General features: G+C 59.9%; 1 protein-coding gene across 1 annotated transcript; it reads left to right on the top strand.

The window, feature by feature from the left end:
* The first annotated feature begins 11,483 nt into the window (after window positions 1-11,483).
* On the top strand, window positions 11,484-64,891 carry LOC105470220 (plexin A1). Its single transcript, XM_011721995.3, has 32 exons — window positions 11,484-11,657; window positions 16,827-18,096; window positions 19,654-19,836; window positions 31,502-31,642; window positions 32,757-32,857; window positions 33,030-33,153; window positions 33,235-33,388; window positions 34,229-34,328; window positions 35,926-36,040; window positions 40,048-40,248; window positions 42,112-42,208; window positions 42,274-42,467; window positions 42,569-42,720; window positions 42,797-42,917; window positions 43,266-43,402; window positions 44,591-44,758; window positions 45,018-45,111; window positions 45,493-45,732; window positions 45,817-45,960; window positions 46,357-46,591; window positions 48,266-48,408; window positions 50,153-50,409; window positions 50,819-50,885; window positions 57,199-57,345; window positions 57,440-57,599; window positions 58,269-58,372; window positions 58,716-58,812; window positions 59,152-59,342; window positions 59,524-59,693; window positions 61,707-61,919; window positions 62,007-62,157; window positions 63,239-64,891. Exons 2-32 carry the CDS (start codon window positions 16,846-16,848, stop codon window positions 63,332-63,334), a joined length of 5,748 nt encoding a protein of 1,915 aa, XP_011720297.1. The 5' UTR covers window positions 11,484-11,657; window positions 16,827-16,845; the 3' UTR covers window positions 63,335-64,891.
* The last annotated feature ends 3,698 nt before the right edge of the window (window positions 64,892-68,589 follow it).

Genomic DNA, 68,589 nt, shown 5'->3' with positions numbered 1-68,589 from the left:
TAGTGCTGTCCTGCCCATGGTTTATGTCCGGTGTCTACTCTGATTGGCTGTTAAACATACACGTATTTTTCAGTTTTTAAAGATGGAGTCACACTGTGTTGCCCAGGCTGGAGTCAACCTCCTGGATTCAAGTGATCCTCCCACCTCAGCCTCCCGAGTAGCTGAGACTGCAGTTGCATGCCACTGCACCTAGCTTTGGCTGTTAAATATTTTAAATGTCATTTTGGTGTTTGTTCCTTGAGCCCAAAAAGCTCTGCCATCTGGATGGGGTCTCCAGGCCATGGGGCTTGGAGCTGGGTGTTCAGGTCCAACCCCTCCCTTTGCTGCTCTGCTGCCCCCTTTTCAGTGGGCCTGCATCCCTGGGGCTGGTACCTGGCACACCAGGTGCCCAGGAAGGGCAGGCGGCCCAGTTGGCCTGGCCTTCTGAGGGCACAGGAGAGCTGGGCTGGTTCTGTCTGCGCGTTTTCTGTGGAATGCAGACCGTGCTGGCAACACCAGGGCCTCGGGACACCTCTGCTTCTGACGCAGGCCGAGGACCGCGGTGATGCCCCGTGGTGAGCTGCAGCTGCTCCCGACAGAGGCCGGGTGGGCGGGTGCTTCAGGGCAGGCTTCCCAGAAGAGGAGGAGCCTGCGAGGGGGCTGAAGGAAGGTCAGCAGGGTGACCTCAGGGGAAGTACGTTGTTCCCTCTCTCTCCAGAACAGAGGAGCAGAACAAGCATCATGTGCAAAGCTTGTGGTGAACCGGGGAAAGCACAAAGCACCCCCGTGATGGAGCGTGGGGGTAGGATAGGAAGAGGTTGGCAGAGGGAGGGCGCCTCTCTGCTTCCTCCGGGGGCCTCTGTGGCTCCGTCTGGCTGTCCAGAGCAGTTGCCGAGTGTGGCCCTGGGGCCTGTCACTTCTTCATGCCTTGGTTTCCTCATCCGTGTAAAGGGGGCAGTCACGGCCCCTCCCCACCCACCCGGTGGTCAAGATGCCTTGGGGAACCTGGCACAGGGCTGGCCCTTCACATGTCTTTGCTCTGGTCCTCACAGAGACCCCAGGGCCACGTGATTTGTGGTGTGGTCCCGAAAAGGCACTGAGGGATGGTGTCGGGAGGAGACCCCATGTTGCTGCCTTCAAACCCTGTGCTCTTTCAGATGAGCCCCCAGCTGCCATGGTGGCATTCCCCACTGGGCCAGGGTTGCCCCATAGGGCTGAGGCAGAGGATGGTATGGTGGTTAGAAAAGGTCCCCAAACTCCCGCCCTCCCTTTCCATCTCCACTCCCACCCATGCTCCGACCCGTCAATAGTGCAGGCTGCTGCAAAGAGGCATGCATGGGGCTGAGGGTGAGTAGGAGGCTCCCAGCGGGCTCTCTGTAGCTGGGGCTGGAATCCAAGGCTAGCAGCTCAGGCCCCTGGAGGCCAGCCTGTTGCTGGCCAGGTGGCAGATTGTGTTTTCCAAAGACTGCCTCCCCTGCACATCCATCCTGCAGGGCTTTGCAATGCACAGTGGGCCTGACACCCCTGCCAGAGGTGGGGGCTGTGCTCTGTTCCCTGGAGAGCCATGGGGCTTGTCACCAATCTGCCTGATGCAGCATTGCCCAGCGGTGGTGCCCTGCAGGCTTCTGAGCTCCAAACCCCCACTTCTCCTCCTCTGCCTTCCCTCTCCCTGCCCCCCTGGATGGGAGCTGTGCATGGACACATAAGAAGGCCGGCTGCCCTGAAGCCATCATGCTGCAGAGGCTGTGGAAAGGCCCCACAGAGCTAGACAGAGCTGCCAAAGAGCCCTGCCCCGGGGAAGTCTTGCCAGATAGGTGAGGAGCTGCAGCCTGTGCAAGTCCCAACTAAGGCCTCAGACACTGGGACAGAGACCAGCCTTTCCCACTGTCCTCTCTGAATTCCCCTCAGAGACCATGAGAGAGAAAGGCAGCTATTGGCCGAAGCCACTACATTTTAGGGTGACTTGTGATGCTGCCGCAACTGATAGCGACTGTACCCCCACAGCCCCTGATGGATGCTTTGCCTGGCACCAGACTCTGTGCCCCTGAGAAGATGGGCTCCCCGGCTTGCCAAGCTGCTGTTTGTGGGGCTGGATAATAAGCAGCTGAATGAACCAGAGACTATCAGTTGATTGAATGGGACTGGGGTGCATTTTCCATCAGGGAATCGGGGGCTCCTCTGAAGAGGCGATATGAGCTCTGAGGCCTGGAGAAGGAGGAGATGGCTCTGGGAGCTGGGGCCAGGCAGCCCGGCCCAGGATTGCTGTGATGGCCTCTGCTGGGTATGGCCCCCAGAGGCCTGCTGGCCGGTGAGCTCTGTGGGGGTGCACAGGGCGCTGGTTCTGCCCAAGAGGAAATGCCAACAGTGGAGTTGATGCTGGTGTAAGAGCAACAGCAAAGGTATTTTTTAAACTTTTTTATGTTGAAATAATGATAATCTGTAACAATTACAGATTCACAGGAAGTTGGAAAGAGTAGAGAGAGAAGCCTGTGTACCCTTCACCCAATCTCCCCCGATGGTCACATTCTACATAACCACCACACATCAGAAAAGGGACATTGGCACTGGTGTGACAAGGGTGTCAAGCCCTGTGTCACTTTATCACACATGGAGATCCATGTTCCTGTCTGTGTAACCAGGATACAGAACTGTTCCCTCTCCACGGAGACCCCCTGGTACTCCCCTTCACAGTGACAATCACCCCACCACCCCAGCACCTGGCAGTCACCAATCTCCTCTCAATCTCTGTGATTTTGTTATTTCAAAAATGTTATATAAATGGAATTATGCCATTTACATTTTCTGTAATTACTGATATAGCTTCAGTCTGCTGTTTTATTTGTTGCTTTGTTTGTTCCTGTGTTTGTTGTTGGTGGTGTTTCTCTATTTTCTTTTTTCTGCCTTGCCGTGTGTTACTTAGACATATTTAAGCATCTATTTTGGTTTATGTACAGTGCTTTTAGTGTATATCTTTGTATAGATTTCTAGTGGCTGCCATATTGCATTATACATATGTACTTATCACGGTCTACTGCCATCAACATTTTACCATTTCAAGTGACGTGTAGAAAGCTTACCTGTCTTTGTGTCCCTTTTCCTCTTCCACTTATAATATAATTATCTTAAATATTTTTTCTACATACATTGAGACATTCAACAATGCTATAATTTTTGCTTCAACCATCAAATGTAACTTAGAAACCTTCAGAGAAGGGGTCCGTTTTATTTACCCATAGTTTTGTTCTTTCCATTGTGCTTTCTTCCTGATGTCTCAAGATTCCTCAATTATCACTTTCTTTCCATGAGAAGAAATTCCTTTGGCCCTCCTTTCATAGCAGGTTTGCTGGCAACAAACTTTGTCCTTCACCTGAAAAGGTCTTGATTCCCCCTCATTCCTGAGGGATAGTTTCACTGGGTATAGAATTTATGGTTGACAGCTCTTTTCTTACGGCACTTAAAAATGCTCCACTTATTTCTTGCCTCCGTGCTTTCTGATGAGAAATCCATGTTGTTTGGAAGGTGGTTATGTGGTGGCTTTCAAAATTGGGGTTTGTCATTGTTGTTTAGCTTTTGGAAGTCTGATTGTGATATGTCTTGGTGGGGATTCCTTTGGATTTATAATGTTTGGAGTTCATTCAGCTTCTTGAATCCTTACATTTATGTCTTTTGCCAAGTTTAGGAGATTACTTCTTCAATATTTTTTCAGCTTTGTCCTCTTTCTCTTCTCCTCCTGGCAATTAGATGACATGAATGTTAGATCTTTTGTTATCTCTCAGATAACTCTTCTCTCACCCCTAGTCTATTTTCTCTCGGTTTCAGACTTGGTGGTTTCTATTGCTCTATCTCCAGGTTCACTACATCTTTCCTTTGACCCTCTGTTCTGCTTTGGAGTTATCCATTAAGTTTTTATTCTGATTATTGTATGTGTTTTAAAAATTCTAAAATGCCCATTTGGTTCTATTTATAACTTCTGTTTCCTTGCTGAGACATTCTTTATTTTCATTTGTTTCAAGCATGTTCATAATTGCTCATCAAAGCACCTTTATGATGGCTGCTTTAAAAGCCTCATCAGATAATCCTGATAGTCCTTCCTGTTCAACATATACCAGTATTGGTGTATGCTGATTGTATTTTCTGGTACAATTGACATTTCTCTGGTTCTTGCTATGACAGGTGATTTTTTTTATTGGATCTTGAAAGTTTGGGGTATTGTATGTTGAGACCCTGGATTACATTTCAATCTTCTGTTTCACAGCTGGCCTCTCCTGACCCCATATGGTAGACAAAGAGGGGTGCTGTCCCATTACATCAGGAAAGGGGGAGGGAAACCCAGCTTCCCCACTTTAGCCCAGGTGATTTTAGCACAATGAGAAAACGGGCTGCTTCCCTCATCTCCAGGGAAGCAGGAGGCTGATCTCTTGCTGCCCTGCTTCTTGGCAGGTCAGTGAGGAGCAAGGGCTGCTAGGCCTTATAAAGAGGGTGCCAGGGATGGCTTTTCCAGAGGCTGTGGTCCTGGAGAGGGCTCCCATACTTGGGGACATCTTTGGTGACCTGTGACCCCCCAGGGTGACAAGCAGCATTCTGGGAGTGGTAGGAACTGGACTGAGCCAGGGACTGCAAACTGGAGGCCTCCTGGCTGGGATATTCACACTGAAAGGTCTTGTTCACTCCACACTCTCCCAATAACATGTGCATGCATTCCACTGCTCACTGCTGCTGCAGCCCTCGCCTGCTGTGGCATTCAGCCTGTCTCACTATTTACCTCCATCAACCACTTGGCCGCTGAAGTCATCGGAGTTTGCAGCCCCAGGAGGAGGCAGTGTCAAGTCCCCCCAGTGCTCCAGTGATTGTTTGCATGTGTGTGGGCAGGTAGGGGACAGGGGGAGGGACTCTGCTACTCTGTCTTTTGTGCAATAAAGTATTGACGTTGACCTGATTTTGTCTCTAGGCTGGGAGTGGGGTGGTGACAGACCTGAGCCCAGAGTGGTCAAAGGGAAAGGAAGCCAAGGAGGGCTCCTGGGGTGGGGTGGGGACTGCAGAGAGGCTTCCTGGAGGAGGGAAGAAGGAGCTTGGGCCTTGAAAAATGAATGGTGGCCAGGCACAGTGGCTTACGTCTTAATCCCAGCACTTTGGGAGGCTGAGGCAGGAGAATCACTTGAGTCCAAGAGTTCGAGACCAGCCTGGCCAAGATAGGGAGACCCCCCCCCATCTCTACAAAAGAAAAAATAAAATAAAATAAAATAAAAATAAAGAACGAGGAAAGGGCCAGGTTGGGGCCCTCTTGGCGAGGAGCACAGCATGAGGAAAGGTCTGGTGTGGAGGTGTCTTTGGAGCAACAGCACAGTGTGCAGAGAGCACTGGGTACCAGGGAGACACGGCTGTAAGGTGGCCTGTTGGCCCCACAGGGTCCTGAGTGCAGGCATCTCCACACTACCCGCTGGACCACATGGCTGAGCATGGGTTGCAGTGCCCACAGGGAAGCCACACTGCTTGCTCTGGAAACTGGGCCCCGCCACCACCTGGCTGTGGCCTTGGTCAGGTCAGCCCCTGACTTGCTGCTGTGTCCATATGTGTAGATGGGGGACAGCAGTCTGCCCACCTCATAGAGGAGCTCAGCGGGTAAAAACGTGGATTCCTGCCTGGTGCATGCTGAGCATTTGGTCCCAGCTGGATGTGGGGGAGGGTGGACAGTGGATGGGCTGTGCTGGCTGTCCAGGTGCACATCGGGGCTGCAGTGGCTCCTGGTGGGTTTGACCTGTCCTGCATCCAGGCCCACTTGTTTGATAACTGCACCTGGATTTTCTTTGGGGAACCACTTTCCCAATTCCACCTACTCACTCTGGAGAAGTCCCTGATCCCAGCCAACTATCAGGCTACAGTGACGGGTTCAAGGGGGCCACGCGATCCAGTCTGGTTCACCAAAGCTTCATTCTGGGAACTTTCCTAGACCTATGAGGAAAGAAAAGCTTGGAGCTGCCAAGGCCACCAGGTACAGAAGGGCTGCGTGGGCGTGAACCAAGCCAGCGGCCAGCAGAACCCTGCTGTGCCCAAGATCCTGTAGGTCTGAGCTGCTGCTCACTTGAGTCCAATAGATGCCTCTTGGAGCCTAAGTCCAGTCATGTTTCTGTCACTTGGAACCAGCAGCAGGGGTGGGCAGAGAATGGTGCTGGGTGAGCCCTCTCTTTGGCATGCCTGCAGCTGGGCTGAGCCCTTCTCCACTTGCGTGGGGAGGAGGACCAGAAAAAAAAACCTCAGAGTTGGAAGATGAGTCCGTGAGCACCAACCTTAGGCATTGCCTCTTTTCAGGCCTCTGCAATAGTCAGCAGTCTCCCCACATCCATGCTACTTCCCAATGTCCTCTCCACCCAGTGGCCAGAGTGGGCTTCCTGGAATGCAACAGTGACTGCATCTTGTCAGCACACCTACTGTCAGCGGCTCCCTGTGGGCCTAGGCTCACAGTTTGACCCCACAAGGGCATGTGGGGATGAGCTGAGATGACCATAGCGCTCCACACTCACGACCTGGCACAGGGGGCATCTGTTCCATGCCAGGCCACAGGCAGGGTGACAACAAAGTGCACAAGGCCCCGACCCCATGAGCAGGGAGGACAAGGGAGGGAGCAGTGACAATAAAATGGTGACATGGGAAGTCAGAGGGAGGAGGGCCACCCAGGGTCTCCCAAGTGGGAGAATGGGTGGAAGTGCCACAGACAAAGGGGGAGGATGAACCAGTGTGCCAAGGGACAGGGAGGCTGGCATGTGTGCACGGGAAGGAGGGAGGTGGGAAGCAAGTCCAAGTGTGTGTGTTCTTGCATGTGTGAGTGGATGTGCATGTGTGTGCTTGCATGTGAGTGTGTGTGCTTGCATGTGTGTGTGCGTGCTTGCATGTTTAGGAGTATATGCATGTGTGTGCCTGCGTGTGCATGTGTACTTGCATGTGTGAGTGCACTTGTGTGTGTGCTCGCACGTGTGTGTGCAAGTGTGTGCTTGAATGTGTGTGTCTGCTTTCATGTGTATGCGCTTGCATGAGTGTATGTGTTTGTATATTTGAATATATGTGCGTGTGTATGTGTGCACATGTGTGGAGGCATTTCATGTGTTAAAAGATGCCACTAGAGGGTCTGAGCAGAGGGTCCCCCCAGCTCTCTATCAGATCCCTGTGGACCACAGTGTGGAGAGCAGAGTTGGGAGGACTGAGCTGGCAACTGAGAGTCCCCATGTCCTCCAGGTAGGAGGTGACAGAAGCAGGAGAAGTGAGACAAGGATGGGTTAGGAGTATTTGGCAGTGGTGGTGCCAGGTTCCAAAGTGGGCCCAAGCAGGAATCCAGATGTCCCCCACAACTAGCTTTGAACTCAGTGGCCAGGGATCTGAGGGCCATCCCCCAGAGCTGGGGGTGCCTGGATCCTCCCCATCTCCTCCTCACCCAGCAGCAGTGGGGTTGCCTCAAGGGGAAGGAGGTCCTGAGTGTACTTTAGCAGAAAGCTCTGACTCATGCAAATGCAGAACAGTCCCCAGAGCTGCCCCTGGGGGCAGGAGCATGGGAAGGTGCCAAAAGAGGTTCCTCTCCCGACCCCACTGAAATGGAACCATGTTCCTAAGAATCTCCTGCACTACTCTACAGACTCCCCAGCCCTCTGAGCTGCTGAAGGCAAACAGAAGCTAAACCAACAGGGGAAACCCAGAGGGAAGAGCCCAGCAGCCTGCTGAGTCACTTCCCCTCTATTTGATGTGGGGTCAGGAGCCCCAAAACCACAGACCCTGGCTCCAATCTCAGCTCCTCTGGGTTGCTCACCTCCAACTTCTCCATCTGCATTTGGGGTGCTGCAGTCCCTCCTCAGAGGGCAGTGTCAGGACCCAGTGAGGTCACACCAGGAGCTCAGAGCTAAACAGAGGGCAGCTGCTGCTGGGGCCAGACGGGACCCGCAGGGGCTCTAGAGCCTGCCTCATGCAGCCCATCCCTAGCAAGAGGCACTCGCCTCTGTCTCCCACAAACCACCTGTGGAGTCTTCTCCCCACCTTCCTGTGGGGGCACAGCCTTTTCCTTGTTGACTCTAGCGAGTTCTTTATATATTCAGGATACACATCCTTTGACAATTAGATGTGTTATAAGCCATCTCTTTCTAGATCCTGACTTCTCATTATTTTCATTATTTGTAACTTTTAATGAGCAAAAGTAACTAATTTTAATGTAGTCAAATGGACTCATATTTTCCTTTATTTATTTTTTTAGCATCTTGTTTATGAAACCTTCCCCTAGCCCAGGGACAGGAAGCGAATCTGCTCTCTGGTCTCCTAAAAGCCTTGGAATTTTCTGTGTGGTGCTGAGACCTAGGCCACCTGGAATCCACGGTTGCTCATGATGGGAGAAGGGATTCCAGGGTGTAATGAGAGGGTCACACGAACAGATTCTCACTGTGATGGCTCTTGCTGCTGCTGTGTGGCTAGTGGACAAAAAGGTGTTACCAAGTAGAGCAGGCAGAGCAGAGAGGAGGTGCTCCTTCCTGAGGAGTCCAGAATGGGGATGGAGGGAAGTGGAAAATTCTGGAATATGTTTTTGGGAAGAATCCACTGGGCTGAGGGATGCAGGGGGCATGGGGAGCATGGAGGTTCCCAGTAGGGCAACCTCGGGGATGTGGCGCATTTCACAGAGACGGGGAAAAAGAGGGGAGGTACCTGGTTAACGAGGAGCTTGGTCCTGGCCACCCAGAGTTCAGTGGCCCTGGAACTTCCCCAGATGCAGTTGGAGACACAGGGCTGGACCTCAGAGGAGAGGCCTAGGCTCTCCCGGGGGACCCTGAACACAGAGCAGGAAGCTCCTTGAGGAGTGTCTTCCTTGTGGCAAAAGGGCAGGAACAGGCAGACAGCAGGGACAGCCCCTGGTGCTGGTGACAGGTGGCACAGACAAGAGCTGATGAACATTCCCTGAGGTCAGCCATGGCGTCCACACTCACTGTGTCCCTCATCACAGCTCTGCAAGCTCTCAGGTCCATTTCACAGATGAGGAAATTGAGGCTCAGAGAGCAGTCAGGACTTGCTCTGCCTTCACTAGCCATGAGGCTGGATCTGTGCCCACATGTGTGTCTCGGCAGTCCATGAGGAAAGAAACCTCTCCGGTCTTGTTTGCCAGGGAAGGGAGGGGAAGTGCAGCCCAGAGGCTGGGTCAGGACCACAGACTGGAGGAGCCAGACTCCTGGGGTTAGCCTCCCAGCCTGGTCTCCTACCCACTGGGGAACTTGGGCACGTCTCCAGCCTCAGCCCACCCATCTGTAGAAGGTAGCAGAGCCAGCGCTGTATTAGTGCTTGGTAAATAAAATAATATATATAACTTTTGAGGAAGATGTTCTGCCTCATTCAGGAATATGTAAGTTAAAACCACAATGAGGCTGGGCATGGTGGCTCATGCCTGTAATCCCAGCATTTTGGGAGGCCGAGGCGGGCAGATCACTTGAGTTTGAGTTTGAGACCAGCCTTGCCAACATGGCAAAACAAAAATTAGCTGGGCATGGTGGCACATGCCTGTAATCCCAGCTACTCAGGAAGCTGAGGTGGGAGGATCACTTGAACCCAGGAGGTGGAGGTTGCAGCGAGCTGAGATCGAGCCACTGCACTCCAGTCCGGGTGACAGGGTGAGACTCAACGAGCCTGGGTGCTGTGTCTCATGCCTTTAATCGCAACACTTTGAGAGGCTGTGGTGGGAGGATCACTGGAACCCAGGAGTTTGAGACCAGCTTGGGCAACATAGAGAGCTCATCTCTATGTTGAAAAAAAATTAGCCAGACATGGTGGTGCCCATCTGTAGTCACAGCTACTCAGGAGGCTGAGGCAGGAGGATGGTTTGAGCCTAGGAGCTTGAGGTTACAGTGAGCTCTGATTGCACCACAACACCCCAGCTTGGGTGACAGAGCGAGACCCTGTCTGTCTCTAAAGGGAAAAAAAAAAGCAGACAAGCAAAACCACCTAGTGAAAAACCAGTTCATGCCACTAGATTTGCAAAACTAAAGAGTGCCAAGTATTGGTGAGGATGTGGCACAGCCAGACCCTTCCACATTCCTGCTGAGCTGCTGGGAGTGTAAACTGGGACTTTCACTTGGGAAGACGGTTTTGCTGTATCTCCTAAAGCTAGATATATCCTACCCCATGACCCTGCAGACCATCCCTGGATCTAAAGGTGCCCACTGAGAGGCATGCACAGGATGCTCATCATAGCTTTGCTCATCATGGCCCCAGGTAGGTGACAATTCCATGTCCATCAGCAGGAGAATGGGTGAGCAGGCACCCAACGCGGCAGAATACCACAAAACAGGCTGCGAGGACGATGCCTGCGAGCAGCCGCCCTGTGCCCCTCACCACACAGAGCAGACGGAGAAAACAGCACAGGCTGAGTGACCCCGTTTCCATAATACCCAAAACAAGCCAACCAAACAGCGTCCCATTCTGGGATGCAAATATAAGAGGTCACACCCAAAGAAAAGCAGTTAAAGATGAACACAAAAATGAGGGTTGTGGCTGCTCCTGAGGAGGGAGGAGCAGGGTGAGACTGGGAGGGACACCTGGGCCCGGTATGAGTCCCTTCCCTTTCCCTCCTAACCATGTGAACTGTAGAGAGTTCCTCTTCTGTAGGGGTGACGTGATTCACACAGCAAAAACCGCACCCCACAGGCTACAGATGGAGGCCCAGTCCCCAGCCGGGTTTTCCTGGCCCTTTTGCTCTGTTATTGATGCTCCCGCTGCCGGCTTCCCCTTGGCCTGGTTGCCCTCCACCGGGACGCCCTCCCGGATGCCTCCCGCCTGCGGGTGGCGGTTGTGAGTACAGTCACCGAGTGCTGGGTGTCTGCCCCTCAGCCTTGCCATGCAGGCTGGGGGTATTGCCTGGGCAGCTCCGGCTCGTCACCCTGGACTCTGCAGCCCCACCCCTCGCACCCTCCAGACCCGCTACCCCAGGCTCAGCCGGAGTTCGCGTCTCACCACGCCTCTGCCACGGGACTTTCCTCCCTGGGCCGCGTCCCCAGCCAGGAATGCGCCACCAGCCTGGGGCCTGCAGGGGGCGCCCGGGCTCCCCGCGCAGGTGCCCCCCCATCTGACAGAGAGGAATGCGCGAGGCCGAGAGCTAGGAACACCCGGCCCCGCAAGGTCTGGGAACTGCGACTGCCTCCTTCAGCCTCAGTTTCCCCTCCCGTGAAAGGAGGCCATGCTCCTAGCCCGGACACACTGAGCCAGGCCCTGTTCCCGGAGTCGCGGGCTACCCCGCTCGAGGGCGGGGGGACTCCCGGAACTGCTCGCGCGGCCCCGGCACCCAGAGAGTTGAGGCGGGCAGCCGTATCGCCCTTTGAAGGCGCGCGGTGGGCCCCTGCGGGCGCGCGACGCGGGGCAGAGCGCCCTCTGGAGGCCGCCGCCGGCCCCGCCCCCGCCCCGCCCCCGGGCTCTGGGCGGCGCATGCGCGCGGCGCGGCGCTCCGCGGGCGGCGAGAGCGAGGCCGGTCCGCAGCCGCGCGGCGCTCGGCGCCCCATTCATGCTGGGCATCGGCGGCACCACCACGCAGCGGAGCCCGGGCGCGGCGGCGGCCTCGGCCTGGGCGGCCTGCGCGGCTTCGGCGGCCCCGCGGCGGGGCGGGCGGCGGCGGCGGCGCGGGCGGCTGGGCGCGGCGATGGCCGGCGGCGGGGCGCGCCCCGGGGCGGCGGGTGAGTCGGGGCGCAACTTTCCCCGCGGCGCGGGACGGTGGGCGGGGGCCGGACCGGGCGGGGATCCCGGGCCGGGCGGCCAGTGGGTGGGCGCGGGGCGGCATCCGGCGGCGGCCCTCTCGTGAGGCAGCAGGCAGGGGGTGTGCGCGGGGACTGCGGCGCGCGTGTCCGCGGCCCGCGTGTCCCTGCGGCTCCGGCCCAGGCGTCCGCGTGTGTCCGGGCGCGGCCGCGGCGCCGACGCGGAGAGACCGCACCCCCGTGCGGCGGGGCTGGGACCGCGGCCCGGGGCTCAGCGCCGCGGCCTCCCCCGCCCCCCGGCCGGGCCCGCCGAGCCCCGCGGCAGATCCGGGGCGGCGGGGGGCGGGCGCTGCCCCTCCGCAGACGCTGGGGATAAAGTTTGCGGCGGCCCCGCGGGGAGGCCCTTGCGGTGCCCAGGCCCGGCCCGGCCGCTGGACCTCGGCTTGGACCTCCGTCCGCGGGCGAGGACGGGATGGCCAGGCCTGGGTTGGGATCGGAGCCGCCCGGCAGGGCCGCGGCGGCCGGAGGAGGTCGTGCGGGCTAAGCCCCCGGCCAGCCCTGGGGCGCGGGGTGGAAGTTGGAGCCACTTCCCGGGACCACCGCTGCCACCGCCCCCTGTGGCCCGGGGTGCGGGGAAGTGGGCTCTGGGTGCCGCCTGGGAGGCCGCCCCGCTCGGGCCTCCTCGGCCTCCCCCTCTCGGGGCCTCTCCAGGGTCAGCCGCTTCCCCCGGAGGCTTCCGATTGCTTCCTGGACAGTCCCGGGCCTGGTGTGCGGCGAAGCTGGAGGCGGCGGGCGGATTCCGGCTGCCAGGGGAAGGGGGAGTGGGGACTCCAGGGAGGCCCCTCAGCCGGCGTGAGGTCCCAGGTGCAGCCCTGGAAAGGAGGGGAGGGGTTCCGAGGGGCGGCCCCGGGCCCGCGAGCTGCCCCCGACTTCTGTGTGGGGTGCTGGGGCCACGCCCCTTGAAAGAAAGGGGTGTGTGTGCGGGGGAGGGGACGTGGTCGAGCTTCTGTCCCCTCAGCGCGGCTCCTGTGGCTCGGGCTGCTCCTTGCTGCCCCACCTCCTTTCACACGTAGCCGGTTTGGGGTTCGGTGCAGGGATGGGGCGCAGTCTCTGCTCCCCGGGCCCTTGAGGAGCTTGCCTCAGGTCCCCTCACCTTCCTGCGGTTTGGAGTGTGCGGCAGAGGCCAGGTGCTGCACCAGGGGCACCAAGACGCTGCCCAGCCCTTGAGGAGCACCAGCCCCCTGCCAGAGGCAGGCGTGTGACCCAGTGATTCGCTGCACGGCCAGGCTTCCATTCCTGGGGGGTGCCGGTGGGGCCCAGGAAGGGCGTTTTGGGCAGAGAGGACAGCACGGGCAGAGGCCTGGGTTTGTGGCCTTGGTGTGTGCTCTGGGGGCAGGGGACACATGAGGTGCCTGTGGACAAAGCAGACAGCCCTTTGCTGGACTCCTGGCCCCCCATGGTCGTTGCCTGCTTGTTTTGAGCCCCCAGGAAAGGCCCCCGTGCACACAGCAGCTTAGAGCAGCTGGCCGGGAGGAGAGGATGTCCCAGGGGAAGGCCCGCAAAGGTGGGCACTTTTTCTCAAGAGCAGGACTCCAAGGCCTTCAGATCCAGATTCCCTAGGACTGGTGGGGAGCAGGGCCACTGGGACCACCTCCCATGACCCCCGTTGTGGGGGAGGCGGGGTGCCAGGAGCAGCTCTCTTTCCCCAGCTGCTGCTGTGAGCCACCGGGCAGGATGGCAGCCCCACACCCCAACCTGCCTGAGCCATAGCAGGATCCGGTGCAGGAGGACTTGGGGGGATTGGACTCTCCCTTGTGGGGAGGGCTTTGGGGGCCTTTGTTTCTCAGGGTGAGAGGGAGCTGTGGTGTCACCCAGGCCAGGAAAGGAAAGGGGACACTGCTGGCTTGGCGTTCCACCAGGCGGCGATCCCCTCCTATCCAGGAGACGGACGAGCCCCTGGGCTGGGGCTCCTACCCGCGGCTGCCAGGTCTCTCTCCGCCTCTCTCCCTGGCTAGCCCCATCAGCATCCCAGCACTAGTCCAGTCTCCCCCACCCTGGCTCTGGCTCTGCCTCAGCCCAGAACAGCTTTGGCCATGCCGGAGAGCCACAGCCGTTCTTACTGCCCTCTTTGCACAGCCAGTGTTTCCCACCCCAGGCCTTTGCTCCTCCTATTCTGCCCCCCACCCCCACCACGAATGCCCACCTGCACCAGCTTCCAGGCTACCTGGTCCCAGAGCAGGTGGAAAGGCCCTTGAGGACTTTCCCCGGCCACAGTGGCCAGCTCTGCTCCTCGGTAGAGTACAGCATCTGCTGGTGCTCCCCTCCCAGCCCCAGCATGGCCCCTTGGCACGCTGGCACCTGGCACCTGGGCCCAGCTTTGGAATGAATGCATTTTTTCCTGGGCAGACCCAGGCCTGTGAGAGTTGAGCCCTGCAGGCTGGCTAGCCAGCCCAGTCTCTGGAAGCTCAGAATTTGGGCCCTGTCCTGCTGGGACTAGTTGGGTGACCTTGAGTCTGAGCCCCAAGTCTTATACCCCTAAGGTGGAAGAAGTAGCCCAAGCATTGTCAGTGGCCTTTGTTAGATGCTGGGCATGAGGGACCCAGCCCTAGGCTTGGGGCTCCCCCTTTCTTGGCCGGCAGCCCTGTGCCCGCAGGCAAGTCCCTTCCCAGCAGCCTCTTTTGGGGCAGTAGGGTGAGGGTGGGGCTTGGGGCAGTGGGCCCAGGGCCAGGCTGGAGTTTGGATGGTGGCTTCTTAGCCTGGTGCCTCCTGTTGAATATAAAAAGTAGGGCCCATAATTGCATTAAGACGTGTATAATTATCCCAGAGGAGGGGAGAGCCCAGCCCCTGGTAATTGCAGGTCTGCTTTGAACTGATAAACGGTGAGTGATTCATGTTTTCTTTGGAGTTCACATGTGCTCAGCTCCCAGCCCCGGCCCCACTGCCACTGTGAGGAGCCTGCTCCTGGGTCTTCCTTGAGTTCTGGGGCGGGGGTGGGAGTGGGGACTCCTCCCTGCTGTTCTTGGGGAGCTGTCCGGCAAAGGCAGCTGGTAGTCTGCTGGGAGCACCCTGCAGTTCCTGCTCTGGGATTCCAGCCAAAGCTCTTTGCTTCTGAGAGCCTCGGTTTTCCCACCTGAGCAGTGGGTGTGTGCTGCGCACACACTGGGCAGTGTGTGTAGGGGGAGTGAGGCAGGAGTGGGGAAGCATGGGGGCTGCCGCACCCAGGCCTGGCTGGCCCTCCGCATACCCTTCATTCATTTGCTCACTCGTGGGGATTTATTGTCTTCCTGGGCCCCTGGTTTGGCTTGAGGATGCAGTGGCAACCACCTGGAGCTAGGCCTTGCTCTCACAGGGCAGCCATTCTGGAGAATGGGAGCAATAAGTAACAGAGACCCTTAGCGAGTCCTGTGCTGCAGATGAGAACCGGGTGACTGAGCGGGGTGGGGAGTGGAGACAGTGGTCCCAGAGGCCTGGGGGAGGGGCAGGCAGCTCCACATTGCATGTGGGCACCAGGCACAGAGGCTGATGGGACTGTGCCCAGCTCCCCAGTAGACTTGGAGAAGGCATCCATCTTCAGGCCTCAGCTTCCCCATCTGTAAAATGGGGCCAGACCATACAAAGGGTGTCTGGGATGGTGTGTGCAAACTGGCTGGCTAAGGCTTGAACTCAGGACTCAGGACTCTCAGCCTTGCTGTGGCCGGCTCCAGCCAGGAGTGGATGAGAGTCCCCAGCACATCAGGCACATCCAGGGCAGCAGGCCCTACTGGCACCAAGGGGGTGGCACTGCTGACTATGTGGGCAGGTGTACCCTTTCCTCTTTCATCCATGAGAGAAGAGCTTTCATCCCGCTTTTGCAAATGGGGAAACTGAGGCTAGGAAAAGGGAGTGTCCCCATCATAGTCATCTGCCTACAGAATAACAAGATCTAGATTTAGCCCACTGCCTGGCTGCCAGTTTGCTAGGCACGGGGTGGTGAGACTTTTCCAGAGGCAGTGGAGGCCAGTACAGGATATGGGGACTCCCACCAGGATCTGGACAGCGCTGACCTCTTGTGCAGGTCAGAAGAGTGGCCTTAGCCTCTGCACAGGGACATGGCTGTAGGTGGTTGTGGGTGGAGGGAGCTGAGTACCCTGGCAATCCAGGAAGGAGGGGTGGGCATTTTGTGGAGTTTGGGGTGGAGTCAATGAACCTTGGTAGTGAGCGTGACCAGGAAGTGAGGGCCCGATGTGGAGCAAGGTGGGAGGGGGCCACACAGGTCTGGTGGGTATGGGGTGCTGAGGCTGGGAAGGGGTCACTGTGGAGGGGTAAAGTGCAGGGAGCACCTACTGGCCTTCCCTGTGAAGGAATTCCTCTTTCCTTGGAGTTGGGTGTGAGGCTGGGGGCAGGAATGACAGCCTGGAGAGAGTGCTGAGAGTCAGGGCTGGGTGGGCGAGGGGGCCTGGGAAGGGGCTGTGTGGCAGGGCACCCATCAGCTGAGCTGGAGCTGTGGGTGGGACACATTGCCTGGCTTCTGGACTGCAGTTCTCAAGCTTCATCCCACATGGGGCTTGGGGTCCCATGGAGAGCAGCCCAGGCTGCCACCTATCCACAGTGAGAACTGCTGCCTGTGTGGCCTGGGCCTCCATGTCCTTCGTGGTGCCTGTGCTGTGGCTGTCAGGGCATGTTCAGGGGAGAGGCAGGGCTGTGGAGGCGGGAGTGAGCACTAAAGCCCATCTGTGTCAAGCTTCTGTAGGGGATGGTGGTGGAGTATGTCCCCACCAGCCTCAGGCAGGGAGCTGGTGCCCACCCTGGGAGTACAGAGCTGTGGGGAGGGTCCTGCTCCCCAGGGTATAGGGAGGCTCTGGGTGAGGGATGCTCTCCTCAGGCCCTTGTCACCTGCCTTCCTGTTCCTGGCCTTCACCAGTGATGGCAGGGCACAGGTGCCGACGGAGTGACCTCTTGCCAGGTGTCCTGGGGATGCCTGGTGCACCCCACAGCTTATAGGGCTTCAGACCAGGGAGGTGCCCGGTTTGCCCCAGCTCCTCCTGGTGGGTCAGGTCCTGCCTCCTGGAGGTGGAGTGGGCACGCCTGCCACAGGAAGGGCTCACACTGGGGGATCATGGTATGGGATGGGCCATGCCTGCATTCACATGCCCTCTCCTGCCCCTTACCCAGGGCTGAAGCTTCCGGCACCATGATGCTCACCCCAGCAGGACCAGAGCTCCGAGGCCCAAGGCCCCAGCCTGACATGCCGCTGCCTCCGCGGAGCCCGCAGGTTCTCCTGCTACTGCTGCTGCTGTCACTGCTGCCGCTGCTGGGCATGTGGGCTGAGGCAGGCTCGCCCAGGGCAGGTGGGGGTTCGCAGCCCCCCTTCCGCACATTCTCGGCCAGTGACTGGGGCCTCACCCACCTGGTGGTGCACGAGCAGACAGGCGAGGTGTATGTGGGCGCAGTGAACCGCATCTATAAGCTGTCGGGGAACCTGACGCTGCTGCGGGCCCATGTCACGGGCCCCGTGGAGGACAACGAGAAGTGCTACCCGCCGCCCAGCGTGCAGTCCTGCCCCCATGGCCTAGGCAGCACGGACAATGTCAACAAGCTGCTGCTGCTGGACTATGCCGCTAACCGCCTGCTGGCCTGTGGCAGCGCCTCCCAGGGTATCTGCCAGTTCCTGCGGCTGGACGATCTCTTCAAGCTGGGCGAGCCACACCACCGTAAGGAGCACTACCTGTCCAGCGTGCGGGAGGCGGGCAGCATGGCGGGCGTGCTTATTGCTGGGCCACCGGGCCAGGGCCAGGCCAAGCTCTTCGTGGGCACGCCCATCGATGGCAAGTCCGAGTACTTCCCCACGCTGTCCAGCCGTCGGCTCATGGCCAACGAGGAGGACGCCGACATGTTTGGCTTCGTATACCAGGATGAGTTTGTATCATCACAGCTCAAGATCCCGTCCGACACGCTGTCCAAGTTTCCGGCCTTTGACATCTACTATGTGTACAGCTTTCGCAGCGAGCAGTTTGTCTACTACCTCACGCTGCAGCTGGACACACAGCTGACCTCACCTGATGCTGCCGGCGAGCACTTCTTCACCTCCAAGATTGTGCGGCTCTGTGTGGACGACCCCAAGTTCTACTCGTATGTCGAGTTCCCCATTGGCTGCGAGCAGGCGGGTGTGGAGTACCGCCTGGTGCAGGATGCCTACCTGAGCCGGCCCGGCCGTGCCCTTGCCCGCCAGCTGGGCCTGGCCGAGGACGAGGATGTGCTGTTCACTGTGTTCGCCCAGGGCCAGAAGAACCGTGTGAAGCCGCCCAAGGAGTCAGCATTGTGCCTGTTCACACTCAGGGCCATCAAGGAGAAGATTAAGGAGCGCATCCAGTCCTGCTACCGCGGCGAGGGCAAGCTCTCTCTGCCATGGCTGCTCAACAAGGAGCTGGGCTGCATCAACTCGGTGAGTATGGCAGGGGCGCCCCTCCTCCTGCGGCCCCATTCCCTCCAGGGATGACAGCATCAGTGTCAGATGCATGCTCAGTAGTGCCTGCTGCGTGCTCGGCCTGGCTTTTGGCTTGGCCGTCCCAAAGGCTCAGCTAGGTGGGGCTGCCCTTTGCCATCCCCCAGAGAGTGGGTTTGGACCCAGGGTGCTAGCCCCAAAGGCTGCTTCCAGCCATGAAGCTCTCTGGTGCCTCAGAAGATGGGATGACGAGGCCCTGCTGGCATAGTCCACAGCCCCCGGTCAGCCAGGGGCCAGCCACATGCCTGGTCCTGTGCCTGGTGCTTGCCTGCTCTATCTTGTCCCCATCCTACAAATGATCCTACAGGATCAGAGAGGTGGGGTAACTTGCCATGGGTCACACAGCAAGTGAGAGGCTGGGACCAGAGCCTGTCAGGTGAGCCCAGACACCATTTCCATGGAGCGTTTGCATCCCCCACATGGCCCTGGTGGCACCTGCCCGCTGGGCCTCCGCCTTTGCCCAGCAGTGGGAGCTGATGGTGCTCTGGTGCAGGCCATAGTCCATACCTTGCAGAGAAAGTGACCCTGACTCCAGGGAGCCACAGCCCCCTGGCACCTGTCCCAAAGGCACAGCTGGGGCTGGGCCTCTATGCTGCTGCCTTTCAGGGAGCGTCTTGTTCACACTCCTGGGCAGGCTCATAGGGCACAGGCCTTGCTTAGGGTGGAAAGTGAAGGGGCTGGGACTCGGCCCAGACCTGGGACCCCCGAGGCCAGGTACAGGGGAAGGCCTGGCCCTCTCTGGCTGTAGTCTCCCATGTCTGACCTGAGGGTGATGCTGGTTTTGTCCTCAGGGCAGAGTGGGACTGCAAGGGCTCCTCAGCCCTTCCGTCTCACACTCACCACCTGTGTGAAGCAGGGCCCATGTGTGCTTAGCAGATGCAGTTGTCTACCCTCCCCTTGGCTTTTCAAGGAATGTGTTTTCTCTGCACCATGCAGATGAAGACACTGAGGCTTGGAGGGGCAGAGCCTGGGTGAAGCCCCACCACACTCTGTCTTTGTGCCCTGCCCCAAGGCTGGGGCCTGCTCTTTCCTCCCTGGGGACAGTTCCCACTGCCCCCTCCCACCTGTTCATTCCGTGTGGCCTAGCCCTGACCCAGCCTCCCCTGCTCCTTCCTCCTGAGCAGCCTGGCCTCTGCCAACGAACCCGCTGCAGACGAGGACCATCTGCCCCACTTCTCCCCACACCCCTTCCCTGCCTGCCCTGCCCTCTCCTTAGGCCTGGCGGTGGAGCAGCACCCCCTCCACGCTGGCCCCCAGCTGCTCCAGAACCTCAAGCTATTGATTGCTTTCTCGCGCTCTTAGCTGGGAGCCCGCCCTTTGCCTTTCAGGTATGACCTGCTCCCTCCTGTCTTAAAGCCTCTCTGTCTGCACATCTCCTCTGGGGGCTACCCCCAACCTCTCTAGAAAGACAGCTGCACTCCCAGCCCTGCCCAGGGAGGCCCAGTCCTCCAGGAGAAGGCGCCCAGGGAGTGGCTCTCACCCTGCCCCTTCCCACAGCCCCTGCAGATCGACGATGACTTCTGCGGGCAGGACTTCAACCAGCCCCTGGGGGGCACAGTCACCATTGAGGGGACGCCCCTGTTCGTGGACAAGGATGATGGCCTGACCGCCGTGGCTGCCTATGACTACCAGGGCCGCACTGTGGTATTTGCCGGCACGCGAAGTGGCCGCATCCGCAAGGTCAGGCCTGGGTCGGGTGGGGTGAGGAGGGGGCTTGGAATGCAGTCCCTGCCTGGAGCAGGAGCAAAGGCTTGAGGCCGTCCCAGGTGGCGGGCCCAGTGCAGCTCTATGCTGTGGGAGGCTAGATCTGACATATGGGGGGCAGGGGGAATGTTGCCCTACACTGGGCCCAGTGACCTTGAAGGGCCCCAATTCCCCTCTGTGCCTCTGCCCATGACTGGCCCTGGGCCTGCTAATCTAGGACACTTTGAGACCACGCAGGAGCCTGTGCAGGGGCCCAGGGATGCTGAGGCTGGGGCCGGCTCTCCAAGGGCACTTGCTGACCTCCTGGGGAGGCTGCTGTGTGTGGGTGGTGAAGGCAGGCCTGCGCAGCCCCCTCCCCTCTGGGCCCTGCTCCCCAGCCAGGAGATCCAGTGTCTGCTGCCTCAGCACTCTGCTGGGCCGGAGGCCTTGGCCCTGCCTCTCCCCATCCCCTCTACTGGGCCAAGGGCAGGGCAAGGGTAGTGCCCCCACCTGTCTTTGGCTGGTGCTTGAGGAGCTCTAGCACGCAGCCCTGGGCTGGCCCCACGGTGGCAAGGTGAGGGCTGGGTGCTGCAGGGATGGCTGTCTGGTCTTCAGGGTTCTCCTTTCCTTCTCCAGAACGGTGGGCTGGACAGAGGCAGTGCAGAGCTTCCTGGAGGGCATGGGTTGAGGGGAGCTGCCTGGGCTGGGGTGGGCACCAGGCTGGCCTGGTGTGGAGGAAGCTCGCAGAGAGACTGAGGGGTGGGGGTACCTGGGCACCCCAGCAGCCCAGTGGGCAGTGGTGGGCCCTGGGGGTGCATAACAGGTACCAGAGGCTGGTGCCAATGCAGATGTGGGCCTGCGAGTGGGGCTGGGCTGGGGGCTGGCCAGCGCTTGCAGCTCTCAGCCCCGTGCCCAGTGTTGGGAAGGGGGCCTCCCATCTCTGCCATGGTAGTTGCCCTGGGAATGGTGGGGAGTCCTGCCCCTCCCTGGCTCTGTGATCTCTGGGGGGGGATCCCCTGCAGCCTCAACTTCCCCTCTGAGAAATGAGCCAGATGTTCAGGCTCTGGGCTGGGGTGGGGGTTGCTGGTGGTCTTGGGGCCAATGGGGGCCCAGCTGCTGACTATAGGCCCCCCAGGGTGGGGGTGCCCTGGGGTCCTGTTGGTTCTGCTCACATTGGCTATGAGGCTGAGGCTGATGAGGGAAATCCTGTGACCCCTGAGTCGGGTCCTCTGCTGTGACCTCCCTCTTGGCCCCCATGTAGGGTGCTGCCCTGCGGCTCTGGTATGAGGTCCCCCGCCTCCGTCCTCCCAGGGCTCTCGAGCGCATGGGGTGGGTGTTGGGGTAGGTTTTGCCAGGCAGAGGGCCTTGCCTGTGTGGAAGCCCAGTGCAGCACCTTAGAGACATTTCGTGGGGCGCCCCAGAGCCTGTTATCCAGCCAGTGAACAGGTTCCTCTAACCCTACCCTGTTCCTACTGCCCAGCACTCACTCTTTTGCGCCCCAGGGGCACTGTTTAGGTCGGAGCTTTGCTGGGGGAGCAGCAGGACGCACAGCTGTTCCTCTGGGTGCCAGTTGGCCTGTTTCCCTGCCTCCTCACCCCAGTCCCACAGAGGGAAACTGAGGTATGGAGCATGGAACTGCGGAGTTGGGCTTGGGCCCATCTATGGGAAGAGGCTGCTTCTGGGATGAGATTCTGCCAACTCTTCCCCTCCGTCCTGCCCCCACTCCTTCTCCCAATTTTCCCCTTCCTACCCCGAGTCCTAAGGAGGGCCATTCTCAGGGAGGCAGGCAGGGGTGGAGCCTGTCCTCTGCTCCCTGGACCAGGTGCCTGCTTGAGTCTGGCTTTGTGGGCAGCTGCTGGAAGATGCAGCTGGGAAGATGGAGGCTGCATCCTCAGGGCCTGACATGGCTATTTCCTGCCTGGTGACCCTGGCCGGGCCCCCACCCCTCAGAGCCCCAAGTTCTCAGAGGCTCTAGGTGCTCATACCTGCCTCCCAGCGCCCATCCTGTGTACCGCCTCCCTCCACCCCCAAATAAGTCTGGGCTGGGTGCCGTGGGCCATGTGCAAGTGGATGGCACCCCTTGGGAGCATCTAGGGTCAGCTGTGCCCAAGGGTTCCTGGCCTGGCAGAATCTGTAATCAGGGACTTGGGTCGGAAGTTTGTTTGGAGGCCCCCCCAGGAAAGGCACACCTCTGCTTTGTCCCCCTGGATGCAGACACGGTCATGTCAGTGAAGAACCTGTCACCTGTACTCTTTCACCCAAATCCACCTGCTCTCAAACTGTCCAGCAGCTGGGCATGTCCCATGCAGGGTTTTTGAACTTCAGTGTCATGCAAATGGCTGCATGTCAGCGTGGGTCCTAGCCCTCTCCCGCCCACTTTGTGGCCCTGAGCAAGCCGTCTAGCCTCTCTGAGCCTTGGTGTCTCCTCGTACCATGCGGACCTGGCATGCTTGTGTGGCCTGGGGTGTGTGATGAGTGCTGACTGTGCGCCAGCACCCTGCAGAGGCCTCATAGCAGCCTGTCATCTGTTTTACAGGTGGGGAAACTGAGTGCTCAAGGCAGGTGCTCAGGGCTGCTGGCTCTTTCCTCCCTTTCTGTGGTTCCTTGGAAGAGGCTGGGCAGAGTTCTCTGCTAGCCTCGAGAGCTAGGCCCCTTTCTCAGTGACCCCCTCTCTGAGGAGCCCTTCACCACCCACTCCCACCTGTGCTACAGTCCAAGACCCTGGCTGTCTGGCCAGCTTCTGCCCTCGGACCTGGCTGGGGGCGCTGCTGCTGTGGGTGCGTTTCAGAGTGGGTGCCTGTTCCATCCGCTCTGCCTACCTAGTTACCGTGGGGCCTTCAAAGCCTAACTTCCCACCACAGGCCACATGGGCAGAGGGTGCTCTGGGTTTGGAGCGAGGGGCCAGGAGGAGGGGATCTACCCTCACTTGTCCTGGGGCCTGGGTTCGAGTCCCACTCTGCTTGCCTTGGCTCTGTTATGTCCTGCAGACTCCAGCGCGAGGCCTCTGGCCTTGCTCCGCTGTGAAGGACGCTTGCTCCCTGCTGGCCACACAGGCCTCTTCTTGACCTGGCCTGGGGGCAGCAGAACTTCACTTCTCTTTGTCTCTCCTTGTCATCCTGACCCAGCCTGTGTGTGGGGCTGGCTGTGGTCCAGGGTCCAGAGCCAGGGTAAGGAGGGCCATGCTGAGCCCCGCCCCCAGGCTGCCCTGCCTCCCTCTTGCCCTCAGGGCCTTGGGAGGGGCCGGGCCCCCGGGGCTCCCTCCTGCCTGTTCACATAGGGCTCCTCTTCCCCTGAGGTAGCTGGCCTAGCTATGCTCTCAGAGCTCAGGGCCCCGCCTCCTGCCCTCTCCACTTGGTCTGCTGGAGCTGGGCCCTGGGGACTCCCAGCCCACGCCTGACCCAGGGGCAGGCCTGCCAGGCTGACCACTCCCCGTCTTTCCCAGGCCGGTCCTTTCCGGACTTTAAAAAGTGTCTGGGGAGCTCCAGAGACTTGGCTGGCCCCAGGCCAGCCCCTGCCAAACTGTTGTGTAAAATTGTAGCCAATTAATTTAAGACCTGCCCCTGTCCCGCTCCTTTCACCAGAGCCCTGCCTGGCACCTGCCCCACCCCCACAGAGGCAGCGTCTCCCCATGGGGTGCCTCTCTCAGCGAACTTCCTGGGCCCTGCTCCCAGCTCCTCTCGTGGCCTCTGGGGACCCCAGGCCGTGTCAGGAGCTCCCAGGAGCAGCCCCTGGTTCAGGTCCTGTAGCATCAGCCCAAGTACCCCCATGGGAGGGGAGAGCACAGGCCCCGGCCTCCTGCAGAGCAGGTGCCATCCTCCTACAGAGGGAAGCTGGGGAGAGCCTTGCCCTGTGGGCCAGATGAGGGGCACCCGAGGCCAACCTGCTCTGGTCCTGCTGCTGCTGCAAGGCAAAAGGAGCTGCCTCTGTCTGAGTCCCAGCCTGCCCATTCTGGAAATGTAGGCCCAACTGCCTGGGCACCCGGTTTTTCAAGAGATTCTGGAAACCTGTGTTTTGTGTGAGATCTCTTGATTATTAAATGTTGGCAACGAATCCACGTTTTAAGAGAGTATAACAGGACCAACTCAAGTATCCCTTTGGGCCACCAGGACCTGCACTGTGGCCCTGAATAGCTCAGGGAAGCCACCCACCTGGGTTATGGGGCATGGCCCTGGTGAAGCCCCATCCTCTGGGGCCTTGGTTTCTTTCCCTGGGTGTTGGATACGTCTGGGCATACCCCAGGGAGGCTTGGGGCTCCAAGTTCCTTCTGGAGCTGGCCCCTGAGGAGCCATCACAGCATCTCCCTGCGGCGGTCCCTGCACGGAGGCTGCAGCTGCAGTCCCCTGTGTGCATCCTGGCCTGGCTGGCCCCTGTCCCTGTGCTCATGGGCCCTCAGGACTCATGCTGCGGCACCTCCTGCAGCTTGCCTGGTCCACACCACTCTTCAGCACTTTGCGGGACCTGCAGCAGCTGGGTCTCTGAAGTGCTTAGGAGGCCTGTGGCATTAGTTGCCATCCATGAGCTTTGGGAATGGTGGCCTGCAGGGCCTGGAGCTGGAGTGAAGCCTCTGGAGCCCTGCACAGTGTTGGAGGTGTCCTCCACCCGGCCATCTTCCCCTCTGCAGATAGCTTAGCACCTGCTGTGTGCCTAGGCTACCTGGGGACAAGGAACACCTGCCCCCTAGGCCCTGCTGCTCTAGAAGCTTTCAGCATGCTTTAGAGGCCTCTTTGTATTCCCCTCATACCCCTTGGACCCCAGGCAGGATTTTGGAATTTATAAGTTCTGGAAGTTGAGTGGCATCTCACAGCCCACGCAAGTGCAAGGCAGTTGGTGGCAGGTGCCCACTGTGGGGTTGGCAGCTTGAGCCTTATCAGGTCTGCAGTGAGCCTCCCTGTCAGGGTCTGTGCCAGGGATGTGGTAGGAGACCGTCCTGAAAGAGCTGGAGCCAGGGGGACAAGAAGTGTGCTGGCCACAGGCAGCCCTGACCCAAGGGAGGTGCAGGGTAGGACTGAGCCCCCAGCCCCACCATGGGGAGGCTGCTGTCCCCCACCATTGAGTTTCATCTTGTGTGTTGTTGAGTGAGGGACGAGGGGAGTTGATTTCAGTGACTTGCCCTTGAATCCTGCAGTCATTCCGAGGTACAGCCTCTGCTGCACTGTTGGCATTCTTGGGGGATGTGCCCCTTGCGCCTGCAGCATGCAGCCTACTCCCGAATCTGCAGGAGGGTCCCGTGCCCTGCATGGTCAGCCTGTAACAGACACCACATGGAAGTGACACACATGGAAGCGTGCATTGGGGGTGTGTCACGGGAGAGCATAGGTACCCACCATCCCCAGCAGCCCCTCCTGGTCCTTCCCTTCCCAGGGTGACCGCCCTGGCCGGCTCCGTCAATGCTGTGTGCTGCTATGTGGGCTCTGGGGTTGAGTCGTCATCTTTTGTTTGGCAAGACTCTTCCTTACCTGTGGGCAGCTGTGGTGCGTGCCATGTCCTCATGTTGTGTGTTTCAAGCACACATGCCTGTGCATCCTGCCCACTCTGGATGGCTGTGGTGTTGCCAGTCCTTGCAGGCCTGTTGTAAGCATGACTGTGTGTGGATTCCCGTGGCAGAAGGATGGATTTCTGTTGGGTTTCAGCCTGGAAGCCAGGCTGTGGAACCTCTGTGTTGTTCTGCCTTAACTCTCTGGGACCGCCTCTGCTGCTGCTGAAGGACTTGGTGGGGGCCTGTGGCAGTGCCCGGCAGCATGCGGGGTTGACGGGCACGAAGCACGTGCTCTGGGGCGGGCCACGGGGTCCGTCTTTGCTGTGCCCCCGCCAGTGGTCTTGGTGGGATGGGACGGAGCCAGCTGCCTGTCGTGGCTGCTCTCTGTGGGGTCTGAGTGTGTGCTGCCACTGCCTGCCCAGGCCAGCAGTCCCAGTCCCCTTTGGGGGGCCATGCACGGTAACCTGTCGGCATCTGTGCTTCCTGGTGAGCGTGTGCCACCCCCTTTCTGCCTCTCCTGGATGTGGTTGGCCACTGTGGGCCGAGCCATGAGGATGTAGGGAGCGACAAACCTCCTGTTTGCCCTGTGGGCATAATGAGTGCCGTCCTAGAGCTGGTGGTGCGTGAGGGTGCATAAGTATCCCTTCCGCTTCCCAGCGGCTGGCAGGACCACCCATGGGGCACGCACGGAGGGCCCTGGCCAGTCAGGCCTAAGCCCGGGCACGGGTCCCTCAACACCGTTGATAAGATGGAGGCAGCAGTGGCTTCCCCATGCCTCGTCTTATGTGTGCTCGGGCTCATGGCCAGCCTGGCAGGGGTGGCCTCTTCAGTATCCGCACTGGGCAGTCACCTTCCCCCACAGGCACATGGGGCCTGTGGTCCCAACCACAGCAGAGACCATGGTGTAGGAGGCCCTGCCAGCGCGCAGTGGGTATGGAGGCTGGAACAACCCAGGGGGCTGGGTGGTCTGCTGGAAGGGTGTTCTGGGGACAAGGAACAGGAGGGCCAAAGCTCAGAGGTGCCCCCGTGGGTGCTGGGAACCGCACTGTGCCTTCTGGGGTTTCAGGGGCTGCCTTGGGCACACTGTGCTTGTGTGGTGGGTCACTTCACCAGAGAAGGTGGCAGGACCAGCTGGATGTGGGGGTAGGTGCTGATGTGGGTCTTTGAGGGCCCAGGACCATGGGGTGGCACTAGGGTCAGAGCTGGAAGTGGCATTGAGGTCACAGGATGGAGGAGAGAGGGCACCAGGCTGCTGGTGGGTTTGAGAGAAGACACTGGGGCAGATGGTCCCTGCTGCCTGCGTCCCCACAGGACCCGTGCTGGTGACAGTCTGGCTGTGACCAAGCCCCAGGTTAGCCTGGAGCCCAGGCAGTGGTATGTGACTGAGGCGGTGCAGTCTATGGTGGTTCCCACTAGCCGTGGCCTCACCAGCTGGGGCTAGGTTCCCCAGGCAGCTGTGCACATCTGCCCTGCAGCAGGGCCAAGCAGACATGCCCTTTGAAACCATGAGCTCCTGAATTCTCACACAACTCTGTGAGGTGGATGTTGGCAGATGAGACCAGGGGTTGGGGAGGTCCACTCCTTGCTGAGGGGTTGCTGCTGGGGCAGGCTGGAGCCTGTCTAAGGCAGCCCTGACTGTCCTCCACCTGCCAGGACCCTGACCTCAGTCTCTGCTCTCCCCTTTGTGCTCGGGGTTGGGGTGGAAGAGGTGGGATTCCTGGGACACTCTCTCCTCCAACAGGTGTGTCTAGCCTGATTCCAGCCCTCGTGCTTCCTGCAAATCCTGTTTTAATTACCCAGTTACTGCCAAGAGGAAATCACTAATTGCTTTTCCAGTATCCAGTTCCTCCTGGCCTTTCTGAGAGTGGTGGGGACCCAGGAAGGAGGCCTAGAACCTGTCCACAGCCGGAGGAAGGGGCAGTCCTGTGAGGGGTGAGGAGGGTCCGGGAGTGGGTTCACTGGGGCCTATCTCAGCTGTGCAGTTCTGGCTGGGAAGGGGAGGGGCAGGTGGGCTCTGCGCCCCGGGGGGGTCCTGAGAAGTGAGGGCAGCAGAGGCTCCTGCCCCGCGAGCAGCCCTTCCTGGGACCCCCTCAGGCTGGGGACGGGTTTGGCAGCCGCCTCTGCAGAAAGGCTGAGAGGCGTGTGAAGCCTCCACGCATGGGCACCTCCCTAGCTGCTGCCCCTGGTCTTTGCCTGTTCCCACCTCATCCTGTCCTTCTCCCAGCCCTGGAGCCAGGAGGCAGCTCCACAGGTGCATCCCCGCCTCACAGGCAGGGGAAGGGCCGGGCCCCTGGCTGCCATCATGGGGCACGCAGAGCCAGGCAACTCCCCTTGCCAGGTCAGGGCCAAGCCGGGCAGCCCCCTGCCTCCTGGCGGCTGGGGCGCGTGCCGGCCCTGGCACTTAGCCTGGGTGGCCCAGACATCCTCCCGGCACCCCCGCCTGCCCTCAGCCCGGAGAATGGGCCCTTTGTTGGCTCTGGGCGGGACGGACAGCTGACCTGGCCGGGCCCTCAGCTGCCCGCCTGCAGCAGTTGGCCAGGGCTGTGGTGGTAATGGGAGTGGGTACAGCCAGCAAGGCCAGCCTGGGGCCTGCAGTGAGCCCTGCCTGCTGTGTCCTACGGGCAAAGGGGTGGACCTACTCCCTGGCCTATCTGTGGGGAGGGTCAGGTGAGCCCTGTGGCAGTGGGAGGTGCTCAGTCCAGGAGTGAAGGCCATGCCTGGCCTGGCCCGGACACGGAGAGGCCTCGGGACCCGGCGCTTTGGGACTGCACTTTGGTCTCGGCTCAGAGCCCAGGGTCGACTCACCTGTGTGCATATAGGACAGGGACCCAGGGTTAGACAGTCCAGGCAGAAGTAGGTGGGGGCATCCCATGTCCTCCCAGCTAGGGGTGGGTGGGGACCTGGTGCAGCCAAGGACCATATCCAGGGAGGCTGCTAGCTCTGCTGAAGCCGCTTGGGTAAAGGGGAGAGTCCTCTCAAGCATGGGGCAGCATGCATGGACAGCGCCAGCTCCTGGTTTGTGCTGGGAGGTGGGAGGGCGGGCTGTTGGGGCCAGTCGTGGAAGGTTCTGTTGGTCTTTGGGGAAAGATTTGCAGATCAAGGAGGTGACAGCTGGGGGAGGATTCCAGGGCATGCCTGTGGCCCGGCCCCACGCCCGGGACACGTCAAGCCTCTCGTTTGCCCTGCCAGCTGCCCAGCTGCTGTGGGAGGGGCTTCTGGGCCCAGCCACCTCAAGGGTGGGCTGCCTCCAGGCGGGTGGCCCGCGAGTGGACAGCTGTGGCCAGGGTGTGGGCGTCGGCACGTGGGCTCCTGGCCGGCATGTGCCCCACTGTCCTGCCAGCCACTCTGGCCTCAGGCCCACCGTCTGTGCCCCTGCGCTCCGGTTCTCCTGGAATGCCCTCCTGCCGGGTGCTGGCTCCTGCTTCCCACTTTGCAAGCAGCCTCTGTGCTCCCCCCAGGTGCAGTTGTGAGTCCAGGGCCCAGGGTTCCTCTGGCAGGTGATGTGTGAGTCTCAGTTTACCTCCTGTCTGTGTGGTTTGATAAAGCTGGCTTGGCTGCACAGGCCCTTCACCCTGAACGCTGGCTAGAACACAGACACATGTCCTGGGGACCATTGTCCTAGCTGGATGCCCTGCAGAACATGTGTGGGTGCACAGGGGCCCTGCTGAGTCTGGACCGTGGCGCCTCAGTGAACAGTGTGGGGCCTGTGCCTATGTCTCGTCCATCCTCTGGCCTGGTGTGCTGTGCCGTAGTAGCCTCCTCAATGCTCCACTCACACTGGCCATGCCATGGCCTCTCCTGGAGCTCTGTCTCTCTGGGCCCAGCCTGTGTGCGTGAAGGGGTGGGGGTGACCCAGTGCCGGGCAGGTGGGTGGACAGATGGGTACATGGCGGATGGACAGCTGGACGCGTGTGCTCCCGGCTGCAGCTGTCAGAGCCACCTGTCTGGTCGGCATGCTGCTGGGCGGAGCGGGGCATTCTGCAGCCTGGGGCCCAGCCCATGGCTCCTATGGCTTCTTCCCTTCCTGGGACCCCTCCTTGCACCCCTCACCCACCGTTTCTTGCCTTGGAGCTGGTGTGCCCCCTGGACCTGCCCTTCCCTGACCCATTTCTTCACCCCTTGGTGTGACATCTGTGCCCCCAGCCCTGAGTGGGTAGATGCCTGGCAGGCTGGGCCAGGGTCAGGCTCTGGCGTCATGTGGCCCTGGCTCTTGGGGAGGCGAGTCATGTCCTTGTTGAGACACCTCTCAAGTGCTCCCTGCATGCTGGGCCGGGGTCCATCAGCTTAGGCTGAAGAGGCCCTACTGCCAGGGGCAAGAGGAGCCAGGGGCCATATCCCCTGGTGCTGGTAGGGGAGGGGGAGCTGGGGCTGGGCTTCACAGTGGGAAACCACTGGGGATATCCACAGGGGTGTGGGGATGGAGGAAATGAGAGGAATCACAGCGCCTAACCGGGGTCTTCTGAGTTGGAGCTGCAGGTCTGCGCACTGGGCACGCCTGCCCCAGCTTCCACCCAGTCTGTGTCCTGCCCTCCTCGCCTTCCTGCCCCCACTCCCTGGTGGCTGTCTTAAGCCACTGGCCCAGATGTGTGGTTGGCTGCTCAGGTGTGGTGATTGCTGTGGGCCTGGCCACCCTGGGTCCCCCTGCTCCTGCCTGGCACACCTGGCCTGGTCCTCCTGTAATGCTCACAACAACTCTGTCTGCGAGAGGCAGAGAGAGGTTTGGACCCAGGCAGTGTGGCCCAGAGGCTGGTCCTGGCTGGCATCCGCCTGGGTCTGAGTACCTACCATCTGGCCACTGACCCAGAGCAAGGCAGGGAATTTGTGGTGCTGGCATCCTAAGCGTCCATCGGGCAGGCCTTAGGCCAGTGGTCATTTTGAACAAGGACTCCCACTCCTGCTGTGGTTGCAGGGCAGGCAGGTGCAGGTGCACTGGGTGCGGGTGTGGGTACCGTCCAGGCCCCACTGGCAGGGGTGCTGGGCGGCTGTGGCCTGGTTGCCCCTAGGCCGCCCGCTGTCCCTGCTTCTCTCCTCCCAGAGGCTGTGGGCCATGGCCCTGCCGCCAGGACAGCTAGGCCCATCCTGGCCGCCTCCTCCCCTGCCCAGCTCTGGGCTCCACTCTTCCGGGTCTGGTTTGACTTAAGCCTGCTTGGTGGCGAGGCAGCTGAGCGGATGTAGGGGGTGGCCGGCGGCGCTCAGGAATGCAGCCCTCCCCCTCTCCCAGCCGACAGCCTCTTTGGCCCAGAAACACAGCGCCCCACCCTGGCTGGCCGTCCTCAGCCCAGGCCTGATGGATCGGGCTCCAACCAGGGGCTTTCGCTGGGCCCTGCTGCCCCCGACCTGCCCTGCCCTGTCACCGTGAGGACACAGAGGAGGGGTACTGAGTCTGGGCCCAGGCTCCTGCCCTGAAGTGGAAGTGGAGAGGTAGAGCGGGAGCAGGAGAGGGTCAGGCTAGGGGAAGCAGGCCACAGCCCGCAGCCTGAGAGCCTGCCCTGGACTCAGAGCTGGGCAGACACGCCCCAAGAGTCCCATCTCTGGAAAGCCCCCTGGGTCTCTCTGTTAATTAAATACATTTGTTTGGTAAAAGCAACTAAAAATACTTGCAGCATCGAAAGCTGCGGAGGAGAAGAGCTGGCTAATTAACGCCTGGTTTGTTTGGGATCTGGAATACATTTCCATGCCAATGAGACGCCCATCCTCCTCCACTGCCTTGCTGGGATGCCCCCACCCCTAGGACACCCCATCCTGGAGTCTCCTGGTCCACTGCCCTAGACTTCCTGTGAACCCTGGCCTCTGACCCCAACAACCAACATCCCTCCTTCAAAAGCCCAGCCTGGCCCCAGGGATGGCTAGGCACCGTGGGACTCCTGTAGCCTTCACCCTGGGTGTGGCCGTGCTGCTCCATGGTGGGTGCTGGGCTGTGGTTGTCTCCAGGCCCCAATACCCTCTGGCCTCTCTTGACTGATAAAGGGGCTGAGTCCTAGACTGGCCTGTTGGGGTCAGAGTTTGCCCTGCACTGAGGCTGGAGCTGGGGATGTGGAGAGTGAGTATGGCTGGCGCTGGTACTGTCTGCTCATGCATGTCTGGGCAGCTCGGGGAGGGGCTTTAGACTCCTGACCCTCGATGGGGGGTGGGGCTGGGTCAGGGAGGTATCAGCACAGCCCCAGTTAGGACCCCTTGCTGCTGCAGATTCTGGTGGACCTCTCGAACCCCAGTGGCCGGCCCGCCCTGGCCTATGAGAGCGTGGTGGCCCAGGAGGGCAGCCCCATCCTGCGAGACCTCGTCCTCAGCCCCAACCACCAGTACCTCTACGCCATGACTGAGAAGCAGGTGGGTGCTGCACCAGTCAGACGGTGTGGCTGAAGGTGGGGGCCCTTTTACCAGGAACCCCAGTCACAGAGCAGTAGGGGTGGGGCCACATCACAAGTTGGGCATCTGTGGCTCCTGGTGAAAGTGGTTTCAAGCCGGTCTGTGCTCTGCCTCGACTGGGTTTGCAGGGGAACTGGTCTGGTGACCAGGGGCCCCACAGCCTCATTGCTGCCTCCATGTTTTCCTGGGCTGGGTTTGGAATTCCCACCTCTCCCCTGTTGACTTCCTGACCACAGAAACAGATGTGTGAAAGAGCGATTTCAGAGACAGGTGTCACTGGAGAGTTTGGGGTGTGTGCTGGGCCCCTGAGTCCTCAGGCCTAGGGCTGGGTCTCTGTCCAGTGGGTCTGCCCATGGGGGCTGTGGCTGGCCTGGTCTACCCAGCCTGATGCCTGGCCCAGCTCTGTAAGGCCATGGACTTGAGTCCCTGGCCTGGCCTGCCTGGAGTCCACCCCTGCCCTTTGACCCAACCTAGTAACCTCGTGGCAGCTGGAGGGTGGGCAGATGGGGCAGGTGGGGCCAGGTTGGGCACACCAGCTGAGGCCAGGCCTCCCTCCGCTTGTGGCTGGCTCGTTTTTCCTCCGCTCCTCCTGGGCACAGTGGGGTTCTGCCTTCCTGGGGACCTCAGGGACGTGCCTCCGTGGGCACTGGGATACTGGGCTGAGCCAAGGAGTCAGAGTGAGCAGAGGCCCACCTGCCCCTCTGAGTGTTGTCTGGACCTGCATTGGAGCTTGGGATTGGGACCCGCCAAGCCCGTTGATCCCTGGGGAAGCTCAGAGCTGGGATGGAGTCCAGACAGATGGAGAGGAACTCCGGTTGAAGCTGCAGGTGCTTCTTTGATTGGTTTTTCCCATATGGACTGTTCTTTCTGGCTGCTGCCCCCTGGGTTTCCAGGGCAGAGGCCTGACCTGTGCGACCTGGCTTGGCCAGGGCAGGGTTGCCAGATCTGCCTTTGAATAGACTGAGAAGTGCAGGGCCTCCCCGGGCCTAAGGAGAGCAGAGTAGGGAGTCAGAGGTGAGGATGGCTGGGACCCCTGGGGTGGTACTGGAGGGGCCTGACGCCTCCCCCACCCCAGGTGACGCGGGTGCCTGTGGAGAGCTGTGTGCAGTACACGTCCTGTGAGCTGTGTCTGGGGTCACGGGACCCCCACTGTGGCTGGTGTGTCCTGCACAGCATGTGAGTCTGGGCAGGTGGACAGGGGCAGTCGGGGAGGGCCATGGTGGTCTCACAGTGGGGAGGGGGAGCCTGGTGCATGGCAAGCCACCCCGAGTTCTTTGCCCAAGTCCCGCCTGGCATGCAAGCCCTGTAAGTCTCCCCACCCGCCCAGCCTCAACCCCTCTGCCTGCAGCTGCTCGAGGCGGGACGCCTGTGAGCGAGCAGAGGAGCCCCAGCGCTTTGCCGCGGACCTGCTGCAGTGCGTGCAGCTGACTGTGCAGCCTCGTAATGTGTCTGTCACCATGTCCCAGGTCCCAGTAAGTGTGGCACCCCAGGTGGTAAGCGGTGGGGGACAGCCATGGGGACCCTGCTCACCGCGCCTCCTTCTGTCTACCCAGCTCGTGCTGCAGGCCTGGAATGTGCCTGACCTCTCAGCTGGTGTCAACTGCTCCTTCGAGGACTTCACAGAATCTGAGAGCGTCTTGGAGGACGGCCGGATCCACTGCCGCTCGCCCTCCGCCCGGGAGGTGGCGCCCATCACGCGGGGCCAGGGTGAGTGGCCCCAACACAGTGGTGCCCGCTGCCTGGCCAGGTCCAGGGCTGCAATCCAGTTGCCGCCTGTTTAGCGCCTCCCTTGTTCAGTTCCAAGGGCATGTTGGTGACACTCTGACAGCTGATATGGGAGGGGGGGTCTCATCACCTGCTGGTCTGGGAGTGGAGAAAACCCTCCAGGCATGCAGCCAGAGCGAGAGCCTTCCTGCCAGGGAGGTGGACAGTGGATACATCCTTCTTAGGATTTATCTTATGGGCTCACCATATATTTACAGTAGGAATAGACGTAGACACATGAGCATACTTCACCTCCGCTACCATAATTATTGCTATCCCTTCTGGCGTTAAGGTCTTTAGGTGTCCCATGGTGACCCAGAGAGTGGAAGAGCAGGGCAGGGTAGGCGGGATGAAGGGACCACATGGCAGATACCTGGGGTCTTGCAGGGGGCCGCAGGCTGGAGGTGGGAGCGGGTGAGGGGTGGGCCATGTGTGGCACAGGTTTGGTGGGGGACAGTGTCATGGGGACTTGGGGTACAGGACCCCTCTGGCTGCCACAGCCCATTGGACAGTCGCTCTGCAGGCTCTTCCCCAGGAGCAGGCAGCCTGGGGGCCTGGGAAGAGTCTCAAAGTTCTGAACCCCTCATGCTACTGAGCAGGAGGCAAGCAGGGCAGATCCCAGGCCCTGGTCACCTGGGGGCTGAGGGGGCTGGACGCGTGTTTGATGTGACTGATGGTGGCAGCTAGGAGGGTCTCCAGGCAAGTTGTTCCCCTGTCTGGACTAGACCTGTGCGGGGGTCCTGGGCAAGCGGTCTTGGTGACTCAGCCATGCTGCTCCTGCAGGAGACCAGCGGGTGGTGAAACTCTACCTGAAGTCCAAGGAGACAGGGAAGAAGTTCGCGTCTGTGGACTTTGTCTTCTACAACTGCAGCGTCCACCAGTCGTGAGTGTCCCTGGGCCCCTCTGCCCACCTGGACCTGGGCTACTTGCCACACCCCTGTCCCTGTGGTCCCACTGTGCTCGCTGTCTGCAGACCTGCCCTCATGTGGCCAGGCAGCAGATGGTGATTCTGTGACTGGGGCTCCCAAGGCCGGGTCCGGGAGGGAGGAGAGGTCACTGTGTGAGCAGCTTGCAGGTAGAGGAGCCAACCAGGGCAAGGCCATGAGTGCAGAGGGTTCCTGAGGCTGGGGCAGGCACATCAGGGGGCAGTAGTCAGAGTGGGCGGCAGTGCCTGCCACACAGGGATCTTGTAGGGCCCCAGCTGGCTGTGTATGGCTACAAGGGCACATTGTGCATTGTTGCCACTGTGGTATGGACAGTGGCCCATGGGCACTGGTGTGGAGGGGAAGCGCTCAGGATGGAGCTGAGGGCTGGTTTGGGGGCCTGGACAGGGGCCCAGACACGGCTCCTGGGTGCCTGCTGCTTCTGGTTGTGGGAGGCTACTGTTGGATGATGTAGCATCCAGGTCCCTTCTGGTTGGTGCTGGCCCCTGTGCAGTCCCCCGGCTTGGGCAGGGAGTATGTCTGGGAGGCAGCTGCTATGCCTGCTGCCCATTTTGGCTGTGAGTATCCCCAGCCTCAGAGGAAGGATGGGAGTAGTTGGGGGCCTCCCATGAGTCCCACTGTGAGCCCAGAGGAGAGCCCTCACTCCTTCCCTGACCCAGAAGACCCAGGCTGAGGCAGTAGGGTTTGGCCTCAGAGACAGGAGGTGCCTGGCTTTTCGGGTATGTCTTTGTTTGTTGACTGACTCACAGATGGACTCTGTCACAGCTCTTTGTGGAGCAACTGCCGTGAGCCAGGCAGGCTTTTTATTTCCAGGATGCAGCATCTCCTGTCCCAGGTGGGGTGGGGGATCTCTGGGGCAGAGGCCTGGAGGGGGCCAAGGGCTGCAGAAGAAGCAGGGTGGTTGGGGGAGCTGGCGGGTCAGGAGATCCTGGAGAGGAGATGGAGGTGGTATGTTCCTGGAGGCTGTTGAGATGGCAAGGTGCCAGCCCTGTGCAAGGCTGAGTTGTGGGCAGAGCACCTACAGTGGCCAGCCTGGCAGACCCTGGGGTGTATCAGAGGAAAACAGACAAGCTCCTGCCCTGGCTATCCTGCTTTCTGCAGGGAGGTGATGTGCATGACCCTGTCCAGCTCTGTGGCAGCACATGCTGCTTCAGTTTAAATCTAAGTTTGCTAAAAGGAGTCAAGATTTAAAATGAAGTTCCTTAGTTGCACTAACACATTTCTGGTGCGAGTATCCATGCCTGGCTGGCAGTCAGATGATGATCAAGGCTCTGGAGGAAAAAGCGGCAAAGAGGAAAGGGAGCTTGGGGTCAGGAGGGTGGGCAGGCAAGACCAGCTGTCGGGGAGGTGTGAGGAGGCAGAGGGGCAGCCACACTCAGGTTTGGGGGAAGAACTTTACAGGCCAGGGGCAGTCAGTGCCAAGGCCCTGAGGTGGCACTATGAATACCAGCAGGGGCGGCACGGTGTCCTTCTGATCGTGCGTGACCCCACGTGGTTGTGGGTCCCCAGGCTTCAGCACCCACCCTTTCCCTGCAGCTGCCTGTCCTGTGTCAACGGCTCCTTTCCTTGCCACTGGTGCAAATACCGCCACGTGTGCACACACAACGTGGCTGACTGCGCCTTCCTGGAGGGCCGTGTCAACGTGTCTGAGGTAAGGCCGGGCAAGGGTGAGGCCCAGGTTTTCAGAGGTGGAGCAGAATTGGGTTGAAACATCCCATCTGGATGTCACCTGAGGCCTGGCCCAGGGAGCGCCTGTGGGTGTCTGGGATGTCAGCGTGTGCTGCATGCACCACCAGCCTGGGTCAGCAAGGTGACCCTGGATGCCAGCTGGGAGGCCTGTGGGGTCACTGTCTTGGCCTGAAGCCAGGCCTGTGGTATTTGTTGGTGACCCCTGGGTGTCCTTTGTGACACTCAGGGAGGGGGAGAAGCCTCAGATGAGTTCTGCCCCTGGGCCTCTGTGTGGGGGCTGCAGACACAGGCTCCTGGGTGCAACAGGGGGCACTGTCAGGCTGCAGAGCGGGTGCGCGCAGAGCCTGGGGTGCCGGTGCCTGGCTGGGCAGGCACAGAGGCCTCTGTGTCAGGCAGGGGAGCTTGCTGGCCTAATGTGCCTGAAGGCTGGTGAGTTCTGGAGTCACCAGGCGCTGAGTAGTAATTGCTAGTAATTAGGTAGTAATTATTCCGGGCTGGGCAAGGCACTGGCTTTATGAGCAGCGGGCTATTCCTTTTGGAACCTGAGGCACTTGAAGCAGGACAAGGCAGGACCCAGGGCCCACAGGCGCTGAGTGGCGAAGCTGGGGCTGGAGCTGTGGCGGCCCCCACCCCCACTGGCTCTGGCTGTGGGTGTGGAGCCAGGACTTGCAGCCAGGTCCCTTTCCTTTGCTGTGGACACTACACCCATTGGCTGGAGGGGGCAGATTCTGCTTGCCAGGGAGACCTTGGAGGCTGCAGCTGGGCTGCACTTCCCTGCCGGGCTGGGGACTGGGGGCTGGGGGCTGAGGAAGTTGCATGGCGGCCTTCTCTCCTCTGGGTCCATTGTCACAGAGGCCCCCCCGGCCCCTAGCATCACCCTCTGGACTGGACTTTTCTGTTCCCTGGCATGACATCAGGGCACAGGACAGCAGTGGAGGGTAGCCCGGGGCAGCAGGGACCATGGTGCCTGTGTCAGGGTGACTGCCTATGACAGTGAGTGTGTGGGAGCCACGGACACAGTGGGGGGCTTCCCTGGGGGTGCAGCCTGCCCGAGGAGCCAGGCCAAGCAAGGTATGCTGGGGTGTGGGCAGAGCGCAAGGTGGAATCTGAGGCGGGAGCTGGTCCTGGGGCCTCTCGGGCCAGGGAGAGCTGGGTGTGAAGTCACTGTGGGGTGGGTGTATAGAGGCACTGGCTCTGGCGCTGAGAGCCGCCTAGGGTTCAGGCGGTGGGGAAAGCACAGTGGTCGTCAGGGATGGTAGCAGGGCCCTGGGCAGCTTGGGGTGGTTTTGGGGCTGAGATAGCCCAATTCCTCAGTGGTGGCCTTCCCTGAGCCTTCCCCATCCATGCCATGAACTTCGGGGCACCCTTGGGGAGTGGAGGAAACGGACCCTGGAGTAGTGGCCCTGGGCCTCAGGGCATGGGGAGGCAGAGCAGGCAGGGCTGGGCTAGGGGGTCGCAGGACTGTGTGGGGAATGGATTCTCTCCACAAATACTTTACTCTTTTTTTTAGCTTGAGTCCCAGATTTTTATGGAGCTGTTTCCTAAGGGGCGTGACGTGAGTCCTCTCAGACTCAGGGCACAATGGCCAGTGGCAGTCCCCACCCCTCACAAGCCCTCTTTCCGTCTCTGTTTCTGGTGGGTTCCTCGAGCCACCTCCTGAGACAGGAGCATACTACATCCAGCTTCCTGCTGAGATAGCCAGGCCTAACCCCCAAGGCCGCTGCCCACCCCCTGCCCCATGCTGGGAGGGGGTCTCTGTGGCCCCTTCTTGTGCCTGCCTGCACACTGGGGTCTGTGTGTTTTGTCTGAAGGCGGAGTGGCCTGTGCATATTGATGGGAAGGGCCGCCAGACTGAGCCCATGGGGGCAGCTGGTTCTGTGTGCCAGGGCCTAAGGGCTCCCACATGGAGCCCCCACCAAAGCAGAGCTCATGAGACGTGCTAAGTCAGGACTTTCTCTTAGAAATGCCTGTTTCTGGACTCTGCAGAAAGGGCGGGGTGTGGTTTGCGTCTTCACATAACATTTGTATGCCCTGCCAGTCAGCTCCCAGACCTGGGCAGGTCTGTAGACTCCTTGCATGAAGGGGAGGCTGGGGTCCCTTGAGGAAGGAGCCTGGTGCGCTGGCAAAATGCACCCGGTTAGTCTTCCCCCAGCGTTTCCCAGAGGGACCTCCAGCCTTTTTCCGGAGAGACTATGCACTGGGGAAAAGGTTGTAATCAGAGTCTTTGGGGACAACTGGACCTGGCCCTGAAGAGGGACCTCCAGCCTTTTACCTGGGAGACTATGCACTGGGGAAAAGGCTGTACTCAGAGCCTTTGGGGACAGTTGGACCTGGCTCTGAACTGTCATTAATCCCAGGAGACCCATGCCACTGTGGGCCTGGGTCAGAATCGGGCCAAGTGGAGTCAGGTGATCACTGGAGTTTGAGCCCAGGCCTGACCCAGTGGGCCGCATGGGGGCAGAGCTTCCTGGGTTCTCATTCAGCTTGGTGTTGGGGAGGAGATGGGGTGGGGGTGTGGGGAGCACTTGAGAGGACCGGGTGTGGCCCAGGCAGCCAGTCAGCTTCCTGCCCCTGGCAGAGGGCATGGGTGGCGAGGGGACAGGCCAGCCTCAGGGTGATGGGGCAGGCAGGTAGGGGCCAGCCACATTGGCCTCGATGCCTGCTGGGCCCACGCACTCACACTGGTGTTGTGGTGGGTGGTGCTTTTTCCTGGCTGGGACCTGGGTTCTAGGGGTGGGCCATGACTGAGACCTCACGCTGGGTGAGCCAGCTTCATGTCTCGTGCCAAGAGGTTTCCTGGACTTACAGGCACCAAAGAAGCCCAGGCCTCACCGTAGTCGCCTTCTGGCTTGCTGCAGGCTGAGCTGCCTGGGCTCCTCTGGGCATTTTTCGGTTGGGTGGACAGTGGGGGCAGCTCAGCTGGTCTCAGACTGACCATTCTCCGGAGCTCACAGGCAGCCTAGCTTGGACTGAAAGGAGTCTCAGTGCCCTGAGCCACCCGTTTTCATGGCTGGGGCCCTAGGGTGACAAGGCCCGTGTCACAGTGAGACTCCAGCCTAAGCCTCAGCATGCAGAGTCACTGGGTGCACCTCATACTGCCAGGGAGGTGTGGCATAGGTATGGCCACTGTGTGTGCCTGTGCCTTCCGGCTGCAGCTGTGGTGGGAACACACAGTTGCAAGTGCAGCCCCTAAGTTGGGGCCAGTGGCCCTAGCTGCAAGGTGCCACCACCTGCTTCTCCCTGGTGGACACAGGAGCATCCCTGCAGACCCAGAGATTAGTGGTCAGCTTGCCTAGCTGGGCCTTGTTAACTCTGCTTCCCTGGAGCTCCTGAGGGGCTGGGCCAGAGTCCAGGCCCCCTCCTGGGTCCTGGAAAATCTCTGCAGAGCTGGGCCTGGGCCTGCCTGCCTGCCTTGGGGGCTGTTGCAGGGCTTGGGGATTACAGCCTGTTTTCAGCATCCCTATTTAAAGCCCAGCTTCTCAGTGTTCCCAAGGGACCATCTCCTGAGGCCAGCAGCAGCCATGCTGCAAGGAAGCCGGGCCATTGCATCAGTTATTGTTGCCGAAATGCTGGCCCCAGAGGCCAGGCCTGTTTTTCTGCTGGGCTCTGGTTATTTTTATACACTCCCTGGGCCCCCAGTGCAGAGCCTGCAGCCCCAGAACCCCACTCTTTCCTGCCTCTGGAGCCTTTTCAGCTGCTGGCCAGATGGGGCTCCTTTGGTCTCTGGAATGGTGGGGGTCCTAGAACATGGGGCAGGGCATTCAGGGGCCAGAGGTAATAGAGCTTGTCTGGATCACAGTATGCAGTCACTGTCCCAGCCAGCGGTTCTTGGTTTGCCAGTGCATAAAATGGGCACATTGGTGCTTGGCTGGGAGCACCACAGGCCCAGTGCACATCTGGAGTGCAGTGAGGTGCACCTTGCTCACTGGTCTCCACCCCCGGGCTCAGCCAAACTCTTCTTATCCCTAGGACTGCCCACAGATCCTGCCCTCCACCCAGATCTATGTGCCAGTAGGAGTGGTAAAGCCCATCACCCTGGCTGCACGGAACCTGCCGCAGCCACAGTCAGGCCAGCGTGGATATGAGTGCCTCTTCCACATCCCAGGCAGCCCGGCCCGTGTCACCGCCCTGCGCTTCAACAGCTCCAGCCTGCAGTGCCAGAATTCCTCGGTGAGGTGGCCACGGCAGGGGCTGGGGGCCATGAGCAGGAATGGGCCGGTTATCCTCATGGCCCTGGGTCCTGGCATGTGCTTATTCACAAAGGGCAGTGCACGTGCTCACATGTATCTCTGATGAGTCAGAAGCCACTCCTGGCTTCCCCAGGCCATTGCCAGGCCCTTTAGATGTGCCTGGGTCGTGTGGGCAAGTGGGCTGCAAGGGGCCCATGCTGTCCTGGTAGCTGCTGAGAACACCCAGATGTGTGGTAGGAGCAGCCTGAGTGTGGGAGTGGACAGCAGCCAGACTCATGGGACTCGCACACTGCAGTCTCCGTGGGTCCTAGGCATGGGCTGATCGTCAGGTCTGAGTGTGTGCAGGAATAGCCAGGTGGCAGCCAGCCTTCATCACTGTGGCTCCCGGAGGGCAGAGGTCAGGGTGCCAGAGCGCATGGTTCCGTCCATCCCTGGCCAAATGCAGAAAACACTCCCATTGGCCTGCACTTGCACACTAGCAGACGGGTGTTGCCTGTGGTCCTAGAAGAGTATGTGTGGACCTTCAGATTTGACACAATAGTGTTTGAAAAGCTCTACTGTCAGGTGCAGTACATTCAGTGACAGGGGATCTCTATAGAGCCAGCTGTTCCCTGAGTGGTGGGGAAGTGGGGCCCAGTTGCCCAGCAGTTGGAGGCCCGGGCTGAAGTCCTGCACTCCCTGCAGGCCTCTGTCTCACCTTCTGCTCAGGACGGGTGTGATCCAGGGAGCTGTGGGCTTCCAGGAACTCACTGCAGGGGCAGGTGGCTGGGCTGTTGTGTGGGGCACTGGTCTGTCGACAAGGTCTTGGCTGGACCCCATCCCCTGGAAGCCCTGGGGAGGGCCTTGATGGGGTCAGAGGTCCGGAGCCCTTTGGCTGACTCCTGGTCTGTCCCAGCAGCGTGGGGTAGGCTCTGGAGGGTCACAACAGGCTTCCTGGGGCAGGGTGGGTTGCAGGTCTGCCATGAGGATCACTCCTGGCCACCACAGCTATCTGGAGTTCCCTCTGCCATCCAGCCTTTCCAGACATTTCTGCTGTATCACCAAGTCTTCGCCCGCCCTGCACCTTCCACCTGCGTCTCCCTCCCCACCCTCCCTTCTCACCAGGCCCACATTAATCTTCCCTTCAGCTGTGTTTAAAGGGAAGAGGGAGTATCGGGGAATTTGATAGGATCCAATTAAATTCCTGCAGATAAAATAATGATGAATTGCCGGGCCGCCCCTTGGAGACACTGGGCTCCCTGCACCGCCCCAGCACGGGAACAGAGTTGAGGTCATCCGCGGCAGAGAGTCGGGCACAGCTGGAGCCCTAGCCAGGCTCCCTGGGAGGGGCAGTTCCCCTGGGCCCAGCCCAGCCTTGTTGGGGAGGGGACGGGGAGCAGGGCTGCACCTGACAGTGATTCTGCCTGTCTATGCCCCAGTCCAGGGACACAGATCTCCCACCTCAAGGCAGGGCATTCCTGGCCCATTCAGCAAAGATATTGAGGTTCACAGAGCATGCTGCTGCGTATTCTAGGGCCAGCTGGGAGTCCTGATTTCCCAGCCTGGCTGACTGCAGGGAGTGGTCAGAGGCTGCCTGTGGTTGGAGGTGGTCTCCAAGGGGGTGCCACAGAGGTGACTGTGGGAAGCACAGAGGTTCCCCTGGAAGGGCACCTCATGGTTGCTAGGCTGGAGAGAGGGACCTCTAGAGCCAGGAAGGAAGCCCTGTGTAGGGTGAGGGTGGAGAGGGAGCGGTTGTGGCTGCAGAAACTTCTCCCGGAGCTAGCGCCCTGGCGGCTTTGTGGACCTGAGGCTCTGGCCTGGAGGCCGCTTAGCTGGGAAGCCTGACCTCGCCATCACCCAACAGTACTCCTACGAGGGGAACGATGTCAGCGACCTGCCAGTGAACCTGTCGGTCGTGTGGAATGGCAACTTCGTCATTGACAACCCACAGAACATCCAGGGTGAGTGGGCGCCCGGGCGGGGTGGGCAGTGGGCAGGCCCGAGCTGACCGCACCCCTCCCCGCAGCACACCTCTACAAGTGCCCGGCCCTGCGCGAGAGCTGCGGCCTCTGCCTCAAGGCCGACCCGCGCTTTGAATGCGGATGGTGCGTGGCTGAGCGCCGCTGCTCCCTGCGACACCACTGCCCGGCCGACACACCTGCATCCTGGATGCACGCGCGTCACGGCAGCAGTCGCTGCGCCGACCCCAAGATCCTTAAGGTAGGGCCCCCAGCCCTGCCCCACACCCCATGCCCCGCTCCACACGACCCCAAACCCTACGCCCGGCGGGACGCCTGTACCCCAGCCTCTGCCTCCCGCAGCTGTCCCCCGAGACGGGCCCAAGGCAGGGTGGCACGCGGCTCACCATCACAGGTGAGAACCTGGGCCTGCGGTTTGAGGATGTGCGTCTGGGTGTGCGCGTGGGCAAGGTGCTGTGCAGCCCCGTGGAGAGCGAGTACATCAGTGCGGAGCAGTGAGTACAGCCCTGGGTGTGCGCGGGGCGGGACGGGGCGGGGCAGCTGCAACCCCTGAGGCCCGCCTGCCCACAGGATCGTCTGTGAGATCGGGGACGCCAGCTCCGTGCGGGCCCACGATGCCCTGGTGGAGGTGTGCGTGCGAGACTGCTCACCACACTACCGCGCCCTGTCACCCAAGCGCTTCACCTTTGTGGTGAGTCTGCCGCCCTCCCTCTCTCCCTATTCCCTGCTGCTCTGAGAGGGTGCCACTGAGGGCTCCTGTGCCTCTTCAGGGCCCCTTGTCTGGCCACGCTCTGCCACTGCTCTTCCACGGCCTGGGTGCTGCCCCTCCCCTCCTGTGCCTAGGCCAGCTCCAGGGCTCCCTGGCTTACCTTGGGCTGTGCCTGAGAAACCTGGGAGTACTGCCTCTGAAGTGCAGCTCCCGGGCATGCAGGCTCCTAGTCTGGGGAACTGGAGGGGTAAGCAGGCCAAGTGGGGCCTGTCCCCATGTGGCCCCCGGGGGACTTTCCTGAGAGCTTCAGCAAGTTCCCTCTTCCTGCAGACACCAACCTTCTACCGTGTGAGCCCCTCCCGCGGGCCTCTGTCAGGGGGCACCTGGATTGGCATCGAGGGAAGTCACCTGAATGCAGGCAGTGATGTGGCTGTGTCGGTCGGTGGCCGGCCCTGCTCCTTCTCCTGGTACGGGGTGCAGGTGGGGGTGGGGGCCTGGCTGCCCCTCCTCCTGGTTCAGATGGTTGCATGCCCCTTCTTGTTGCCTGGGCAACGAGGCTATGGAGAGCCTGGCTGGGGTGATCACTGTGAAACCCAGAGGCGGAAGTTACCATGGAAACAGGCTACCTCCAGAGTGGGAGGACTGGGCGGTGACGGGGGTGGGGCCTGCCTTTGGGGGCGGGGCAACCTGGCTGCCTCTGCCTTGGTTCTTCCCTGTGGGTATGGGGAATCCCTTGGGTACAAAATAAGAAGTATTTTTAAAAATTTTTAAGAGAGAAAACAGAAATCTTAACAAAAGTCCTGAGGCTTGAAGTGGATAATTTTAGATTAGGGATGATAATGGAACATCCCTTTAAATATTTTCCTGTGGTAATTACCCGTTATCAGACTAATCATTGGTGTCTGCAGCTGAGGGGGTCTGGCGGCTGTGGGGCTCCTGGCAGTGGTGGAAGAGCTGAAGGTCCGGACCCAGGTGCGGGCCATGCCCGGCTGCCTGCCCAGTGGGGTGTCCCCATGACACCTGGGCCAGCTCATCTAGTCTCCTCACAGCCCCTTGGGATGCAGGGATAGGGCGAGGTTTTCCCACTGGGACAGGTGCCAAGAGGGAAGGTGTCTGCCTGGCCCAGGGTAGTAGGAATGGGCACTCGGCTCCCAGCACTTGGAGCACAGGCTGAGTGAGGGTGGCCCTGGGACAGACAGGGAAGGTCAGGCCAGGGCTTAGTCTCTTCGGCCCTCCCCAGGGAGAGAGGGAGGGCAGCGTGAGCCTACCTCCCAGCCTGGCATGTGTGGGGTGGGCCTGCTGCTCACTGCCTCTGGGGAGGCAGAGGCCTGGTGCGTGTGGAGCCCTGGCCAGGGTCATCTGGAGTGGGTGTGGGCGACAGGGAGGCTGTGATGAAAGCAGACCTGGAGAGGCAGCAGACCAGGTCCCAAATGCCAGGCTGGGCAACAGTGGGGGCCTGAAGGGGCTGGGAGCCAGGGCGAGGGTAGGACAGACATACACAGTCCCGGGAGGGAAAGTAGCAGTGATAGTATGCAGCCACCCAAGGCAGTCCCTGTGACAGATGGCACCCTGCCCACTGTTCCTCAATGCATCTACATTCCACCTGCCTGAGTTCCGCCTGTGTGCTCCTCACTGTCCCACTCGGGCACCTCCAGGAGGAACTCCCGTGAGATCCGGTGCCTGACACCCCCCGGGCAGAGCCCTGGCAGCGCTCCCATCATTATCAACATCAACCGTGCCCAGCTCACCAACCCCGAGGTGAAGTACAACTACACCGAGGACCCCACCATCCTGAGGATCGACCCGGAGTGGAGCATCAACAGGTGGGGCCCAGCAACACCCATTCCCTGTCCCCAGCTGTTGAGAGCAGTGCCGAGCCAGGAGCTCTTCCACCAGGCACTTGGTGGTGGCCCTCCTGCATGCTGGGTACTGTCCTGCTGGGAAGCACCCCTTGCCAAGAGCTTTTACCTGTTTCCTGTCTTTGGGGAAGGCAGGCTTTGCCTGGCTGAGCTGTGGCCTGTGTTTCCAGCTCACTGGGCCCCAGCATCATCTGGTGACCCCCCCACCCCTGTTGTGTTCCAGTGGTGGGACCCTCCTAACGGTCACGGGCACCAACCTGGCCACTGTCCGTGAGCCCCGAATCCGGGCCAAGTACGGAGGCATTGAGAGGGAGAACGTGAGTCCCTGCCCTCAGCTGCCCACCTCGGTCCAGGCCTTCACCTGGGATGGGGCTCCTGCTATAAATGTTCATGTCCCTGCCCCTACCCCTGCCCCTTCCCAGCTTATGCCAACCTTGGCTGTGCCTGGAGACCCCTGGGGAGGCACCTGTCCTGCTTGGCGGGTGGAAGGTCTGGCTCTGGGCTGCTGGCTGTGCACACCTCTCCTTCAGGCCATATGTCCCTGGTCCATGTGGGGTGGGTGGCCCAGGACCTGCCCTGCTGGTGCCTGGCATCATCTATGCAGGGAGCAGGCAGCCCCCAGGCCAGGGGCTCTGTCACTGGGAGTTGCCAGGCCACTCAGGGAGGTCCCGCCCAGCATCCCTACCCTGTGTCTCCAGGGCTGCCTGGTGTACAATGACACCACCATGGTATGCCGCGCCCCGTCTGTGGCCAACCCTGTGCGCAGCCCACCGGAGCTGGGGGAGCGACCGGATGAGCTGGGCTTCGTCATGGACAACGTGCGCTCCCTGCTTGTGCTCAACTCCACCTCCTTCCTCTACTACCCTGATCCCGTACTGGAGCCACTCAGTCCCACTGGCTTGCTGGAGCTGAAGCCCAGCTCCCCACTCATCCTCAAGGTGGGTCACCGTTGCCCATAGGCTGGGCCGTGCCAGGGAGGAGGCCCCTCGTCCTGGGCTCTGGCTCACCCCCACCTCCTACAGGGCCGGAACCTCTTGCCACCTGCGCCCGGCAACTCCCGACTCAACTACACAGTGCTCATTGGCTCCACACCTTGCACCCTTACTGTGTCGGAGACGCAGCTGCTGTGCGAGGCGCCCAACCTCACAGGGCAGCACAAGGTCACGGTGCGTCTGTCCACCGGGGGTGCGGAGCTGGGAGAGCCATGCCCCACCTGTGGACCCTGACCCACTAGCACAGCCCCAGCTCTGACCTTGCCCCAGATTCACCCCTAGCTCAGAGGGTGCTCAGCTCCAGTGCAGGCCCTGCCTTAGCCCTCAGCCTGCTACCTCCTTGAGCCCCCCAGACTGCCTACCCACCCTGAGCCCTTGCCATGCCAGTGCTGCCCTGACTGGACAGGCGCCTGCCCTGGGTCCCAGTGTCACCCTGCTGACCACTCTGTGCCCCTGTCGGTGGGACCTTGCCCACAGGCAGGTGTGTGTGAGGGTCTTGCCCATCGGGAGGGGCTCCCAAGCTTAGTGGAAAGCATGGGTGGCTCCTGAGTGGCCTCCACCCACCGGCAGGTGCGGGCTGGTGGCTTCGAGTTCTCGCCAGGGACACTGCAGGTGTACTCGGACAGCCTGCTGACGCTGCCTGCGATCGTGGGCATCGGCGGGGGTGGGGGTCTACTACTGCTGGTCATCGTGGCCGTGCTCATCGCCTACAAGCGCAAGTCACGAGATGCTGACCGCACACTAAAGCGGCTGCAGCTCCAGATGGACAACCTGGAGTCCCGCGTGGCCCTTGAATGCAAGGAAGGTCTGTTGGGGCTGGGGCTCACTGGGGCAGCTGCCACCTCCAAACCAGGCCCTGGCCCATCCCCACACCTACCTCCCACCACCCCCACCCTGCTTCGGCTCAGTTTACAATGTTCCTGATAGCCTTGCTGTGCCAGGCCTGGTCCCAGGGCAGTGGGCCTGACCAGGGCCTGGCCCTGCAGCAGGTACCACATCCTCAGGGTGCTGCTTGTGACACAGAACTCAGAGCTAGACTGTTTGCGTTTGTATCCCAGCTGGGCTATAAGGCTGGGGGTGGCTATTTACCTTTCTGTGCCTCAGTCTTGTCATCTGTAGAGTGAGCACAGTGACAGTGCCTACTTCCCCAGGCACTGGGAGTGGTGGTGGGTTGGCTGGTGCCAGTGGAGCAGCAGAGAGGGGTGCTTCTGCCATGCAGCAATGGGGAGCCCTTGTGCTTTGGCAGTCCCTGGGCACATAGAGATCTTGGCCTGAGCTGACCTTTGTCCTTGATATGTCTATAGGGGGAGTCAGGCCACACCATCCTCCTGATCCATGGCAGGTGTGAGTGGCAGAAATCTGTTCCATGTTGGGCGAGACTTTGAGCATTTGCAGATAGTAACTCACACATGTTCAGGGCTCTAGGGGTCAGATACTAGGAGTGCTGCTGCTGCAGTGGAGGACCTTAGCCATGTGGTCCAGCATGGGGTTGTCATGAACTCCACTGGGACTCTATTGGGATGGGGTGTTTTGTTTGCACAGGACTCAGCCAGTCTTAAAATGCAAAGTTCTGCATCCTGGGAGCCCTCTCAGTCCCAGACAAACCTACATGGCCCTGTGGTGGGCTGAGGGTGGCCCTACCTCTTGGGCAGCCCTGGTGGGACCAGAGGCAGGTGTGTGTCAGGGCCAGGTGGGAGGCAGGTGGCCTGGGCCTCCCTTGTGCTCCCACCTGCTGAGGCTGGCTGTCTGGTGAGGCTGGCATGTGTGGATGCGGTGGCTGGCGGCTGCTCCAGGCCAGCCAGGTGCAGATAACTAGATGCCTGGCAGCAGTGCCCAGGAGACGAAGGCTCCAGCTCTTAATTAAACCTGTCAGATGTCCCCCAGAGCCTGTCTGGCACTCCTCTGGCTTCTGATCAGATAGCGTGATCCTTGGGCTGCTGCAGGGCTGATACCTCACAGCTCTGGAATGTTCTGTCAAGGGCTTCACTGCCCTGCCTGCCCTTGTTCCTGACAGAGGCAAAGCTGGCCCTGAGCAGAGTGAGCCACATTGAGGGCGCACCAGGCCCGAGATGTGCATGCAGTGGTGTGGGGGCTTGGGGACAGCCTGCAGCCCTGGGACCTCACCCCTGGCCGCATCCCAGCACCTCCCAGCAGTTGGAAGGAGCCCGAACTCCAAAGCTGCTCTACGCTTAACTGCCAGTGTCTGAGATGCAGGAGGCCCCGCCCAGCCTGCCCCTGGTGCCGATGCTTTCTCTGCTCTTGTCTTGCTTGATCCTGTGGGAAGCTCACAGAGGAGAGTTACTATGCCTGTGCTAGGGCTGTAGTAGCTGGGGGACGGAGAGTCACAGTAGTTTCCTTAAGATCATGAAACCAGTAAGTGTCACAGCCAGAATTTGATGTAGGCCCCAAGAGTGGGAGGGTTGGGGCATGGAGCAGGGCCACCAGGGCATGCTGCCCCTGATGCCACATCTGGCCACAGCCTTTGCAGAGCTGCAAACAGACATCCATGAGCTGACCAACGACCTGGACGGTGCCGGCATCCCCTTCCTTGACTATCGGACATACGCCATGCGGGTGCTCTTTCCTGGGATCGAGGACCACCCTGTGCTCAAGGAGATGGAGGTAGGACCACTGGCTCTGGGGTCACAGGAACTCAGAGGCAGCTGCTGTCTTCTGCCTTTGGGGCTCCTTAGGTGCTGATGGATGGTATGGGGCAGCCTGTGCGGCCTGGGGGAGGGTCCAGGCCTGCAGGGTTCTGGGCTCAGCCGAGTGGGGAGCAGGTGCTAGGAGGCAGAACCAAGACCAGGCCAGCACAGTGGGGCCCTCAGCCCTGGGGCCGGGGCAGGGGAATGGCCAGTGTGGCTCTGCTCCATGAAGTACCTCCAGAGGGCAGGAGGAGGCTCTGGCCCCACGGCCTGCATGGGATGCCAGGCCTCATCTCAGCAAACCACTTGTCAGCCTGGGCTTCTGGCACCTCTCCGGTGGCTGCCCCTTGGGCCCTGCCTCTGCGGGGGTTCCCGCCTGCGGCTCTGCTGGCCTGGTCTGCTGGGTGGTTCTGGATGCGAAGCCTCGCTGGGCAGGGGCCGTGTGCTGGGAGGTGCGGGTGGCTGATGAAGTCAGCTATGGCAGTTTGGGATGGGAGCGTGTGGCTGGCATAGCACCAGGGCCTCAGAGAGTAGGGCTTTGCCCCGTGGACCTTGGCAGCGGCCTGGCGAGGGAAAAGAGGGCTGGCTCCCACGTCCCCAAAGGGCCCCCAGCGGCAGGCAGGCTAGGAGCCAGTCCTCGGCGAGCCACAGCCAGGGACTCAGCAGGTCAGCTTGGTCACACTCTCCAGCTGAGGGCACCCCCCCACCATGTACCGTGGATGTTGGGGAGCCCATGTCCCCTGTGGTGGCTCTGTTGGTGGGTAGTCCCTTTTGAGCTGATACTGAGCAGGCCTTCCCACCTTGGGCCCTGGGGCTGCATGTGGCTGAGTGCTGCCATCCTGTTCCTGGGCTTGCTGCCACGCGGGGCTCCACAGCTTCCCCAGGTTGTATCTCTCTCTCAGTGCCTCCATTTGCTGTGTCTGTCAGACTGTCTCTTTGAGCCGTGACTGTGTGTGTTCTACCTGGGCCATTACTTGTCTGCCTGATACCTGTTGGCCTTGGCTGGGAGCCTGGTATCACTGGTGGCTCTGGGCTTTGCCTAATAGGGAACATCTTGCCCTGATAAACCTTAGTATGAACGAGAGAAAGAGAGTAGGAGCCCTGGAACCAGCTGTGCCTCTACTCCACTCCTTTTTCCTACCTGCAGTGTGGCCCTAATCAAACCTCTTCCTGTCTCCAACCTTGTGTCCTCATCCATGATATGCAGAGGCTGATTGTGCATTGGTTATCATTGTCAAGGCGGAGGGAGATGGTAGACTTGTACTCCTGGTTCCCAGTGTATGGGGGCATTGAGTTGGACTCCCTTTGAGCTGTTTCAGGCCAGCTGCGGGGGTTGCTGTTCAAAGGGCCCAGCCATGGAGTGGGTGGTGTGAGGAGCCCCTCTCATTCTCCACCCAGCCGCACTGCTAACACCTTTGTCATGTTGGCTTGTGGTGGGCTTCTCAGGCTGCCGCAGGGACTCTGTGGCCAGGGCTGCCCTGATGGCAACAGACAGTGGTGGCAGCACCCAGGTCATGTCCATTTTGCTAAGGACAGGTGAAGCTTGGGAATGACCCGCTGAGCTGAGGAGTCAGGGCAACTTGTCACTTGCCTTCCAGGCCTGTCCTCTGATGGGGCCCTGCCATACCAGCCAGGCCGGGACAGCCCCTCACCGGTCAGCTTGGGGGCTGGGGCTGGGGCTGGGTGCTCCTCTGTGGTCTGAGCTCCGTGTGCTCCCTCAGGTGCAGGCCAATGTGGAGAAGTCGCTGACACTGTTCGGGCAGCTCCTGACCAAGAAGCACTTCCTGCTGACCTTCATCCGCACGCTGGAGGCGCAGCGCAGCTTCTCCATGCGCGACCGCGGGAACGTGGCCTCGCTCATCATGACGGCCTTGCAGGGCGAGATGGAATATGCCACGGGTGTGCTCAAGCAGCTGCTTTCCGACCTCATCGAGAAGAACCTGGAGAGCAAGAACCACCCCAAGCTGCTACTGCGCCGGTGAGCCTGGGGGCACTGGGATTGGGGGAGGCAGGCCCATGCCTCCAGCTTTGGACAGGCTGGCCTAGCAGGCCCAGAGACACTGCTGTGGCGGTTCCCACTGGGCAGGGGTGGGGGGACTCACCTGGCCTCTGAGGCTCAGCTGCCACCTCCCTAGGTACTGATAGTGAGGACCCAGGCTTGAGTCTTCATACTTACAGGCCGGGGCTCTGGGTGAAGGGCTGGGGTCTCCATGGCAGCCCCGGAAGTCCCTGCTGCCCACTCATGTGGGTGCCTTTCGAGACCTGACCTTCGGTGCTGCAGGAAGTGGGGCAGGGTGGGGTGGGATCAGTGGGTGAGGGCTGCAGGGGCCCTGTGCCTGCTGGACAGCTGGAATGACACCACTCTGCCCATATTCTGTGCCCCCCAGGACTGAGTCGGTGGCAGAGAAGATGCTAACCAACTGGTTCACCTTCCTCTTGTATAAGTTCCTCAAGGTAAGCAGAGGCGGGAGGAAGCAGGTGTCAGAGGCAATTGAACAGCGGGAGGGGAAAATGGAGAGAGGTGGGGATCAGTGGGAGGTGCTGGAGAATGACAGCAGGTGGGGTCTTGGTCGAGTTCTGGCTCAGGCCTAGGCCCCTGGACATGCAGCTGCTCCCGGCTTCTGGCTCCCGGCTCCCTCCTCCCTCCTTCTGAGGCTGTCAGGCCCTTGCACAGCCCACCAAGGTAGGTGTGGGAGTTCAGATACAGGCTCTCAGTGCCCACAGCTGGCCTGGGCTCAGGAGGGTGGGGGCACCCTGGGCAGGGGCCTCTGAGAGTCCAGCACCCAGTGTGGGGCCAGCCTGGGGGTGCCTGAAGGCTCTAGTCCACCACCTATCATGGGGACAGGTGGCTGCCCTGGGCTTCCCCTGTGCTGTCCATTCAAGCCCCTCCAACCCCCCAGCAGAGGGACCCTGCCATTTTCAGAACAGGAATAGGGTGTAGGCCAGAGACTGCAGGCCAGGGCCCAGGCTGGATGGGGATCTGGGTGGGCTTTAACTGGGCTGTAAGCAGTTGAATTGCTGTCTGCACTTCCAGTGTTGGAACTTATACAGACTTGGGTATATGGCTTCTCTTGGAAAGTCTAAAGGCCTGGTTAGCCCACTCCTGAGAGGTGGGAGGAGCCCAGTGTATGCATGGTGAAGTGCATGCTCCTCGCCTGGCTTCAGTGGTCCCTGTCGCTGCTCTGTGGGTGAGGGTGACTGACAGTGTAGCCCAGTGATTGAGGGTGGGAGCTGGCGCTGACTGCCTGGGTTCGATTCTCCTGGTTTCCTTATGGAATCCAGGGATGGCATATCTGTCTCCACTGGCCCGTGGGGCTTTCAGGCCTCCTGCAGCCAGATACTGCTGAACTCAGGTGATCAGATCCCTGCACAGAGCGGAGTCCTGGCTGGGCATCCTCACTGTGGAGAGAAACACTGGACAGGAAATACAGCAGACAGGCCATGGGGCAGAGCCGAGCAGGGAGGGTGGGATTCGAGCAGAGGTCTGAAGACCAGGCCGGGAGAGGGAAAAGAGTCCCAGGCAGAAGAGGCTACTGAGGAGAAGGCGCCAGGTGGGATAGGCAGGGGCAGGGCTTGTCTGTCCTAGGTCATCTCTGGAGGTGGGACATTTACGTGTATATAGCAGTCCCTGGCACATAGCAAGTGCCCAGTAGCTTATAACATCCTTAGGCAGAACTGGAAGCAGGTAACACAAAGTCGTGCATGTCCTATAGAAAGTACAGTTCTATGAAGACTGCATAGATGTGTGCATGCTGGGTGAGCTGGGCTCTGTGAGCCTAAAGCAGCAGGCGCCCTGGTGAGGTGAAGAGGGCCCCGCTCACCTGGGTCCCCATCTGATCCCAATTCTCCACACCCACAGAAACAGGGCTCAGGGCAGCAAATGCCTGTAAGCACTGACGTTGGGTGTGGATTATCTTTCATGCCAGGATACAGGGGGCAGCCTCAGCCAGTGCAGTGTGTGTCCCCACAGGGTGGTGCTATAAGCAGAGAGGGTGGCAGTGGGGCGCCGTGGAGGCGTTATCCTCAGGCCAGATCGGGAGTTCCATGGACAGCTGGGGACATTTGGGACAGGCGCTGAGAGATGTGTGGGCAGTGGAGGGAGGGAGAGGGAGGCCAGTCTTGGCCAAAGGAGCCATAGGAAGGGGACACAGGGAGGAGGGAGGCAGGGGTGACCATTTAGGTGGGAGTTGTGCAGGTACAGGGGGTGCGGGCTGTGTGTTGGGGGTTTCACAGCCCATGCCCATGACCCCAACCCACCTCGTTATTAGTGGGGTCCCAGTGCAGGGGGCAGGCAGGGGCCAGGAGCTGTTAGATCTCCTTAGGTCATCACTGCCCTCCTCCAGTTCTAGGAGGACCCCTATATATGCAAGGGAGGGCATGTACTGGGTGCAAGGACATGGCCCGAGGCTGAGAGGTGCAGACAGCCATGCTGGAGCTTGGCACCCCCTGGATGGGACTGAGATGGGCCCAGGGCTGTTTCCGTCCACATAGCCAGCCAGTGACTTTTTTTTTTTTGCCACCATATCTGGGGTTTTTTTTGTTTTTGTCTTTTTTAAGATAGATGTTATTGTTTAGAACAGTTTCAGATTCACAGTAAAATTGAGCAGAAGATACAGAGGTTTCCCATGCACCTACTGCTCCCACATATGCACAGTCTCCCCACTGTCAGCATCCTTAGGAGAGGGGTGCATTTGGTCCAGTCAATGAACCTGCCAGGACACATCTTCACCACCCAGTGCCCCTCATTTCCACGCGGGCTCACTCGTGGTACTCTGCATTCTGTGAGTTTGGATGAATGTACAATGCCATGTATCCACCGTTAGAGCATCACACAGAATAGTGTCGCTGCCCTAAAAATCCCCCAAGCTCACCTGTCATCTCTCCCTCCCCCTGAGCCCCTGGCACCCATTGATTTCATTGTCTCCATAAGTTGTGCCTTTTCTAGATGTCACATAGTGGAATCGTGCACTATTACTGTAGCCTTTTCCAACTGGCTCCCCTCACTTTGTAATCTACTTTGAAGGTTCCTTTATTTATTTTCATAGCTTGATAGCTTATTTCTTTTTAGTGTGCCACAAACTTAAAAAAATTTGTTATGGCGAAATACACATGACATAAAATTTACCATCTTAACCATTTTTAAGTGCACAGTTGAGTGGTATTGGATGCATTCACAGCAGTGTTGGCCATGGCCACCTGCTCCATGAGTCTTCATCTTGTAAAACTGAAACTCTGTCCCCATTGAACACCCACTCCTTGTTCCTTCCTCCCCAGCCCCTGGAACCATTCTACTCTCTGTCTCTGTGAATCTGACAGCTCTAGGGACTTCATATGAGTGGAATCATGCATTGTTTGTCCTTTCGTGGCTGGCTTAATTTCATCAGCTTAATGGGGAAGCAATCCAGGTGTCCATCGACAGATGAATGAATAAGCAAAATGTGGTCTGTGCATACAATGAGATAGTAGTCTGCCTTAAAAAGGAAGGGAATTCTGACATGCCGCAACATGGATGAACTTTGAGAACACGAACTCTTTTTAAACAACCCAAATACTTTTCATTCCTTGCTGTCTTTAGAAACAAAAACTTTAACTACAAAAGTAACCCATGACATTTTAGCACATGTAAACAACCTGGAAGGGAGGATGGAGGGGTGAGCTCCCTCTGCAGTTCTGGTGCCTGTCCTCCCAGGCTGGGGTCTGAGCTGAAGCAAATATGAATAGACTATGCTTTTTAATATTAAGATGAAGGTTAGTATCAGACCTTTTTTCTCATTAGAGAGTTTTAAATTTTTTCAGTACCACAATTTTCACTGTGCCTCGCTCCCCCTCTGTCCTCACCTTGGCCATAGTGTTAGGCCCACCTTTGCGGGTGAGCACACAAATGCTTTCCTTGTGTTTTTATCAACTGCATAATGTTCCATGGTGTGGCCATTTCATCATTTGTTTAACTGTGGCACCGCTGATGGCCAGGGCTGCACAGCTTGGATTTGGATGCAGTTGTCTCTGCTTGCCTGGTCCTGTTTAAGTGCCTTTCCAGAAGAGTGAGTGCAGGTGATCCGGCACACTCATTTTTCATTGTAATATATGCTGCTGCATTATCCTACCAAAAAACGTTGCAAATGTACCAGTTCATCATCTGAGAATCTTACCCAGGCCTGGTATAGCACTTGTCTTATTGATCTTTTTCACCTCTGCCCATTTGAAAAGTACACACTGGTAGGTTGTTGCCTTAGTTGGCATTTCTTTAACAAACCTTGGACATCTTTTTACATATTTGATTGGCTGCTTTTATTTTTTCTTTGAAGCCAAGTTTGTAAATGTCCATTTTTACCCTTTGCTTGTTTTACTAGGGTCATTTCTTTTAGATTATAGGAATTTTTATTTTTTGTTTTTGAGACAGAGTTTCACTCTTGTTGCCCAGGCTGAGTACAATGGCGCAATCTTGGCTCACTGCAACCTCCACCTCTCCGGTTCAAGTGATTCTCCTGCCTCAGCCTCCCGAGTAGCTGGGATTACAGGCATGTGCCACCACGCCAGGTTAATTTTGTATTTGTAGTAGAGACCGGGGTTCTCCATGTTGGTCAGGCTAGTCTCAAACTCCTGACCTCAGGTGATCCACCCACTGCAGCCTCCCAAAGTGCTGGGATTACAGGTGTGAGCCACCGCACCCAGGAACTTTTTAACATACACACTTCCCATCTTTTCAAGCTCATGTGTTCCACTGAGAAATGATTTTTATTTATGTGGTGTGGGGTAGGGATCTGGTTTGATCCTCCCACCTCCCCATGCCCACCGTGGAGAAGTGCTTGTGGTAATGTCATTTCTGGAACTGCCTGTATTATCCTTCTATTAGAAAAGTGGCACTTTTTGTTGGGCAGTTTTTGCACATTCCTGACTGGTGCTGGGAGAAGTCTGAGGTCTTCCTTTTCCCCCATCACTGCACAAGAGATTGAGGCTACAACAAGAAAAGGACTGGGCCTTCCTCTTCCCTGGCCTCTGAGCTCTTGGAACCTGCTTTGCAGCCTCCAGGCTGGCCTGGCTGAAAAAGTGGGTGGAGTGGGGCGGGGCCTGCTGCCTGGGTTGAGTGTAAATGCCCGGCTCAGCCTGAGCCTTCTCTGGGGACACCTGGCTTGTATGGGGCAGGCGCTTTGGGGCCAGCTGGATCTGGGTTCAGATCTTGGCTTCTCCAGTTTCTTGCTGTGTGACCTTGGGCCAATAGCTGCACTCCCCTGACCTTCAGAGACTAGCTGCGGTCCTTTCACTCTCTGAGGCCAGACCTGGGAACCCTTGGACAGGTGTCTCACTTTGGGAAACCCTCAAAGGCTCTTGTCTTCCTGTCGCATTAATGGCTCTCCATCCAGATCTGCACCCCTTTTCCTCCTCCTTCGTGGCTAACTTAATGAAACCAAGTTTGCAAATAAAACATAATTTCAAAGACAGGCATGTTGTTGGAAGGTCTGGGATGGTCTTAACAGCTGTCTCTCTAATTACCACAGATGCTAACGAGGTGCCTGAAGCCTCTGGTTACAGGAGCAGAGCTGCTGTTTGTTTGCCAGGGCTGGATAGGAAGCAGGGCTGCCAAGCCCGCCCCTCCATTGAGGTGCACACACACCTGAAGGCCCTTGGGCAGGCAGGGCCTGCAGCAGACCCTGTGCCTAGTCTCTGGGTGGGCCTCACCTCTGTGGCCGACTCAGCCAGCCCAGATGTGAACATTTCTCAGGGACAGCTCTCCATTCACTCAGTTCGTCTAGCAAGTGTCTGTGATGTCCCATGCACAGGCTCAGCCAGTGCTGGCAGTAGGGTATGGTGAGCAGGCCAGGCAGCTCCCACTCCAGAGGGGTTGGCAGGGGTGCTCAGGTTCCTTCAGAGAACAACAGATGGCGGGGGAGACCAGTGGGATGGTGGTGGGGGGTACGTGTGCTGGGAGCTCCCTGGGAGCCTTTCTGGAAAGGGCACATTGGGTTGTGTCCAGAAGGGCCCATGAAGACACCAGGGGAAATTTCTGGTTGTAGAGGCAGCAGTTGCAAAGGCCCTGAGGTGGGACAGGAGGCAGTTCTCATGCTACAGCATGGGGAGCCAGAGGGTGAGGGGTCAGAGTGGTCAGGTGCCCGCTGAGGGCCCGGGACTGTGCTACTGGCCCTGTGCTGTGCGCTTGGGTGCTGGTGAACCTCCCTGGGTGAGCAAGCCTCCCCCGGTGGGTATGTCAGCATCCATGACACACCATAGGTGTGTCCCAGAGTAATATGGAGGGCCTAGCTGGGTGGTCCCTCAGAGGCCAGCGGATCACAGTCACACTTGACGTTGCGTAGTATGGGGTCCGCCTGTGCCGCGGGCGGAGGGCCATGGGGAGCTTTGTCCTGCGCACCTCCAGCTGGGGAGCAGGCCCCTGGGAGGCTGGGGCTGGGCGGGGATCCTGCTGAGACCCGGGGAGACTTCTGGGTGAAATAGACAGGCCTCGGCCCTCCTTGATGCAGGCCCCGTGTGCCACGCCATTTTCCTTGCTATGCTACGGCGTCTCCTGGCTCGTGTGTAATTTAGGGTTTTCATGGGATATTTGTAGGGTGGGGTGGGTGTGTTTTGTTTCCTGATTTTCTTGCAGTCTCTGCTGGGCTTTGGGACTAAGGCTATACTTGCCTCCTAAAGAGTTGGGAAGTGCTGCCCATTTCTCCTTGCCGGGAACACCGTGGCTGGCACTGGACGGGTGGAGGGGCAGGTAGGGGGTAGACTTGGGGGTCCTGGCTGCAGCCTTATGCCACCTCCCCCACAGGAGTGCGCTGGGGAGCCGCTGTTCATGCTCTACTGCGCCATCAAGCAGCAGATGGAGAAGGGCCCCATCGACGCCATCACGGGTGAGGCACGCTACTCCCTGAGTGAGGACAAGCTCATCCGGCAGCAGATTGACTACAAGACGCTGGTGAGCATGACCACCCTCTGTCCTGGGTGCCCTGGTGCCCCCCACCCCCCAATTGTGGGGCTGACACTGCTGCCCTGCTGCACCCCGCCCGCAGACCCTGAACTGTGTGAACCCTGAGAACGAGAATGCACCTGAGGTGCCGGTGAAGGGGCTGGACTGTGACACAGTTACCCAGGCCAAGGAGAAGCTGCTGGATGCTGCCTACAAGGGCGTGCCCTACTCCCAGCGGCCCAAGGCCGCGGACATGGACCTGGGTGAGCGGGCAGGGCCGTGGCTGCCTGGGGTGTGTGCTGGAGCAGAGGGGCAGGGCCATGGCCCAATACTGAGCTTGGCAGGGAAGTCCAGGCCAGTCCTCCGCACCAGGCTGGCGCTGGTCTGGAGGACAGTGGAATGGCAAGTGGGCTGTCCAGTCCCAGGTTGGGTGTAGAGGATGGCTGCCCCGCCCTGGGCAGAGACTCTGGGAGGTGGTGGGTTCCAGTGTACTCTGGTAGGCAGTGGGCTCTTAGAGCCCTGAGGGGGATACTCAGGCTCATGAGAGGGGCAGGTGGAGCAACTGAAGGCCAGAGGGGATGGGACAGGTTTGGGGTGGGGCCCAGAGTCCTGCAGCAGATGTGACTGGAGAGGCTGGGGCCCCGTAGAAGCCTCGGTGCCAGGCTGAGGAGTTGGGGCCCTGAGGCTTGGGGAAGGCAGGGCAGACCCCCTTAGGCTGGGGTTGCTATGGCAGATTGGGAGGGCTGCGGCAGGTTGCCGGGGGCTATGGCAGGTTAAGGGTGCTGCAGCAGGTGTGGAGATGTGTCCCTGGTCTGTGCTGGCGCTAGGAGCTGCAGGTGGGCCCCGTCCCACCTGTGTGATGGATCACTGCTGTGATGGAGGAGGGAAAGAGGCCCCAGCGGCCCCACCCTCCAACTCCCTCCTCTCCGCAGAGTGGCGCCAGGGCCGCATGGCACGCATCATCCTGCAGGATGAGGACGTCACCACCAAGATTGACAACGATTGGAAGAGGCTGAACACACTGGCTCACTACCAGGTGGCTCCTGGCCCTCCGACCCTAGCACAGGCCTCCCTCCCCTTGGGGCTTCCACAGCGCAGCTGCCAATGTTTGCAGCATGTGGGCTGGACAGCAGTGAGATCTGTCAGGGAGAGGAGGGGAGGTGGTCACATATGTGTGTGGACCATCCCAGGACCCAAGCTGGGCTTGTGGGTTTGCCCGGCAGTCCTGGGCTGTCCTGATGTAGAGACCCAGACTGAGTGAGGCGGCTGCCTCCAGGCACAGCACTAGGGTGTCACTTGGGTTCCCAGCCAGGGAGCAGGAGTCTGGTGGTGCAGGGGCACCCTGGTGGGTCACAGGGTCCCCGGCCCTCTGCCCACAGGTGACAGACGGGTCCTCGGTGGCACTGGTGCCCAAGCAGACATCCGCCTACAACATCTCCAACTCCTCCACCTTCACCAAGTCCCTCAGCAGATACGGTGAGGGGCCAGGCAGCGGGCGAGAGGGCAGCGTATGGGTCCCTGGCCTGGGCAGGACGTCCCCCGGGCTCCCACGCTGCAGCAGCCGGACGGGAGGACCCAGGGGCCGGTGTCAAGCCTGTCACTTGCATTCTTGACCCTACCCTCCAACTCTGGAGGCTGTGCCTCCCCCCGACTGTGTGTCCATACACAATTATGCCACCTTTGTGGTGTCATTGGCTGCCCCAAAATCCCACGTGGGTGGGGGTGCCATCCCCAGCTTTCAGATGGGGAAACTGAGCCTCGGGCGGGGGGCGCGGGGTGCCAGCCAACGCGGGCGCTGACAGCCTGGTGCTGCAGAGAGCATGCTGCGCACGGCCAGCAGCCCCGACAGCCTGCGCTCGCGCACACCCATGATCACGCCCGACCTGGAGAGCGGCACCAAGCTGTGGCACCTGGTGAAGAACCACGACCACCTGGACCAGCGCGAGGGTGACCGTGGCAGCAAGATGGTCTCGGAGATCTACCTGACGCGGCTACTGGCCACCAAGGTGGGCCTGGCTGGCAGATGGGGGCAGGGGACGCTGGGCCAACCGAGCTCGGAGAAAGCGCCAAGCCCGGAGCAAGGCCCTCACCCCCACGCTGCTCCCGTGGCCACTTGCCTAGTCACCCAGGAGGTGTAGGCAGCCAGGCAGAGCCCTAGAGCTCAGTGTCCCTGCCTGCCCCCCGCAGGGCACGCTGCAGAAGTTTGTGGACGACCTGTTTGAGACCATCTTCAGCACGGCACACCGGGGCTCGGCCCTGCCGCTGGCCATCAAGTATATGTTCGACTTCCTGGACGAGCAGGCTGACAAGCACCAGATCCACGATGCCGACGTGCGCCACACCTGGAAGAGCAACTGGTAACGCAGGGCAGGGGCGCGGAGCAGCATCCCCCAGGGCCAGGCCAGATGCGTTCCCAGGGCCCGAGGGCCTGTTCTGATCAGGAGCCCGCAATTGGGGCTCCTTGGCGTGGGGACACAACCCAGCAGGGGCATGGCAGGCCAGCCCTGTGCTAACTGGCCTTCCCTATCTGCCTGTGCCCCTTGACCCATGGCTCACCCTCTGTTCCAGCTGCTGAGCCCCTCCCACTGCTGCAGGAACTGTGTGCAGGTGTGAGTGGCCCTGGGTGTGCACAGCTGTGCAGATATGAGTGTGGGCTGCAGCATGAGAAACAGGGCACACTGGACCAGCCCTGAGCCAGCTGGTTGCAGTGATGAGGGCAACAGGGATTGCAGGTACTCCTGGTACTCTTTAGTGCGAAGAATTTACAGCCTCCCCACTGCAGTGCAGGGCCGGGCCAGAGCCTGCTTACTGAGGCCCAGAGACCCAGCCACTTGCCACGATCTCACGGAGCAGGTGGAATACAGAGCAGGGCCTGCCCAGACTGTACCGTGCACAGCTACACCAATGTGAGCTGGGGCTTTGTGAGGCTGAGTTTCGTTATGAAGAGGCACCTAGCCTCTGAGTGGCCTCTCCCCAGAGTGTCTGCCTCCCTGGCCAGCTAGTCCCTTGCTTTCCTCTGGCCTGGCCTACTTCTGGGACAGTGACCTGCTTCTTCCCTGGTCATGGGCTGCCCAACTTGGCAATGTTGGCTTTCTCTCTGCCACACAGGCAGGCCAGCCCTTGGCCTCACTTCTTACTCAGGACCCCCAGGCTCTGGTCTGTAGCCCCCTGCCCCGGTTGGCACACCCTAGCCACACCCTAGCTCCTGGAGCAGGTCCCTGCTCTGTGTGTGTGTGTGTGTGTGTGTGTGTGTGTGTGTGTGTGTGTGTGTGTGGCCCCCACCCCAGCAGACAGCCCCACCCTTGCCTGCTGCAGGGGAGCACCTCTCTGTGCACCAGCCCCCACAAACTGCATGGCCCAGGGTTTCTGGGGTGGGACTGCTCCCCCATACTTGGGGTCAGGTGGATGCCGTCACCTATATGGCTGGACCCCTGCTTCACCAGGAAGTGCCCCTCCTCACCCTGCATCCTGCTGGGGTCTCCCACCAGGGAGACTTCCACTGTCTTAGCTCCCCTCTCTCCTGGACTGTCCCTGCCACCTCTGCAGGCTCCCAGGCCAGCAGCCACCCCTGACTTGGTCTTGTCCAGCCCATGTGTTGCTTCCCAAACCTGGGATGCAGCCACCCCAACCTGTCCCAGCTCCACCCACTGCTCGCGGAGTCTTGGGTTGAGATGAAGTGTCACGAAGCCCCTCTCCTGGGCCATGCTGATTGGGCACAGCAGGAGAGGGGGGCCTCCAGGGACACAGTGGCTCCAGATCAGCATGCTCTGGGAGAATGTTCTGTCACAGTGGAACATTCTAGACCCGTGCTGTCCAGGGTGGTGGCTCCTGAGCGTTTCAAATGGCACTGGTGTGGCTGAGGGTCTGGGCTCTTAACTTCATTTAAGTTAAGCAGCCACATGTGGCCAATGCTGCCAGGCAGCCCAGCTGATGGCAGTCCCTTAGGTGGTGTTTGGGGCACAGAGGGCTGGTCTCTGTAGGAATGGGTCTCCTGAGCCAGAGCTGAGCTGCAGGTCTCAGTGCAGGAGCCAGGAGTGCAAGCCAGCATGCAGGCCTAGGAGGGCGGTGGCTGTGTGGAGTGGGCCCCTGAGGGCCTGGTCACATCTTGCCCTTGTGCAACCGAGTGCATTTGAGCACGCCTGTCTTGTGATGCTCTGCGTGAGATGCAGGTGGTGGGAGCAGCACATCTCTGGTTGGGCGACAGGGGACGGCCCTCACTTACCCATGGGCCCTGTACCTCTGTGGGCCTCGTTTCCCCATCTGCATGGAAAGCCATGCCCACTTTGGATTTGGAGCCAGGAGGGCCACAAGGTCGCTGCTCAGGAGGGAGCAGAGGCCTGTCTGAGCGGCGCCTGGACTCTCGCCTGCAGCCTGCCCCTGCGCTTCTGGGTGAATGTGATCAAGAACCCACAGTTTGTGTTCGACATTCACAAGAACAGCATCACAGACGCCTGCTTGTCGGTGGTGGCCCAGACCTTCATGGACTCCTGCTCCACCTCTGAGCACAAGCTGGGCAAGGACTCGCCCTCCAACAAGCTGCTCTACGCCAAGGACATCCCCAACTACAAGAGCTGGGTGGAGAGGTGGGCGGAGGGGGCAGGGGTTGGGGGCAGTGGCCTGGGGGGCAGCCTGGACTCTGCTCATGTGCCCACCTGGCCACTCACCTGCAGGTACTATGCGGACATCTCCAAGATGCCGGCCATCAGCGACCAGGACATGAGTGCGTATCTGGCTGAGCAGTCCCGCCTGCACCTGAGCCAGTTCAACAGCATGAGCGCCTTGCACGAGATCTACTCCTACATCACCAAGTACAAGGATGAGGTGAACACCATGGGAGCCCACAGGCTGGGCCGGGAGGACTCGCTGGCCCCTGTCACAGCCACCTGCTCTGCCCAGCCCTGCCACTCCTCCCTGAATCTCTGGGCTGCCATGGGCCACCTTCACTCCTCTGTACCCTCTGGCCACCTGGTTCCTTGGTGCCAGGAGGGAGCCTGCCAGGCCGAGCGGAGAAGGCCGTGGTGGAGTCACTGTGTGCAGCCATGTGGGGTCAGGGGTGGGGAAGATGGGATGGCAGCTTCTTCCTGAGGGAGAGGGTGTGTGGGTGGTGAGCAGCTTCCCTGAGGGGCACATTTCAGGGTTTTCCAGGCTGGACCAGCGTCTCCAGGGCTGGGCATAGGGTCTTGGCAGAGCTTTCCTTTCAGTATCTTTTCTGCTGACTTGGAGTGAGGCCACATACATGGAACTGGGGAAGAGGTCCAGGAGACATCCAGGAAGGACTGGCTCCTGGGCCGCACAGGACAAGAGCACAGGGCCAGAAGGCAGGACAGGCTCAGCCTGTGCCAAAGCTCTGAGGGCTGGGAAGGCCACGGGAGTGAACCAGAGCCACCCTGGGGAGGCCGGGGCAGGTGCAGCAGAGGCAAGGAGCCTTCCCAGGGTGCCGTAGGAGGCAGGCAGGAGGCAGAGGGCTGTCCTCAGGCAGGTGCCCCAGGGGAGCAGAGGAGCAACCAGAGACCGTATGTATTAGGGTGGGGGGTGGGGACAAAAGCCTGGGGTCCTGGGGCTCACCAGGGAAATGGGAACTGAGGCTCTCTGAGGAGCTCTGCTTTAAAGGGGCATAGAAACCCCAGGGTGTGAGGACTGGATGGAGACATGTCAGCAGCATAGCCAGGCAGCCAAAGGATCAGAGCCTGCTGTTTTAGGGGGTGAGGGTAGGATGATGACAGGGGTGGGGCTCATTCTCCGTATTGGGGTCCTGGAGGGTCCAGGCTCACAACCAAGGTCCCTTGGCCAGGGATAGATGGGGTTGAACCTCTGGTACCTGTTCTGGAGGCATCCGCCCTGGGCCTGCTGAGTGTGTGGAGGCCGGTGGCCCGGCATGCTGACAGCTCTCCTGGCCCTGCAGATCCTGGCAGCCCTGGAGAAGGACGAGCAGGCGCGGCGGCAGCGGCTGCGGAGCAAGCTGGAGCAGGTGGTGGACACGATGGCCCTGAGCAGCTGAGTCCCGGCTGTGATCGTCCAGCAGGACGCAGCGTGAGGGCGGCTGAGCAGGGACCGGGGCAGCCCTCGCCGCATGCGTGTGGAGTGTCCGGTGGTGCTCGGGCCGCCGCAGTGCAGCGACTGCCCGGCCCTCCCTCCCCTGCCTCGCCCGGCCGGGTCCCGGCTCTTCCTGTGTGGAGGTGATGGTACCTGCCACACCACAGCTGCACACACAGCTGCTTGCTCAGGGGCCGGGACAGCACAGGGTGCTCAGGCCGGCCAAGGACCTTCATTGCCTGGCAAGAGCTGCCTGGTGGCCTTCATGGGAGAAGGGCTGACCTCTGAGGGGCTGAGGGGTGAGGCCAGGGCCCTCCAGGGGGAGGGGTAGCCAGCTTGGGCTGTCCCCTTGAGACCGGGACAAGAGGCTGGGGGTGTCAGCATTCCCGGCTTCCCAAGCTGCCCCCAGGCGGCAGAGTCTGAGGGTCTGGGGGTCTGGTTGGCAGCTGGAGAAAGAGGCAAAAAGCCCATAGCTGGGCAAGAGGAGCTCAAGTCAGTCTGGGCCCATTGCCACCGCCTCCCACATCCAGCACCCACGCCCGCTGCACCGCTGCCATCCTCAGATTCACCGCGTGCTCTGCGTGGCCGAGGCCGGAGCACCACATCCACCTCGCCCCAGAGAGTCCCTGCTCCCTCCTATGGAGGGGCTGTGGGCCAGGCTGCTCAGACTCCTGGGTGGCTTCCAGACGGACCGGGCAGCCCCTCTCCGTCCTCAGGGCTGTGCCTCTGGGAGCCACTGGGCCGGGGGCCCTGGGTCACAGAGAGCACGTTCCCGTTATTTATTCCCCTCCGCGTCCTACGCAGGCTGCCCTGGCAGCTGCCTTCAAGGGTAGGCCGAGCTCCCCACCATGGAGCCCCTGAGGGCAGCCCCTGAGCACTCCTCTCTCTCCACTCTCTCTGTCCCTGCCCTGGCGGCTTCCAGTGTGGCATCTCAGCAGGGTCCTGGCCCCTCCAGAGCAGTGGGACATCTGGGGACTGTTTTTGTTTGTAGGGGAAAAAATTGTGCTGCACTCTGCTTGGGCCTTGAGGTCTGTGGCAGGGCCCCTCTGGCCTGCAGTGGCCTGGATGTATCTGGGCCATGAGTGACGGGCAGTGACCAGAGGGACTGGAGGCCAGCGGTGTCCACCCTTGCCCTCAGCAAGAGAGAATGCATTCTTAAAAGAAAGCTGTACATGTATATATATGCACATATATATATGTGGCTCTAGCCTCAGGCTCCAGCCCCAGTGGGGTACTGTACAGTTAACTGAAGAGGAATTTTAAAGACGATTTGAACAAAAAAATGAAGGCAGTGGGAAAGCAATGCCAAATGACTGTGGAGAAAGTGGCCGGAGCCTCCCTGGAGCGGAGCAGCCCTGAAGTCCCCTGACCTGCGGGCCGCTGTTTTGGTTTGACATGACAAGGAAAGGACTTCCTGCTGACTCTGAGAGCCTCCGGGGTGCCATGGCACCACGGGGCATGCATGATTGTGCTAGCGTTTAGTCTGAGTTGATCTTTTTAAAACTGCAAGTGTTGAATACTAGAGGTTGTTAGACCTTTTTTTATGTTTTTTAATTAGTCACTTGTAAAAGCAAACAAGCGGTCCATCCCCTTTTCAAGGTCACTTTTTTGATGGTACCGAAGATCCCATGGACTTTAAGGGACAGCTAACTGTGGCCAGCCCCAGCCTCGTATCCTCGGCCAGGCCCAAGGAGAGCACTCGGCCCCACGGGGTGTGCCAGTCTCGCAGTCGCCCCTCCTGAGCAGCGTGAGCCAGATGACGCCGCAGAGACCCGCCCCTCCCCTGAGCGTGGGTCGGTGTGGAGTGGGTGACTGCTGACTCGGAGCTCACTGGCCCCGTGGGCACCGTGCCAGGGCTGGGGCGTTCTGCTGCTGCCACGCCCAGCTGAGGCCTGGGCCCGCCCCTGCCACCAGCCCACTGAGGAGGTGGGCTTACTCCCTGGGTAGACTTGGGGGCCAGAGCTGACTCTGGGGGCCAGTCCATATATAGTGGCTGGGCTGCTTTTTTCAGTAGCCCCTAGCATTGTCTGGGATTCCCGTCCCTGAGTGTGCCTCCACCTATCTTCCGATGCTTCCTGGCTGCGGTGGGGTGGGAACCTCAGTTTCCCCCGAAGTCTTCCCTGGATGCTGGCTTCAGGTTGAAGTCCCTGGTTCTTCCAGTTCCTCACGGGTTAGATAGGGGCTCCTGCATCACCTTCAGAATCCAGTTCCAACCCCCACCCTCAGGCCTTGTGCCCTGCTCTGCCCTGCCAGGCTGCCCTTGTCCATGTGAGTAGCATGGGCGGGAGGTGGGGACGACAGTGGTGATGAAGGGGGTGCACCACAGGCCTCATATGGAGCAGTTCCCACAGGGGCGTGTGGCGGGGGCCTGGCCACCACAGAGCACATGGCTGTGTCTAGGCGCAAGCACTTTAGCAGTATCTGTTTACATGCGCAAGGATCAAGCCGACTACCCGTGCTGTCTACTGGGACAGCAGTCTCTGAGCTACTCCATACCTCCCTCTGCCAGGTCGTGGAGTTGGGTCCCAGTTCCCTTGTCACTGGTTCCCACTGTGCGCCTAACTGCAGCACCCGGGAGCTCTGGCCTGGGGCTGGAGGCCCTGGTAGGAACTGCCGTTGGAGTCCGCTCTGTGCCCAGCAGCAGTGAGCGGCTCCCGTGGGCCCTGTGTCTGCAGGAGCCGGGGCTGCGGCACATGTGCTGTGAAACCGACACCCACCTGGCGTGCTGCTGCCGCCACTTGCTTTCCACAGCATTTCCTACCCTGTTCCGTGTCCTCCCTCTCCCCGCGCCTGGCTCAGGAGTGCTGGAACAGCTCACGCCTCCGCCTGGGAGCCTGGCCTCTTGATATACCTCGAGCTTCCCCTGTGCTCCCCAGCCCCAGGACCACCGGCCCCTTGGCCTGAAGAGCTGGGGGCCCCAAGACCTGCAGCGTGGAGTCCGGGGCAGAGCCCGGAGCGGCGTGCCGTCCCACCAGAGCCTTCGCCCTGGCTTTCTCCCTGTCTGGATTCAGTGGCTCACGTTGGTGCTACACAGCTAGAATAGATATATTTAGAGAGAGAGATATTTTTAAGACAAATCCCACAATTAGCTGTCCTTTAACGCCGCAGAACCCCCTCCCAGAAGAAGAGCGATCCCTCGGACGGTCCGGGCGGGCACCCTCAGCCGGGGCTCTTTGCAGAAGCAGCACCAATGACTGTGGGCCCGGCCCTCAGATGTGTACATATACGGCTATTTCCTATTTTACTGTTCTTCAGATTTAGTACTTGTAAATAAACACACACATTAAGGAGAGATTAAACATTTTTGCTAAAAGCTCTTGGCTCCAGGTTTTCCTTGCTGGGAGGCAGGGGCGGTTGCAGGAGCGCAGGCACATCCCAAGCGCGGAAGCGTCTCTCCCTGGGAGACTCAGCCACACCCAGGACAGATGGCCACACTCTGTGAGCTGGGTGCGCTCAGTCCAGGTGACACATTGGAGCCCTTGGCGGAAGCTAAAACACCAGTGCCTGACTCCCACTGGAGACTTGGAGCTTCCTGGGGCTGAGCGGTGGTCACTTTTATATGCTCCCCAGGCGATTCTCCCGTGGCACCCCTAGCTCGGAGCAGTTGCTTCAAACTCATGCTGCGAGGCAGGCATTTCGGGGTGCCTTGTTAACTAAAATCAGATTCTGACCCCGAGGGGCCCATGAGCAACAGCCTGGGGGATCCGAGGCTGCAGTCCTGGGCCCCCTGCCTTCAGTAGCCAAGGCTGGAATTGTGTTTCCCAGACTCGCAGGCAAGGAACCGGGTTTGAAAAATGTTGGTCTTTCCAACAGAGACAGGCTATGCTGCTTCATCTCATGAAAATGTGTACAGATACTAATGATGGAGGTGTGGACGCACCTTCTGCCAGTGCATGGCTTTGGCCAGTGGCCCCATCCCTGGGCTCATTTCATCCATGGACCAACAGGGGTGGCTGCTCCTGCCGCAGAGGGTGGGTGCAGGGTCAGGTGTGACACATCCCCAAGGGTCCTGGGCACCTGCTTTGTAGCTCTGTCTTCAGGCAGACCCCAGGCTTGACCGTCTGAGCACTGCCTGTAAGTGAACTCACTGGGACTTCCAGCAACCCTGTGAGGTTGGTGGCAGCTGCAGCTGAAGCTGAGGAATTGAAGCAAACAGAGGTTGCACAATGTGTCCCAGCCACAGGGTGGTAAGCAGCAGCCTGCCCAAACCTAGGCCCTTGGGACCCCAGGCCCTCCCCACCACCCCCAAGCTCCCACCTGTCTCCCTCCAGCCTCTCCATGGACTCGTTGCTAGGGCTGACAGTGGCCCATAAGTCATCATCAATACCTCCCACTCCCAAACAGGCACATCTTGACAGTGGTGCTGCAAGCACCAGCTCCGTGCCAGGCTCAGTAACTGGAGAGAAATCAGTGTAATCACCACAAAATTGCATCGGAAACAAATTTAGCAAATGTCGTCCCGTTTAGGGTGTGACGCAGCCTGTTCTCATGGTTCAGTCCCCTTCAGCTTTTTTTCCGGCACAATCAGCCCTGCCTCAATTACCCTCATTAGGCCTCTGAGGGCTCTGGCCCGTCAGCCTGGAAGCTGAGCCATCTCTGAGCCGCAATCAGCGCTCACTGTGCGAGTGATCGGGTGCAATTACACAGCAGCGGTGATGGGGCTTTCTGATTGCTGCGCGAGTGCACTGGCTCCTGAGGGTATTAAACCATCAGCTATTAATGCTGGTGGCTCTGAGCAGGGCACCTGGATGGGCTCTCTTCAAGGCAAGGGCAAGGTCAGCCTGTGGGCCTGGGCAGGATGGAGGCACCTCCCCACCCAGAGCAGATCCAGAGGTGACTTCGGACTTCCCACCTAGGCCCCAGAGCAGCCACAGCTCGAGAACAAACACAGGCTCTGAGCAGAAATAAAAAATAACAGGCCAGGCTAAAACCTGATGCAGTGACTCTAGATGGTGCAGTGCCCTGAAGAAAACTGGTGGCATGGGAGGGTGCCTACCTGGCCAGGTGGGCAGAGAAGGCCTGGGGAGGGATGGAGGAATCGAGGCCTGAGAAACAAGGAGCCAGCTGAGGTGACATCGGGGAGAGCATTCCTGTGTCCGGAGGAACAGAAGAGGCCAGGTCAGTTCTGTGCAGGGAGGTGCAGGAGGTGCTATGCCTTGGGGAGTGAGGAGGGTGTGCTCTGATTCGTATCTGGCAGTCTCGGGACGAGGCCAGAGGAGG

This window comes from Macaca nemestrina, chromosome 2 (genome assembly GCF_043159975.1).
Source record: "Macaca nemestrina isolate mMacNem1 chromosome 2, mMacNem.hap1, whole genome shotgun sequence".
Lineage (NCBI taxonomy): Eukaryota > Metazoa > Chordata > Mammalia > Primates > Cercopithecidae > Macaca > Macaca nemestrina.
The sequence above is the reverse complement of the archived record's forward strand: the minus strand, read 5'-3'. Positions and strand labels throughout refer to the sequence as shown.

Excerpts from the sequence above, each read along its gene's own strand:
- LOC105470220 (XM_011721995.3), top strand. The coding sequence starts at position 16,846 with ATGATGCTCACCCCAGCAGGACCAGAGCTCCGAGGCCCAAGGCCCCAG. Across the intron at positions 33,154-33,234 it reads TCACCATGTCCCAGGTCCCA|CTCGTGCTGCAGGCCTGGAA; the intron begins GTAAGTGTGGCA and ends CTGTCTACCCAG. Across the intron at positions 40,249-42,111 it reads TGCAGTGCCAGAATTCCTCG|TACTCCTACGAGGGGAACGA; the intron begins GTGAGGTGGCCA and ends ATCACCCAACAG.